The 72089-nt window shown below is 37.6% G+C and overlaps 3 protein-coding genes, 1 long non-coding RNA gene and 1 other non-coding gene across 9 annotated transcripts; 3 read left to right on the forward strand and 2 right to left on the reverse strand.

Moving 5' to 3' along the window:
- Nucleotides 1-8714: 8714 nt before the first annotated feature.
- On the forward strand, nt 8715-9966 carry LOC145074107 (uncharacterized). Its single transcript, XM_079020532.1, has one exon. The coding sequence runs from the start codon at nt 8877-8879 to the stop codon at nt 9708-9710; it is 834 nt and encodes a 277-aa protein (XP_078876658.1). The 5' UTR covers nt 8715-8876; the 3' UTR covers nt 9711-9966.
- A 1989-nt stretch (nt 9967-11955) lies between these two features.
- Nucleotides 11956-13896, forward strand: LOC145073315 (short-chain dehydrogenase TIC 32, chloroplastic-like). Its single transcript, XM_079019864.1, has 7 exons — nt 11956-12273; nt 12445-12676; nt 12758-12991; nt 13083-13161; nt 13251-13341; nt 13438-13484; nt 13565-13896. Exons 1-7 carry the CDS (start codon nt 12150-12152, stop codon nt 13736-13738), a joined length of 981 nt encoding a protein of 326 aa, XP_078875990.1. The 5' UTR covers nt 11956-12149; the 3' UTR covers nt 13739-13896.
- A 1005-nt stretch (nt 13897-14901) lies between these two features.
- Nucleotides 14902-29281, forward strand: LOC145075812 (uncharacterized). Of its 5 annotated transcripts, none has more exons than XR_013692519.1 (7): nt 14902-15017; nt 15113-15324; nt 15505-17424; nt 17520-17598; nt 27417-27525; nt 27598-27671; nt 28852-29281. It is a non-coding gene; the product is annotated as an uncharacterized LOC145075812 (long non-coding RNA). The 5 variants fall into 5 exon arrangements; XR_013692521.1 differs by having other exon boundaries at nt 14909-15324; nt 15505-16300; nt 16414-17424; XR_013692520.1 differs by having other exon boundaries at nt 14909-15324; nt 15505-15779; nt 16253-17424.
- A 5020-nt stretch (nt 29282-34301) lies between these two features.
- On the reverse strand, nt 34302-36267 carry LOC145073032 (uncharacterized). Its single transcript, XM_079019578.1, has 2 exons — nt 35913-36267; nt 34302-35330 (listed from the first exon to the last, which is right to left on the reverse strand). The coding sequence occupies exons 1-2, from the start codon at nt 36003-36005 to the stop codon at nt 34413-34415; spliced, it is 1011 nt and encodes a 336-aa protein (XP_078875704.1). The 5' UTR covers nt 36006-36267; the 3' UTR covers nt 34302-34412.
- Nucleotides 36268-41653: 5386 nt separating this feature from the next.
- On the reverse strand, nt 41654-41760 carry LOC145077540 (small nucleolar RNA R71). The gene has a single exon (XR_013693283.1). It is a non-coding gene; the product is annotated as a small nucleolar RNA R71 (small nucleolar RNA).
- Nucleotides 41761-72089: the final 30329 nt, after the last annotated feature.

Raw genomic sequence — 72089 nt, forward strand, 5'->3', positions numbered from 1 at the left:
ATGGATGTTCAAATGATGTGATGTCGCAATAGCATGACCACACGCTATATCCAGATTGGTTCATTTCCCACATGAACATCTATGACGGTTCAAATCTACAACACAAGTTTTTTTAAAATAAAAAACTCGACAAATGTAGGATGGGAACGGAGACGGGATCTCTGGCGGGATCTTTGTTGCTTGCCACCAAATAGACTTTTGCATCCTTTCATGAAGCACCATTTCAGCATAGGGGGTGAGCACCGTAGTCGACCTCCCTGAAAAGTAAATATCATCAAATAAAGTTCTTGTACATGTAATTTTATAATTTAATATTGCACCCAATATTTTTCCTGCCATTAAACTGCGTTCAACAAAAGTCCGTTGTGTGATAACCATCAATTTTGGTCAAAACAAAGTCAACAAAAGTCAACCAGGTCAACTTAACTTGTATTAGAATTTTAGGAGAAATGTCATATTCCCTAATGTTTCTAATGTACTATTGACAATTTATAATACAAAGTACCTCTCTGGTTGCCAATTATCGAATATAAACCCTAATTAGGGTTAGTAACGTAACAACTCGATAACTCAATTATATATTATTTAGGTATAAATAATATTCGTAACTCAATGTAGTGGAGTTCATAAACCTAATACTACATGACAAATTCATAACAAAGGCTAAATATATAAATTTTTGGTGAATTCATCACCAAATGCGACAAATTCTATACCCGGCCTAAACACCCAGCTTGTAACGGAAAGAATTTAAGGATTCAACCTAACTTTCATGTAACGTATTATTATTTTTGATATAATGATTTTTATAATAATTTTAATTTTTATAATTCAAATTAAATATTTATGCACCATTTATACCATATTCCTTTATAAAATATCACTATTTTTATAAAAAAATGTAAAGTTTATAAAAGTTTGACTTTTTTTTCTTTCTAAAATCACTAGAAACAATGTTTCCCCCCACCTTAGCCTAACATTCTTACGTACAATTACACTAACCATAAGACAAAACAGACTTAGTCAAATCCTTGTCCCCCATACCCCTCACTCCATATTCTTCACTCTTCTTCGTTCTTTTTTCTTCAACTTCTTCTCCAAGAACAACTCAAGTTCTTTTAATGATAATTCCCTAAAAATTGGTTCTTAGATTTTTGGTAAGATTTTCTTCACTAATCTAGTGATTCTACACAAAAATATACTAGTTTTGTCACAGTTACAAACATTAACATGTGTTAATATCCATAGGATAATTCCATCTTCAAGTATTCTTCAAGCATCTTCAAGTGTTCTAGCCTTGAAAACCTTCAACTTCACCTCTTTATCCATTAAGAAATCCACTCAATGTGAGTTCACATCCCTTCTTTTTCGATTTTTCCAAGTTTTAGGGGTGGGGCGGCGGGGGGGGGGGGGGGGGGGGGAATACAAGTAAACTTGTATAATAACACAAGTTGTTATGCATGCTTCTTCTTTATGCTGTGTAAAGTGTTATTTGCATGAAATAATGTTATTACCTAGTTACATGAACATTTATATGTGGTGTGTTGTTTAAAATGAAAAACTATGAAAAATGAGTATAAATATGCCATATAAAGAGGGTCATAAAAACAAAACTACTAAAACTATGTTTTTAAGAACACTATACGAGTTTTTCTAGCAAAAATGGTCATAACTAGGTTATGACACCATTTTTGTGAGTTTTGACCTAAAATATGTTGTTTTAAACAAAAAGGTTAGCTTGACTTAACCTCCATAAAAAGGTAAATATAAACTTTACAAGGTTTACAACCTAAATTTTTACCGGTTAGTAACGTTAAAAAAAAAAACCAAAAACTAGAAAATTTGGCTTTATCATACTAAATGTTCTTATACTTGTGTTAGATGTAAATTATATGATATAATCTTTTAAAACATCTAAACATGTTAACTTATACACACACACAACAAAACATTAATGATAAACTATAATGGGTGTAGTTTAACACTATCTTACCATTTTGGGGCGAACAAATAATTATTTAAAGGTATAATTATTTTACATTATGTAATTACTATGAAAATGTATTATTTCCACTTACAAAAGGGTTTTCATTACACTATACATAAACCTTTTGATACAATTTTATTAGACATAGTCTTCATCGTACCTACCAGAGTACACACTAAAGTCCTGAATTATAACTAGAATCTCGGTAAGAGAGCGTGACACTTGTGTATAGATCTATACGAGACTGACAATCCTGCACCTAAGCTATTAGCTACAGCTAGACCGACAGGTCTGGGGTGATAATTTTCTAACATTCCGACGCCTGAAGAACGTCACAACAGCCCAACTATGGTTTTAGCATGGTTGTAATAACTCACATGGGGTATTAATAATACATTTGGTTTACGAGGCTAACATATGTTTAAATGGTTTTATACAAGAATAAAACTACATAATACTATTTTCAAATATAGGAATACTTTTGGTCTTAGGGTTTTTAAGACTACAACTCATTTTAAGAAAATATTGGATTTTTTGTAATCATTCACTATCATTTTACAAGGAAACATTGCAGATTTTTCACATACAAAACTCTTATGAACTCGTTAAGCAGGTAATCACAAGATTTTGAGGATAGGACGCTACGACGTCACACTATTCACTTTTGTCATAATGTAATTGGTATTAAAACAAACAATATTTGGATACAATGTAACTTTCCCAATTATAATGATGATGGTTGTGTTGCTTTGATCGCTATTATTCAATATGTTGTGATACTGTTCATGAAGTCATCCACCCTCAGACGTTTCTGCCATCCTGGTTTGGGGGTGTGATAGATTGGTATTAGAACATTGTTTATAGTGAACTAAGTATATCAAACCATGTAAGATATACAACTATAAATACAATAAAGCTAAAACACTCTAACTAAAACATTTTTCATAAGTATACTTTTAAAATATAATGATATTTTAATAAAGTATAAGTGCGTACCTACATACTAGAACAATGTCATAACAAGAACAATACAAAAGTAATAAGATAAGTTGAACACTACGAGTAGGCCTATGTATTATGTAATCATATGGGATAAATATAGCCTGATCAACTATATTTGTCCGATGTATGACTAACATGTGCTTGGGAATAGTCGTATTGAACAACAAGTCTAATACTTACCAACACCTCATACAAAGAAACACTAGAACTGAGCATAAAGCTTAAAAATACTATAAGAGTATTTTATGATACTATAGAATCATACATCTAAGTTCTTTATGTGTCTCTTATACCTCTATTCTTGCACAGTCGACATGGCCGGATTTCACTTATTAAAGTAATTTTATATATCCCTTTGATTTTCTTTAAATGTTTACAAGTTGCAATAAAGGCAAGTCATAACAAACATATAGCTGAGACGAATACTTGATTCATGACCATTATCGAGGAATTACCATCATTCCATCTTTAATCTATATGGTAGAAGAATGCCACCACACAGAAGTAACCGATGTGCCGACGAGACACCAACAACCACACCAACACCGACTCCACCAATGGACCCACTATGTTCCAAGCAGCTGTCACAACCACTAGAGCATAAATTAGCAGGAATGGAAACGGGAGTGGGAGCAGTGCCAATAGCACTAATCTTGGTGAAAGTCAATGGCACCAACGAGTGTGCTCCTATAAAGAATTTATGAACTTCAAGCCCAGGACTTTTCATGGCGACGACGGTGTCGTCACCTTAACGAGATGGTTTGATAAAAAATTACTATTACGATAATAAAATACTTATACTTAAGTCATTTTTTAGACAAGAAAACAAATCACAATAAGACTTTGTTGAGGCTAAAGCAGATGATGGTCTTCTAGAAGTTTTTGGCTTTAAACATGGATGACATGCATCATTCGTTATGGCCAATCTAATCTCAACCAAACACATTAGACATGTACTTGATTCTCCTTTAAATCGTTGCAAAAGGGCAAAAAATTAAATTTACAATGTATATCAGTCTTTTTGTTATGTTTCTTAGGCTTCAGAAAATTGGTTTGACTTAAGAGGTGGAGCTTGGAAAGAAGCTTTTATGCAGATACTAAAAATGGAAGTTCAATGAAGTCCACACTCTTCCTTAATTTAATCCTGGTAATACAACTTTCATCAACCACAATCATAATTTGTGTTGTTTTTTTTTTAATTTTCCGAAGTTTTGTAATTTCTGATATAGTATATTAGTTTATGAGTTTTATTATTACATGTACACCAACATTTTGAATTCTTATTAGTTATGAATATGATTTTTGACTTCCATCGTATTAGTTTCCTTTGTTTTCAAAATTTAGGCATTTACTGATGACTGTGGGAACAAAAAAAATTTATGCATGGACTTTGAAGAACTGATGTGTTTGTTTACAAATATCAATATACTACCATTAGTTAATTAGAGAAAATAGTTATTAAAATTGGCTGTGGCTATGAAATCACTTAAAAAACTACACGCTTTTTGCGGGTTGTACGCTTTATCCATGTGCATCCAAATCCAAAGCCAATAAAACAAAAAACAATAAAAATTCGTCGTGTTGCATATATACAATTTACCCTAATCTCAAGGAGTAGTGTGTGTGTGTGTATATATATATATATATATATATATATATATATATATATATATATATATATGTAGGGCTAGGTTCAATTGTTCATAGCATATATTGTGTGCCCTTATGCACAAATCTGGACCAACGGATGAATTATAATTAGTGGTCATGATCTGAGAGTCTATGATATTACTATAGGGTAACATGTACTATATAATCACACAATTTTTAACATAAGGGTAGTTTGGTCCATTAACTTATATTAAAAAAGGAAAATTTCGGATTTTTAAGGAATAATTAATTCCATTCTTTTTTAAAAATATGAACTTTTTAAATTAATTCAAATTTAAAAATACGAATTTATTCTGTCAGAATGATAAAATGCCAACAATTAAGTAGTAAATATATTTTTGATTTTATTCTTGCAGAATATAGTTCCAATTCAGATATTTTTGATAAATTACCTTATAAAGTTGACTTTATTCTTGCATAATATAGTTCCATCCAATATATTTTTTTATAACTAACATATTTAAAGAATTATACAACATATTATCAAGAATAATATTTTCTAAAGAATACAGATTTTATTCTTTAAGAATCACTAATTACATAAATTCGTAAGAAATAAGATTATAAAACGATTATTACATACATTCTGAAAAAAAATGACTAATAATGGTTTAAGAATTACATTTATTCTTAAAGATTAAAACTAAGAATGGTTAAAAAAGAAAAAATATTAATCCATTCTGAAAGAATATTATATTTAAGAAACACTTTATACATTCTAGCAGAATATATTATACTAAAATACTCTCATTCTCCATGTTTTCTTCATTTTCCACATTGTAACAACGTAAATTTTCTAAACAAATTTTCATTTTTAAAACATTCATTTACTCACAAAATAACATCAAACATATTGTATCAAATGTATTTATCACAAAAACATCTCCCCAGACTCCAAAACATAAACCCCTTAAGTGTGTACAAATCATGTCGGCGCCTTCCCGCGCTCATCATTAGTACTTGAAACACATAACACAACAACTGTAAGCATAAATGCTTAGCGAGTTCCCCAAAATACCACATACAACACATACGCCACTCGAGGCAATAATATGACCCTCCGGTCGACGTGTCTCAGCGGGACCCTCCAGTCCCGTAGCTCGTTGGACCCTCTGGTCCGGTCATAGCTCGTTGGACCCTCCGGTCCGGTCTATATCATCATACAACATACAAATATCACATAGCACATAGTCTCATACATAACACATAAGACCCTCTGGTCCACACAAATAAACCACTCTAGGTAACGTATAGTGAGAAGACTCACCTCGCGGTCTCGATAAGTATCTGTCTAGGAAGAAATGTGATCTAGCCTCCGCCTAATCACACAAAGTAATACTCTCATAAATACAACAATACTCAACCCTAAAAGTCAACAAGGTCAATGGTCAAACTTGACCCGACTCGGCGAGTGCACAAGGGCGACTCGACGAGTCTAAACGTGTCCACTGACTCTTCTTAGATTCTCTCTTGGAACGTCGAGTATTTCCCTTAACTTGACGAGTTCCACCTGGCATGAATCACGGTGCCACCTCGACTCAACTCGCCGAGTCTTAAGAACAACTCGGCGAGTTCCAACTTGAACTCAGACCCCTGACTCTCCCTGACTCACCGAGTCATTCCCCCAACTCGGCAAGTCCACTCACTGAGTGATTAACGGGCAACCTTCATATTACTCGCCGAGTCTGTTCTTGGGACTCGGCGAGTTCATGCCATGCACTAACTCAAAACAACTTCTGAGGTCAGATTTGTTCCATATAATCATAGATCTGGCCTCCCCAAGCATGATAATCACGTAAAGTTTGGACCTTGACATACATATAACATAGAAATGGTCCAAAATGGTGATTTAGCCCCCAAAATGACATTCCAAGCTCATGACTTCCAAAATGACTCAAAAAGCTCCAAAGGTTAAGGTCTCTGGACCTCTTTGGGTCCGGATCCAGAACACAAACTCAAGGAGGGACCAAAATACCACTTAATCAATCTCCAAAAGGGTTAGGAAAACCCTAACACAAAGAATCAACACCAAAACTGAAGAAGGTCCGAGAATAATACCTCAATGCAGTCTCTATGAGCTCAAAACCACCAGAAATCGCACCTCCTTCAGCTTCCTCTTGCCTTAAACACTTCCTTCTTGCAAAAACACCTACCAAAGCTCAAGATTAGCCTCTCCTTCCTCACAAACTCTCTAGATCTCTTTAGGGTCTCTCTCTGGGGTTGGTGGCCGCAAATGACGGCCATAAGGCCCTTTAAATAGGTGTCAAACCCTGGAAATTAGGGTTTCATTAAACAGCATGGACTCGCCGAGTCCAGCTGTGAACTCGCGTACCAATCCACGACCATACTCGGCGAGTCTAGACGCCAACTCGCCGAGTTCCCCCACAAAACTAAAAAATAAAGGAACAAAATATCATACCTGGGAATCTGGTTGTTACATACATCGACGATAGTTTCTTCAAAACCTAAATCCAAAAAGAAAACATAATCAACTTTCAGATATGAAAAAATTCAGTGTATTCTAAGAGAATTCACTTCACAAAATGTTATATATTCTTATATAATATACTATATTGTCTATTTAATTTTCCTACAAAAATTAATATTCTGTTAGAATACATTGACAAATAATAAGATTGAATTGCATAATATATAAAAAAAAAGTATCATGCAACCATGCAACTCTAGTATTTTGCATTTTGTAAATTATAGAATTTAATACGACAACTAATATTTTTTTATACTTCAACTTATATTTGATATTAATATCGATAGCTCACATAAACCAATAATCATCTATGGAAATCTTGAACTGAGAAATAAATTGAGATTTGGGATTGGTTAATAGATACTAAATTACATGTCTAGATTTTCAAAACAATAAATAAAGATAATGCTTATGCGATTAGGAAAAAAAATTAATTTACCTTTGTTGATGCTTTCCATGTTGTCGATTACCAACAACTCCACCATCCAAATGAATTTAATATTTTTTCCTCATTGTCGGTTCCATTTACTAGAAGGTACTTGAATTGGATTTTGAATTTATAACACCACATAATAGAGGAGACATGTACACGATCTTGATATAAACCTACGAAATAAACACGATGGGGGCGGAGGCAGCACCATCCAGAAGTGACATAGATGAGAGGGTAAAGACAATGATTTGATGTTGGAGGTGGAAGAGGGAGGCGTGTATCGATGATGATAAGAAGTTCCAGTAATATAAAAGGAAGATTAGGTCAAATATTTATTTTCTTTCTTTAATTATACGATTTCATTTAAAAGCTTCCATTAATTGAGAATACAAAATCTCCAAAATACCCTTATTGAATTAAAGAATTATTTAATATTTTGCTAATTTTTGATTGGTGCATTTAGGAACACAATATTTGTTATAAACATTTGAATCTATCTCTCTCTCTCTCTCTCTCTCTTTCTCTCTCTCTCTCTCTCTCTATATATATATATATATATATATATATATATATATATATATATATATATATATATAAGTTAATGTCTCTGTTTATTAAGTGGTTGGTCTATTTTGAATATAGATACATAAAATAGCAGCTTACTTATTTAAGTTAATTGTAATACCAACCTACTTTCTTTCTTTATTCCTGTTTATTAAGTGGTTGGTATGTTTTGAATCTAGATACATGAAATAACAGTTTACTTAATTTGAGTTAATTATAATAGCAACCTACTTTCTTTCTTTTTTCCAGCAAAGACATTATGTATCGGACATGCTTCAAATATTAAAAAAGATGGGTATATACATCTTTTGTATATAATATGAGTTGGGACGCTATGAAATACCCTCCAACCCCTGCCACGTCGGGGGATTCTTCCCTAGTTTTATATGAATAGAAAGAAAATGAGATTATATATATATATATATATATATATATATATATATATATATATATATATATATATATATATATATATATATAAGGCATATGAACAATGAAATATCATATAATTTTAGGTCGATATACTTGTACAAGATGAATTAATCAAATTACATAAATCAATCATCAAAAATCAAACAGCAATATCTCACACGTCACATGCTACTTTTTTCCAACTCCTCTCTACCACATTTAATACTTAGCCATAACTCAAGGTTTGACAGCCACCTCCACCCATCCTCCTTCTTCAATCTCTCTCATCCTCACAAACCCCATTTTTCACTCTCTTTCTCATGCCAAAACTTTCATTTTTGTCTCACAAGTCACATCCACCGTTTTTAATAAAATCTCTTCACAATTTCACAAAGAAAAGCCACCGGAAAAAAATGTCGGGTGGGGTTGGCCCCAACAACGATGGCGTAGTTAGAGACGAAACCAAATACGAACAAAAAACACCACGCTCCAGAAGGCAACCAAAATCCCATTTCCTCCGTCGCATATTCTCCTTCCAACAACTCAACTCCCTCGCTCTGGTGGTGGTGCTCTCCGCCTCCGGCATGGTCGCCATTGAAGACTTCGGCTTCGTAGTCCTTTCCTTCTTCTACATGTACTTCATGTCCAAGGTCGTATTTCCCACCCTCTCTCCGGCCCACAACCAATCCGTTTTTGACGATAACAATAGCCTCCTCATCCTTTACTGCTTCCTTGGAGCTGTCATTGGCCTGTTTCTTCCGGTGGGATACATATTTGAAGGAATTCTTGAAGGAGATAAAGAGGGTATAAAAGCAGCGACTCCACATGTATTCTTGTTGGCTAGCCAGTTGTTTCTGGAAGGGGTTGCGTTTTCCGATGGGTTTTCATTGCCGATGAGGGCATTGGTGTCTGTGGTGTACAATTCGACAAGGATATATACGGTGATGTCGTGGGTGAGAAGTGAGATATCGAAGGTGGACGATGAGGATTTCCATGGGAGTAGAAGAAGGTTGTTAATTGGAAGAGTGTTGGCGATTGCTAATATGATGTACTGGAGCTTTAACCTGTTTGGGTTTCTATTGCCGTTTTATCTTCCTCGAGCTTTCGAGAGATACTACTCCGATGCCAAGAAGATCAAAGATAAAGATCGATGAGGAAAACATTAATTAAGGTTCTTTTTTTGCAAAGATATATATGATACATTTTCATTTTTTATTAGGATGTATATATAGGGTGTACTAATTAGAAGACCTATAACTTGATGGGGCATGTGGTTTTAGGTAGACAAAGGTGATGTTGTGACTTGTGATGCTAGTCAGTGATATTTTCCGATTGATAGGTGTAACTTGTGCTTATTACTTTTGGTAATTTTAGTGAAGATGTGATCTTGTAAGATGTTAATATTGAGTGCTTAGAATCCCTCCAACCAGGGGAAAGGACACAGGTGTTCACTTGGAGGTTCGATAGTAATAGAATTGTGAACAATGAACACTCATTTGCATTATTAAAAACCGAACCAAACGAAACCATAGACTACCCAAACTAAACTGTGCCATGATGAGGTGGATAACCTCATGGTGCCCCTAAATACACAAAAATTCAAAATCATTTGAAAGCGCAAATTATAATGTTCAACAAGACTTGATTTAGAGCATCAATTCAAAACAAGTCATCTATTTAAAACTGTGAGGCAATGAGAAAATCACCAAAATGAGAGCAAGTGACAAGGTAGAATTCCTTCCTCCCAAAGGTTAACTCGAAGTCCCCGATCTCAAAAACCATTTCATCTACAATGCTTTGAGGATTTGTAACAACTTCTTTGCAGAATGTATAATGCAAAAGCAAAGGGTCTGTTTCCATCCAAATGGATATCTAACCACATATCAAAACATGTTTGTTGGAAGATAGCCTCACATGACGGTCGGTTGAGTTTATCACACTCTTTATGGCATTCCAAAATGGATTGTTCTACACATTCCAGAGTTGTTCTTCGTATTCCAGAATATAGAATACATTTCAGAGTTCTCTATAGATTGATCTTTTTAACCTAACTAGTTATCTAATGTATTGGGGCGTTACTAAGGCTAAATAACTACCTACCCAAGGCATTACATATGGATTCATACTACATTCTAGACAATCTCTTCACAATCCGGACTTATTGTATTTCACTTAATAAAATCACTTAATGTATTGGGGAGTTACTAAGGCCAAATAACTACCTACATAAGGCTTTGCATATTAATTTATACTACATTCCAGACAAGTACTTCATATTCCAGACTATTGTATTTCACTTAATAATAAAAATTAAATAAGTACAACTAAAAGAACCTGGAACTTACCGGTAAAACCTCAAACTTATCGGAACCGAATGTTATTTTTTATTTGCATAATTTGTTAAAAATATCGATGCATATTACAAAATGGCATAATTAAGTAATGGCCATTTAGTTTGGAACATAATGTGCAATAGGCTGGGTTAGTTTACTCAATCTGGAATTCGATTCAGTTGGGACGAACCATTAACTTTGTTCTAGGATTAGTCTTCGTATTCAAAAAATGAATCACATAACCAAGAAAATATATAGGAGAATGACATGATAAAGCTTTCGTTAAACTTACCATTATGTTGGGACAAACCCTGAATTTTTTGTCGGGATTAGTCTTCGTGGTTGATGTGCAAATTTGAGAAGAGTGTCCACAACCATAAGGATTTGCATCATCAAATATCTTTGGTGTCTTCGAATTATGTGAGCTTGAGTTTGAGATCATTGACTTAGTTGAAGAATAAGTAATCATAAGAGAAGAAGTCGTTTGTTCATAAAGTAGCCCTAAATCGAATTATGAAAGAGGAATATATAAATTAATGTCATGTCTATATCATTTCACCAATAAACACAGGGAGATGGTTACTCGTGGGTAACATTTCAACAAGACATATAGTTTGTTGAGGGGTTTTTGTACAAAGATGTCATGTGGATTGTGTTTTTTAAACATACCAAATTTGGATATTGTTTTTTGGATGAATTTGAAACATAGTTACTCTCGTGAGTCAATTTTTTTTTCCCTTGATTATATTTTTATCGGTAATATTTTGCCCTCGCCAAAAAAATGCCGATACCATAAGGTAACATTTGAACAAAATGTATAATTCGTTGGTATTTTTATACAAATATCTTACCAGGAATGTGTTTTTTAAATATAACAAACTTTAATAGTATTTTTTAACGATGTTAAAACATAATTATCCTACTAAATCATTTTCCACATAATAAATCCATTTTGTTTGCCTTGTAGAAATGTGGTATCGTTTTATCTTTTATGTAAACAAAAATTAGGGCTTTTAAATTTGTGTTGTTATGAACGTATTTCCTTTTCAAAAATTGAGGGGTATTTAGATTCTGCACCTGCATGTTAAGTGCCAATGGAATTTGAAATTCTCAATTAAAGATTGGAAAAGACAATCGAAGTTTAGCAACTAACACAAAATTTCGTAACAAATTTAATAGCAAAATTATAGTAAACTTGTATTTGATAACGTGGATATAGTTGTTTGGATAGAGTATTAGGCTATTAGCAATAAAAAGTAGATGCTTCATTTCATCCAGAGAACGATGTTTGGATTAAAAGGGCCATCTGGGTTCTCAAGATTCTCAACGGCCGAGGAAGTTACCCAAGGAATTGATGGATCGGGTCTCACTGCCATTGTTACAGGTAAGTAACTCGCCTCATCTTCCACTTTAATTGAAAATGTTCTAATTTTGCCTTCCAAGTGTTCGATTAAAGTACTAACCGAACTCTGTTTCAATTTTACCTTCCAAGTGTTCGATGAAAGTACTAACTGAACTCCATTTTCGTTATGATTCTTCCATGGTGCTATTTCAGGAGCCTCAAGTGGCCTCGGGACTGAAACTGCACGGGTTCTTGCACTTCGTGGAGTCCATGTAGTTATGGCTGTTAGGAATACGTCAGCAGGAAGAGAGGTCAAAGAAGCAATCCTAAAACAAATCCCATCTGCCAAACTCGATACCATGGAGCTCGATCTCAGTTCCTTAGCATCAGTAAACAATTTCGCATCGGATTTCAAATCCTCAGGTCTTCCACTCAATCTCCTCATGTAAGAATCAATAATTCCCATCGTAATGCTGTTCAAATAGTTAATTTCTAAGATTTCTTAGTCTTTATTCCGTTTTTCCAGAAACAATGCAGGAATATTAGGAACCCCATATATGCTATCCAAAGACAACATAGAACTCCAATTTGCAACCAATCATGTCGGCCATTTTCATCTAACAAATCTTCTACTCGAAACCATGAAAAAAACTGCACTTGAAAGCAGAAAAGAAGGAAGAATTGTTAACGTTTCATCACGTAGACACCAGTTATCTTACAGCGAAGGGATTCGCTTCGACAATATCAACACCCAATCTGGGTAAATTACAAAATTCGATTCATAATTTCTCACTATTTGACTCGTTTCATCTTTTTCTACTTTTGACTGTGTTTGTTACAACTTATAAAAGGTACAATGCTTTATCTGCATATGGTCAATCAAAGTTAGCCAATGTTCTTCATTCTAACGAGCTTTCACGTCGCTTAAAGGTACTCTAGGTAACCGATTACCTGTTCTCCAAGCTCTAAAATTGGTATAATATAATAATCGATAACGAGAATTAGGGTTTCACAAGCAGGAAGATGAAGATGAAGCACCCATAACTGCAAACTCCGTTCATCCCGGAGCAATTCCCACCAATATCTTCCGCCATCACACCTTCTTTAGAGGTGACCTAATTACACCAAAAAACATTTTTTTTTTTTTTTTGTAAATATATAATGAATTTATGTATAAATAGTTATTGTTTGTGGGTATTGATGCAGGACTTACTAACGTGTTTGGAAAATTGGTGCTTAAAACTGTGCAACAGGTGATTTTTTGTGAAATTTGAAAGTTAAGAGTGTTGATTTTATATGATATGATTGTTTGTTGTTATTTATATTTTTAAAGGGAGCAGCAACTACATGCTACGTGGCATTGAATCCGCAAGTGGAGGGGATGAGTGGCAAGTATTTTGGTGATTGTAATTTAGAGGAAGCAAGTAAGGAAGCTAATGATAGAGAATTAGGAAAGAAGTTGTGGGATTTCACTACACATTTGATCAACGAAAATTCTACTAATTAGTAATTAATCTCAAAGATACAAACATGGAAAACCTTGTTGATAATAATCTTGCGAAAAGCGTAATGTGTGTAAAAGTATATGCAAAAGCTCATATCAATTTATGTGACAGTTTTCAAGCTTGCAATATAGCTAAAAGTAATATCAACTTTCTTGATTAATCTTGATTATGTAAAAGGTTTGATGAGACTAAAATCATCGATGCTTAACTTAATAAAGCCTTAAACAAAATTGAACTCTACAAAGTACAAACCCAAATGGAATTGATGAACACATTGTCTCCATTTAAATCAATAAAACGGAAAATAAGAGTAAGATGAAAGTTGATTAAGGGAATAAGTCGGAATTCAGAACTAACATTTAGAAAAAAAAAAGAAGCTTAAACAAACAAATCTGATTCAAAATTGTGATGTGTTTCTAAGGCTGAAAGGCGTTTGTAATTTTTGTTTTCTTCTTTTTACACAACGTTTGTAATTTCAAACAGTCTATTTTGTGATTGTCAATTATATAGTTTCACTCATTTTTAAAGTTGCATTATTTTACTCGTTAACAAAAATATTGATAAACCATATATTGTATTGCTATTACGCTATTAGTCACATATTTTTATATATTTCGACTAGAAGATAAAAATGCATTACATGATGAACACATCACATGGCGTTGTGGTTAAACAAAACAAACGAAAAGAGGCACATGGCATGAAACCATACATATTATTATTATTTTTTTATGAAAAATAATATAAAATTATAATGTCATATTGTTTCCATCAATGTGTTTTGAACAACATAGAAAAATAAATCATATTTTCGGAACAAGAAATATAATGTTTATGTCAAGAAACATGAGTTGTGGATTATCGCGTCCTTACTTTTACGAGAAAATGATACATAAAAAAATACAACTTTGTATTTTTGATTAAAAATCGTCTAATTAAATAATTGATTGATAATCAGATGTTATTAGAAAACTAACGAGAAGCTAGAACACATAAAATTACATAGTTATTGACATCAAAGGGTTTCACAATCATGACATCCAGCTAACTTTAAGTTTACGGAGTGTAAACAATAACCAATTATACAAGATGACTACTATATTATCGAAGAGATTTTGTCATCTTCTTGGACCGAACGCTACCAAATTCTGATTCATCTAAATATACTAAAGCATGATCAACATAATCGAATACATAACATTCTATTTGGCCTTCGACATCTTTAATACATAATACCATATCGCACTTTTATCTATCAAATTCTTTATACTATGGATGACGGTGAGTGGAAAACCGTCGTCCATATCACAGCCGTTCAAACTCTTGAAACTTTTAATCTCAACCATTTAAACTCATTATTTACGGTTGCTGTGCAGTTCTAGCAATCGGTTTCCGACGACCCTCCTCCTTCCTCTCCCCATGTTGCTTCCATGCTTCTTATTCACTAACTGCTCCAAGCACGTCGTACAAATCGGCCTATATAATGATCCTTCGATGTTTAATGTTTCTATCTTTCACTTGGTAAAAAGAATTGCTTCATTTGATTGATGTTATGGATTCCAATTCGTTTGAAATTTGTTCACCTAAGGTAAAATTATTGACTCTTGCTTAATTTTTTCAATGTTTCAATGCGTTTCTTTAATTGATTCCTTTGATTTGTACTTCATTGCATATTCAATTTCGTTGTATAATTGAAGTTAATGTTCATTTATGTTTCTATTTTCGATTTCATATGTATTTAATTGTGTTCTATATAATTTTCATGTAGAAATTTGAAGATGTTGAAGGAAAAGTCAATCCACAATCAGATGTATCAAAATCGACATGTCATTCTGATTATGAGAGTGTTGAAATAATCGACATCAGTGTTCACTTCAGTCCCTAGATCCAGATACATATTGTTTTCTTTCTCTCAGTGTTTTCCTATTCATTCTCTTGACAGTGTTTTTTCCCCAAGTTCTTGTAGGCGTTTGATTTGTGGTATCAAGTTTGACCCTCAGTCTTCTTCTCTGAATCCTCATGGATTGATTTCATAAACAACGGGTAACACTCTCTTTATTTATCTTTCTCCATCTCTCTCTCTCTCTCTCTCTCTCTCTCTCTCGTTCTCTCTGTCTGTCTGTCTCTCTCTATGTCATGTTGTTGGACCACCATGGCCTTCTCTCTTTTTGAAGTTATATTTAGGAGGTTTGATTTCTTCATCTTCTTATCTAGGTGCACTTTTAGAACATGATTATGATTACCAGGTCTAAAACCTTTTTTCTGATTTTGGATATTGAGTTTCAAGTTCTTGTGTGGTGTTGAAATTATATAGTAACAAAAAACAATTTTGAACTTCTTAATGTAATTGTAATCCTACATCTTGCTTAATATAATTCTAGTCTAGATGGAGTAGTACTAGGGAAAAAAAGTGATATTTAGTTCATGAAACTACCACATTTTAAACCATTGATTTAAAATTTATTTTTTTATAAGCATCTGTTTAATAGGGAAGATCAACCTTTTTAACGTAACAGGAATATGGTGATTCTATTAATATTGATGGTTTTGACAACGACTATGGGGTTAGTCATGACTTATGATGATAAATTAATTTTCTTTAATCTGTTGATCGGTTATTATTGATAAAATTTTGTTTATGGAATTTAATTTAAAGAACCAAGTTTTAATTGTGAAGTTTGGTGATTTGGGAACATATGTGTTGAACAAACAGACTCCAAATAGATAGATTTGGATGTCTTCACTTGTCAGGTACCAACCAACTCCTATTCTTTTTTTTTTCTTTTATTAAAAGACCAAAATACTCTCGATATAAGAAATTAGATACAGATGATACACCATGATTGATTACCTTCTCCCTTGGAACATATATGTATGCTTAAAATTTCAGATGGGCTTACCTAATGCCCATCCTCAGATATATCCTGCACTTTCTTGGTTCTCTTTTCCGTAATAGCAATGTACTTTCAGACTTTTTTTAATACCATTGTATTTACATTTTTGCTTATTAAAACTTTGAGTTTTAAAGTTAAATCTTACTAACAAATTGTACTTTAATCAACTGCTGTTAATTCTACCTTATTATTTAAAAGTACACTGCTACTTTGAGTCTAACATGTCAACGATGATTCCTATTTTTTGTTGGGACTGAAAAGTTCATTACTGTTTTTGGATCTCAGGCCTTATCATTTTTAACAACAATGTCAACAAACTTGTCATTTTTAACAATAATAGCAGTAAATATTGCACATGATCGAGATAAGTATGTTGTTATTACCATTGGGATGTGAGATTGTAAGATATATTCTGAAATGTATTATATTGATTAAATTTAGCATATATATTTTATATAATGTTACTTGTATATGCATGTTTTAAACTAAAATGAATGTATTCTTTGAATGAAATATATTTTTGTTAGTTTTCAAATAATTGTTTTGGTGTAGTTTTGCGGTTAGTTAATTAACCATTTTCTCTTTCATCTGATTAATTTTGAAAAAGAAGAAGCCAACACTTTACATTATCTTCTTTTTCTTTCGAAAGTCATCTATCTTTAATATGATTATTTGTAACATTTGACATTCGGTTTTCATTTTTACTGTTTTTGTTTGATTGATCAAATTATGTGCTTCGTCTGAAAATCAAACTCATTTGCCACAACGTTGGTGCTTGCTGCAGCGGTAAAAAGGTATTTTCTCTTGTGGGTTATATATTTAGGATAAAGCTCCCATCTTTTGGACATTTGTTAATTTTGATATCTTTTTCATGTAAATATTGGAACAGGAACTAGATTGTGGCTGAATATGTTGAGAATAATATGTTGGCAATACGAGTTATTAGCAAGCATCAAGTTGTTGCTAAGGTAAGGGCATGTTTCTTAATCTTTTTCCTTATTATGTGATATGGACAAATTGTTGTATGGGTGAATCATAAATGATGAATTTCATGATAAAGTACTTAATGAACAAAATTGTTTTTGTTTTTGTTTTTGTTTTTCTTAGTGAATGAATTTTTTAGATGATAATAACAGATCACTTTACCCCTCTATCTACAAACCATTCTTACCAAACAATACTTTTTGGATGATAGCAAATGACCACTTTCCCCTCTATCTACAAATTATTCTTACCAAAAAAAATACTTTTTAGATGATATTAAATGACTACTTCACCCCTCTATCTACAAATGATTCTTACCGAACAATACATCTGCTATTAAAAACTATTACAAAAGTAAAAGTGTAACTAACAAAATTTAACAGAATTTTTTAAAATTAAATTAAAGTAAATAGTACTCACGTTATACATTATAAATAACATCACCATTTAAAAAGTATATGTAAAATTAAAAATCATCATTAAAAAAAATATTAACTTTTATGTAAAAAATATTCTAGCAATGATGTTAAAAACATTGAATATCAGTATCAAAATTGGTTTATTAAAGGTAGACATTAGTTGATGGCTTATTTATGTATACTTATCATTATTTAGATCAATTTCGTAACCTGTATCTTTTATGTATATCCAACATTTCATCAAGTTTAGACAATTTACCTTCTTTTTAGTCAAAGTATCAACATGATTGTTTCTCATTTTTAAAAAATTTACTAAAATTGATGAAATAAATAAATTATCTAAAATGTTGATTGACTAGAAAAAGGACATAATATGATAAAGTTGGAGAAAGGGATAAAAAATAATCTCTTAATGGCTGATTGTGTAAGTTTAAGATTTAGAATAGAAAATAATATAACTTACTTTGTTTAAAAATTTCAATAAAATAGTTAACATGATGTGTAACACCGTAAAAATTTGAAATAATTTTTCACTTTTGAAAACCATAAAATATCATTCACATTCATTTTAAAAACATTGTATCAACATTGTATTATTACAAAACCCCAAGATCAGAATATATATAAACTCCAATGTGTGTGTGTACGAATCATGTCGGCGCCTTCCCGCGCTCATCATTGGTATCTAAAACACATAACGCAACAGCTGTAAGCATAATTGCTTAGTGAGTTCCCCAAAATACCGCATACAACACATACGCCACTTGAGGCTATAATGCGACCCTCCGGTCGATGTGTCTCAGCGGGACCCTCCAGCCCTGTAGCTCGTTGGACCCTCTGGTCCGGTTATAGCTCGTTGGACCCTCCGGTCCGGTCTATATCATCATACAACATACATATATCACATAGCACATAATCTCATACATAACACATAAGACCCTCTGGTCATCGTATAATACCACTCTAGGTAACGTATAGTGAGAAGACTCACCTCGGTGTCTCGGTAAATATCTGACTCGGAAGAAATGTGATCTAGCCTCCGCTTAATCACATAAAGTAATACTTTCATAAATACAACTGTAGTCAACCCTAAAATTCAACAAGGTCCATGGTCAAACTATGACCCGACTCGTCGAGTGCACTAGGGCGACTCGACGAGTCTACACGTGTCCACTGACTCTCTTAGTCCCTTTCTTGGCACGTCGAGTACTTCCCCTGACTCGACGAGTTCCAACTGGCATGAATCGCGGGGCCACCCCGACTCAACTCGCCGAGTCTCAAGAACAACTCGGCGAGTTCCACCTTGAACTCCAGTCCCCCTGACTCTCCCTGACTCACCGAGTTATTCCCCAACTCGGCAAGTCCACTCACTGAGTGATTTACGGGAAGCCCTCATCCTACTCGCTGAGTCTGTTCTTCGGACTCGGCGAGTTCATGTCATGCACAAACTCCATAGGCCTCCTGAGGTCAGATCTGTTCCATACATTCATAGATCTGGCCTTCCCAAGCATGATAATCACGTACAGTTTAGACCTTGACACTCATATATCATCTAAATGGTCTAACTTGGTGATTTAGCCCCAAAAATGACATCCTAAGCTCATGGCTCCCAAAATAACTCATAAAGCTCCAAGGGTTAAGGTCTTTGGACCTCTTTGGGCCCAGATCCAGAACATAGACTCTAGAAGGGACCAAATGCTCCACTTATTCATCCTCTAAAAGGGTTAGAAAACCCTAACACTAAGAATCAACATCAAAACTGAAGAAGGTCCGAGCAAAATACCTCAATATGATCTCTAAGAACTCAGAAATCACCACAATCGCTCCTCCTTCAGCCTCTCCTTCCTCACAAACGCTCTAGATCTCTTAGGGTTTCTCTCTGGGGGTTGGTGGCCACAAATGACGGCCCTAAGGGCCTTTAAATAGGTCTCAAACCCTGGAAATTAGGGTTTCATTAAATAGCGTGGACTCGCCGAGTCCACTCATGAACTCGTCGAGTCCAGCTGTGAACTCGCATACGAATCCGCGTCCATACTCGGCGAGTTTAGACGCCAACTCACCGAGTCTCCTCACTATCCCCAAAAATAAAAGAACAAAATAGGATACCTGGGTATCCGGATGTTACAATTCTCCCCCACTAGAATCAGACTTCACCCTCGATGTCTCATTCTGCAAACAACTATGGATGTTGCTCCCGCATCTCACGCTCTGGTTCCCAAGTCAACTCTGACCCTTTCTGATGCTGTCGTTGGACCTGAACCAAAGACACCACCTTGTTCCTCAAAACCTTGACCTTCCGATCCCTAATCGCTATCGGTCTCTCAACATAATTCAGGCTCGCATCCACCTAAATATCTTCTAATGGCACCACTGCCGACTCGTCGGCTATACACTTTTGCAGCTGTGACATGTGGAAAGTGTCATGAATCTGACCCAACTCTGCTGGTAACTCCAAACGGTAGGCTACCCTGCTTACCCTCGCGATCACCCTGAAAGGACCAATATATCGGGGACCCAACTTGCCCCTCTTCCTGAAGCGAATCACTCCTTTCCAAGGAGAGACCTTCAGGAGCACGAAGTCGCCGACCTGAAACTCAAGCTCAGACCGGCGTCTGTCTGCATAACTCTTCTGACGACTCTGAGCGGTCAACAACCTCTGTCTGACCTGCTGGATCTGCTCTGTCGTCTGAAGCACAATCTCGGTACTACCCATCAGACGCTGCCCTACTTCTCTCCAACAAATGGGGGCCCAACATCTCCTCCCATACAACAGCTCAAAGGGCGGCATGCCAATGCTCGAATGGTGGTTGTTGTTATAAGAAAACTCCGCCAAGGGCAAATACATGTCCCAACGCCCGCCGAAATCCAACACACATGCTCGGAGCATGTCCTCGAGCGTCTGTATCGTCCGCTCACTCTGCCCGTCAGTCTGTGGGTGGTATGCGGTACTAAAATGCAGCTTTGTACCCAATTCCTCATGAAACTTCTTCCAGAACCTGGAAATGAAACGTACATCTCGATTTGAGACAATCGAGATCGGCACTCCATGCCGCGATACCACGTCTCTCACGTACAATTCTGCCAACCTCTCCGCGGAAGAGCTCTCACTGATGGCCAGGAAGTGAGCACTCTTTGGCAACCTGTCCACAATCACCCAAATTGCATCGACACCCCTCGCGATCCTTGGAAATTTGGTGATGAAATCCATGGTAATCTGTTCCCATTTCCACTCGGGAATCTCTAATGGCTGCAACTTACCATGTGGACGCTGGTGCTCGGCCTTAACCCTACGACAGGTCAAGCATCTCTCTACAAACCATGCAACATCTCTCTTCATATACGGCCACCATTATTCCTTTTTTTTCAGATCCAAATACATCTTAGTGGCCCCGGGATGGATCGAGAACTTCGATCGATGAGCCGCTTCCATCAAAATGGTACGCGTTCTGCCCACGGACGGTACCCATATCCGACCCTGAAATGTCATAAGCCCCTGGCTATCGGTAACGAATTCCGATACCAGCCCAACAACTCGCTCTCTCTTCTGGCTTTCTGGCCTCACAGCCTCAGCCTGGGCCCCACGGATAGCATCCAACACCGGGGTCATCACTGTCAATCTCAAACAAACATCCCGCAATGGGGTGCCCTCCGCCCTTCGGCTCAGTGCATCGGCTACAACATTAGCCTTACCCGGGTGGTACAGGATCTCACAATCATAATCCTTGACCACGTCCAACCACCTCCTCTGGCACATATTCAGGTTGGGCTGATCCAACAAATACTTCAAGCTCTTGTGGTCCGTGTATATCGTACACCGAACCCCATACAGATAATGTCGCCAGATCTTGAGGGCGAACACTACCGCTCCCAGTTCCAAATCATGAGCGGGATATCTCGACTCAAGAGGCTTAAGTTGCCTCGATGCATACGCTATCACATGCCCCCTCTGCATAAGCACCGCTCCCAATCCGGATATCGATGCATCACAATATACCACAAAATCCTCCATCCCTTCCGGAAGGGCTAATATTGGGGCCTCGTATAATTTCTGGCGAAGTGTCTCGAACAAGGTCTGCTGCTCCGGACCCCAAGAAAACGCGGCACCCTTCTGGGTCAACTTGGTGAGTGGCACAACGATCTTGGAGAAATCCTTAATAAATCTCTGATAATAGCCGGCCAACACCAGAAAGCTTCTGATCTCGGTGGGTGATCTCGACACCTCCCACCTCATGAATGCCTCAATCTTGGCCGGATTGACCAATATCCCATTCTGGTTAACGAGATGCCCCAAAAATTGAACCTCTCGCAGCCATAACTCACTTTTGGAGAACTTGGCATAAAGCCTCTCCGATCTCAGAACTCCGAGGATCTCCCTCAAATGCTCCTCATGCTGCTCTCTGGATCTCGAATACACCAATATGTCGTCGATGAACACGATCACTGAGCGATCCAACATCAGTCTGCACACTCTGTTCATGAGATCCATGAACACCGCCGGTGCGTTGGTGAGTCCGAAAGGCATCACCACAAACTCGTAATGCCCATAACGAGTCCGGAATGCTGTCTTCTGGACGTCCTCTTCTCGCACCCTCACCTGATGATACCCAGACCTCAAATCGATCTTGGAGAACCAAGATGCTCCCTGCAACTGATCGAACAAATTGTCGATCCTCGGCAACGGGTAAAGGTTCTTGACCGTTAGCTTGTTCAACTCCCAGTAATCAATGCACATCCGGTGTGAACCATCCTTCTTCTTGACAAAAAGAATAGGCGCTCCCCATGGCGAACTGCTCGGCCGAATAAACCCCTTCCCCAAAAGCTCCTGGAGCTGCGAGGATAACTCCTGCATCTCTGGAGGCGCAAGGCGATAAGGTGCCTTGGCGATAGGTGCAGCTCCCGGAACCAATTCAATACCGAACTCTACTTGCCTCTCCGGAGGCACACCCGACAACTCCTCTGGAAACACATCCGGAAACTCACGCACTATCGGAACCTCATCCACTGTCCTCGGTCTCTCTGAATCGACCCTCACATCTATCACATATGCCACAAATCCCTTACAGCCCTGCTGTAGACTCTGTCTCGCTCTGGCGGCCGAGCAAAATGCTGAACCTGTACATGTACCCTCGCCGTACACCGTAAGGACTCCCCCACTAGGGTCTCGAATTGTCACCAATTGATGCTCGCAATCAATCACAGCTCCATAACGGCTCAACAAATCCATACCCACTATAACACACACGTCCCCCATCGCGATCGGAACCAGATCTATCGGAAACTCCACACCGAAGATCTCAAGAACACATCCTCGAATCACATCTGAAGCATACACTACTCGCTCATCAGCTATAGAAACTTGCAGAGGTCGATCCAACGCCTCTCGACGGATACTAATGTGCTGACTAAAAGCTACTGAAATGAACGACCGACTCGCACCCGAGTCAAATAATACCAAAGCAGACACAAAACTCACAAGAAAAGTACCTACGCACATCATCATATAAGCATAAAAACTCAACTCAAATAAAAGATGAAAAGAGAATACATACTAGCCACAACATCGGGCGCCGCGCGGACCTCCTCTGCAGTCAACTGAAATGCTCTCCCACGAGCCTTCGGGCCCTCGGCCTTCACCGGCCGAACCTCGGTAGCCCTAGCAGCAGGCGCAGATCCCTGCGCTGACCCCTGAAGAAGCTGAGGGCACTCGGCCTTCCGATGGCCGGTCTGGTTGCAATGGAAGCAAACCGAAAACCCCTTGGGGCAATCCCTCGTGATATGCCCCTCCTTCCCACACTTGTAGCATACTCCAGCCCTGCAAGACCCCTCATGACTCTTACCGCACTTCCCACAAGTGCGACCCTTCGCACCCCCAGATCTTGAATCAGCGGGTCTAGCCCGCTTGGCTGCCAGCTGAGACTGATCCGGTCGCCGATCTGCCCTCTGTGACTCGGCTTCCTCCCTGGCCTGAGTCTCCAACTCAATCTCCCTCTTCCGAGCATTTGCCCGGAGCTCAGCAAATGTCCACTAATTCAAGTTCGCCACGAACTCCTGAATGTCTCTCCTCAGCACACTCAGATAACGGCTCATACGAGCCTGCTCAGATGACACCTGCTCAGGGCAAAACATCGCCCTCTCATGAAACTTCCTGGTGATCATTGCCACAGAATCAGTACTCTGTTTGAGGGTCAAGAACTCCTGAATCAACCGTTCCCTTTCCACCGGGGGAACATAATCCTCTTTTAACATAGCGGTGAACGTCTCCCAGGTCACCTCAGAAATCTCAGCCAAAGTGAAGTTCGCCGTCACGAACTTCCACCAATCCTTTGCTCCCAAGCGGAGCTGGTTCAGGGCGAACCGAACCCTCAAGTGCTCTGGACAAGAACACGTATAGAAACATCCCTCGATATCAGAGATCCATCTTATAGCGGCAATCGGGTCCTGCGTCCCGTCGAACTCTGGTGGCTTCATGTTTCTGAACTCCCGAAACAACAACGAGTCACCTCCCTGAGGTCTAGCAGCAGCAACAGCAACAGTAGCTGCAGCTGCAACAGCCTCAGTCAGCGCTGCATACCGCTCATCAAAAGTCTCGATCAATGTGGTCTTGATGTCCCCAAACATCTCAGGAATCTCAGCCCGGATGGCAGCAGCCACCTCCTCGTGAATCAATCGGCAGATCTCCTCGTCGCTGACACCACTGCTCTCAGGTGTGTGTCGAGTCCCAACCATGATGCCTCTGAAATACAACAATAATTATCAGAGACCCGATCGAGCATACTCATACTCGATAACGCAACCCTAATCATCCTCCGTTGTGCAAAAGATTCTTACTTGGAATGCCCACTGATCCGGTGTCTTCAGTAGTACGGGCCTAATACTATTGACCACACCGCATCAGCATTCACTCCAAGTCCTCCTCCTTGGATCCTGGATTACGAGTACTCTACTCTCATGAGCTCCTAACTGCTATCTACTCGCTCTCAAAGCGTCTCAGTAGCAGAAATCTCCTAGGCTAAGGCATCACAAATCAGGCCACTATAGTCCTAATATGTATACCTAGCCTACTCTAGCATGCATAATGTAACATAACATATCTCATAACACATAATGTAAGGGTACTTTTGGGGATTCACTGTTTGGGCGCTGGCTGATCGTACACACGGCTCTGCTCTGTTTGTCTCAAAACTCTTTGTACTCTTTTCTAAAATTTTACTTCATTATCAAACTTTTCCTCAAATCCTCAGTTTGAGTTCAGATATGCCTGAAGGTGCATCCGAATCCCTCAAACCAAGGCTCTGATACCAAGTTGTAACACCGTAAAAATTTGAAACAATTTTTCACTTTTGAAAACCATAAAATATCATTCACATTAATTTTAAAAACATTGTATCAACATTGTATTAGTACAAAACCCCAAGATCAGAATATATATAAACTCCAATGTGTGTGTGTGTGTACGAATCATGCTGGTGCCTTCCCGTGCTCATTACTGGTACCTGAAACACATAACGCAACAACTGTAAGCATAATTGCTTTGTGAGTTCCCCAAAATACCGCATACAACACATACGCCACTCGAGGCTATAATAAGACCCTTCGGTCGATGTGTCTCAGCGGGACCCTCCAGCCCCGTAGCTCGTTGGACCCTCTGGTCCGGTCATAGCTCGTTGGACCCTCCGGTCCGGTCTATATCATCATACAACATACATATATCACATAACATATAATCTCATACATAACACATAAGACCCTCTGGTCATCGCATAATACCACTCTAGGTAACGTATAGTGAGAAGACTCACCTCGGTGTCTCGGTAAATATCTGACTCGGAAGAAATGTGATCTAGCCTCCGCTTAATCACATAAAGTAATACTTTCATAAATACAACTGTAGTCAACCCTAAAATTCAACAAGGTCCATGGTCAAACTATGACCCGACTCGTCGAGTGCACTAGGGCGACTCGACGAGTCTACACGTGTCCACTGACTCTCTTAGTCCCTTTCTTGGCACGTCGAGTACTTCCCCTGACTCGACGAGTTCCAACTGGCATGAATCGCGGGGCCACCCCGACTCAACTCGCCGAGTCTCAAGAACAACTCGGCGAGTTCCACCTTGAACTCCAGTCCCCCTGACTCTCCCTGACTCACCGAGTTATTCCCCAACTCGGCAAGTCCACTCACTGAGTGATTTACGGGAAGCCCTCATCCTACTCGCTGAGTCTGTTCTTCGGACTCGGCGAGTTCATGTCATGCACAAACTCCATAGGCCTCCTGAGGTCAGATCTGTTCCATACATTCATAGATCTGGCCTTCCCAAGCATGATAATCACGTACAGTTTAGACCTTGACACTCATATATCATCTAAATGGTCTAACTTGGTGATTTAGCCCCAAAAATGACATCCTAAGCTCATGGCTCCCAAAATAACTCATAAAGCTCCAAGGGTTAAGGTCTTTGGACCTCTTTGGGCCCAGATCCAGAACATAGACTCTAGAAGGGACCAAATGCTCCACTTATTCATCCTCTAAAAGGGTTAGAAAACCCTAACACTAAGAATCAACATCAAAACTGAAGAAGGTCCGAGCAAAATACCTCAATATGATCTCTAAGAACTCAGAAATCACCACAATCGCTCCTCCTTCAGCCTCTCCTTCCTCACAAACGCTCTAGATCTCTTAGGGTTTCTCTCTGGGGGTTGGTGGCCGCAAATGACGGCCCTAAGGGCCTTTAAATAGGTCTCAAACCCTGGAAATTAGGGTTTCATTAAACAGCATGAACTCGCTGAGTCCACTCATGAACTTGCCAAGTCCAGCTATGAACTCGCATACGAATCCGCGACCATACTCGACGAGTTTAGACGCCAACTCGCCGAGTCTCCTCACAATCCCCAAAAATAAAAGAACAAAATAGGATACCTGAGTATCCGGATGTTACATGATGGTTAGTTAATAATAACGATTAAAATTTGTAACTGAATAAGGAGTCGATGACATATGAAACCTCTTTATGACATTACACAATGATAACTTAAAAATGATTTGTTTTTAGTTCAATATGATACCTTTAAGTCTAATTGAATCATGACATTTTTAAATTAGTATTATTTAAATACAAAGACTAAAGTGTAAACTTAAACATGCCATTATAAAATATAATAAAATTATGTTATTTCGTTTAACCATCTATGACAAAAAAATAAACCGAATGATTGAAAATTGTACCAGCTCAGTTAGGAAAATTGAAGCAAATTAGAAAAATGGCAACACACTTTGAGTTATTTTCTTATTATAACATCCTATATGATTATAGTTACGTCAATACCACAAGAAAAGATCATATTTTTCTATTTTGGTTAGACTAAAAAATAGCAATGAACTTTGCTAGGTGTCAGAATAACAGAAGCTAATTTCTGAAATTATGCGATATGAAGAAAGTACAAAGTGTATGTTTCATAATGCAAAAGTTTGAGCTTGAGTTCTCCATTGTTTTGGAGGTTAGTTTTGCCTTTTCACTAACCCATTAATCTCTCATCTTTCTATTATAATATTCTCTTTTCTTTTATAAGAGAGGTGTTATGCTCGAACATAACAAATATCCTAGCTGGAACATGAGTTAAACGCTACAAATCAAAATCTCCAGGTACATTATCATTATCTTTATAGTAACTTACAATTTTAATTCTTATTTTAAAAACAATTATGTTATTTTCTTATTTAAGCATTGTACTTTCAAATATAGCATCATACTTTCAATATTTTAAACAAATTTATAAATAGGTCTGGGGGCAAAATGGTAATTTGTCTTTGAAAATAATAGCATTGTACTTATTTTTAATAAAAAATATGTAATTTTTCTTATTTAAGCATTGTACTTTCAAATATAGCATCATACTTTAATTTTTTTAATTCTTATTTTCAAAAAAAATATATGTTATTTTCTTATTTAAGTATTGTACTTTAAAATATAACATCATACTTTCTTTTTTCACTCATATTTTTTTAAAAAAATGTTTTTTTCTTATTAAACCATTGTACTTTCAAAGTACAATGGTTAAAAAAGAAAATAAAACAAAAAATTAAAAAATGATTTAGAAATGAATGTTAAATATATAATTAGACAAACAAAAAAAATTAAGTACATTTCACAAATCACAAGGGGGGGGGGATAATGGGCATTTGACAATTATCATATTTTAAACAAATGTATAAATGTGTGTGTGTGTATTGGGGGGGGGGGGGGGGGGGGAATAACGGTCATTCAACAATTGTCATATTTTAAAAAATGTATAAATGTGGCTGGGGAAAAGTGGTAATTCTTCTTTGAAAATAATAGCATTGTACTTATTTTTAATAAAAATTATGTAATTTTTTCTTATTTAAGCATTGTACTTTCAAATATAGCATCATACTTTAATTTTTAATTCTTATTTACAAAATAATTATGTTATTTTCTTATTTAAGCATTATACTTTCAAATATAGCATTATACTTTCATTTTTAATTTATATTAAAAAATATGTTTTTTTTTTCTTATTAACCATTATACTTTCAAGTACAATGGTCAAGTAAGAAAATAAAACAAAAAAAAGTGAATAAAAAAAAATGAAGATTTAGAAATGATTGTTAAATATATAATTAGACAAACAAAAAAAACACGTTTCACAAATCACCATTGTTTTGAAAAAATAACATCAAAATATGTACTGGAACTTTTTTGTTCACAAAATACCTTTCTGGTTGTATTTTTAAAAACAATGATGGTTTATATAAAAACAAATATTTTTGTATCCATTTATGACATTAATCCTATATTCATATAGGTAGATTAGTAGATATTAAAAAGATAAAAACTGGAAATTGAGAGATTGAAGTTATTGATAGAAACCTACCAATAAAAACGAACCCAGTTCTCATCAATGGTTAAGCTTGAAGTGTCAAGCTCACTCCATTTGTGTTAGAGCATGTATGCTAAATCAATTTCACCGTATTCAAGTAATCTTCCTTCACCTTTCCATCTTTATTGCTCATACGCCAAATGATTTGACTAGGTTTGTCCAAAGGATCTTACTAGCTTTGTCCTTGTGGGTGGTTTTATCTAAACCAATATGTTGAAAATGTTGACTTTCAGATCTACAATGAGTAATATTTTAGTTTTTTAGTCTTAAATTGACTGTGTCCTTCATTTTATCTTATGTATGCAATACAATTATAGATGTTATTTCAAGAGATAGAAAGATAATTGGGTAGGTTTGTCATGTACACAACTAATATAGAAAGTAATGAAAGTAATATGCTATAAAGTTAAGATAAATCAATATATTGTTTATACATTTGTCAACCTCTCCACCGGACGGGTATGACACTAGTTAAAGTTAGTTGGGGGGTCATATTTCCATCAATTCCTAATACTATTATGTTACAAATCCTTTTGGAGTTTCGGTCATGGAAGATAATTTTTAAAATGTTTAGCTATGCCATTTTTATTGAATAGTTCAACTATAAAAAATACTTAAGAAGTTAAATCATATGATCAAATTTACACCCCCCTCCCATATATATATATATATATATATATATATATATATATATATATATATATATATATATATATATATATATAGTTTCAAAAGAATTATTTATTATTGAAATTATTGGAATTTGTTTTTTTACAAACAAAATAACAACATAAATCTTTAAATACTATAAAATCCACTATATTTAATATTTTTTTTACGGTTTAACAATTCAAGTAAAATTTTCTTCTCAATTTAATCATTGAAAGTTTTATTTTCTTAAATAAGCTTTAACCCAAAAAATCTTACATTTGTTTTTTGCAATTCCATAATGAAGAAAATATAGTGTGGAATCTAAAAAAAAATTTATAGTTAAACCCAATTATTAATCAATTATTTTAATTAAATTGTTAATTAAGAGATATTTTTTAGTTATATAAAATTATAATCGTTGATTTAAATAAATACGTGACCTTATAATTTGTATTAATATTATTTTAATGTTTATTCTAATGTTATTAATTTAATGTAATTAGAATGAAAATTTTGAAATTTGAAATTTGAAATGGAGAATCAATAGGTTGACAAATGGCATGTCATTAATTAAGGGACCTTATAAGATGACACATGACAAAAAGAGAATAAACTTATTCTTTTATTAGAATAGGATAAGGGATATATATATATATATATATATATATATATATATATATATATATATATATATATATATATATATATATATATGTGTGTGTGTGTGTGTGTGTGTGTGTTTGTGTGTGTGTGTGTGTTTAAATGAAAAATGATTTTAATTTTGTGGAGGTAAGAAATAATTTTAGCTACTCAGCCCTTGTGGCCATGAAGGTTCGTCTGTAGTGACTCCAGGGTATGAGGCAAAGCCTCATGTTTGCAGCGGAGGATTAGTCGGTACGCGAAAGCTGACCCGGAAACCATCGTTAGGGAAGTTCCGTTTTCAAAAAATGAAATGGATTGTAATGATTAGATGCATTTTTAATTCACTAAGAATTGAAAAAAAACGTAACTAGAAGTTCTAGATGAATCAAATAACATCAAATACTAAACCTAAAGTACAATACTAAATTATGGGGTAAGAAGAGTACGCAATGTGTTTAAGTTTTAATTAGACGTCACATGATAATGGAATGAGCTTTGACCCTAATCCACTTTAAACTCGTGTAAAATTAATGAGTTTGGATCATATCTTATGATTCGTTTATCCATTAACGACATATACCCGTTAACAATTTTATTAAGAGGGTCGAGTATGAATCACTATCGATCCGATCCGGTTATGACCCACCCTGTCTAATTTTGAAATATAAATTTATTATTTATAAATTATAAGTTATAAACTTATAATACATTTATTAATCATCAATCTTCACATACAAGAGTCGAGGAGTTAGACACTTAGACTGTTAGACGTTCCACTTCAACTTCCCAGTTCAGTTCCTAATCCAAAGCCGATTGCAGTCGACTCCGAAGTTTCAATATAATCGGTTTTATAATCTGTAACGGGTTTGGATCAAGACTGATCCAGTCCAAACTCAGCTCCATTGTCAGGTCTACTTATTAAGTTACTTAATTGTCTTTAAATTTTATATGATTTTTTACTAGCTCAACCAATATTTTTATAAACCAGGATTGACTTGAATCATAGACAAAAATATATTTTTAATTGACCCGATTTTTTACTGGGTCACAGCCTAATCCATTCAACAAACACCATAAGTTTTTTTATGGAATTACCTTAAATCATTGATAATTTATGATATTATAATTTTATACTAAAAAGACAACTTTTTCTTAAGTTTGACCAAAAGAATGAAAGGGTTTATTTTCTGGATAAATTCTTGTCTCCTAACAACTGATAACTTTGATTCATTAGAAAGATAGTTTAAGATATATAACAAATAAATAAACGTTTGTGTGTGACAAGTTAAATGTAACATTTTGAAAAATAGAAAACGTCATGGTAAAATAATAAAGATAATTTAGTTGTAGTATATTGTTATTTATTTAACACCTGAATGGATTTTATAAAAGATTAGGCAAAAGAAGTTTTGTATTGATCTGATTAATTCTCTATATTTGATACTAAACACAGTGTGTTAGTAATATAAATTTTATGTTACTATGGTAGAAAATATAGAAGAATAAGAGATGCAATAATTTCAACATAGGATCCATTGTGATTTGATGCATCCCCCATAGTCTCATGTCATAATCAATCCTGCAAAGCTTGCCAACCAGAAATGGCCACCAATTGCTACCATTAATGCCTTCCTACATTCCATTTTAATTCCGATATCCGTTTACACTTCAAATATTTGTTTAAATGGGTACCCATTTCCCCCAAAAACTATACAAAAATAAACATATTAAATGTATGTCAAAAGCAAGTATAACATTTATATACAAAGTCCATTTACTCTTCCTATCTGAATCAAATCGGTACCAATTTTGGATCTAATACAATTCAATCCGTCCTAATATTGAGATTGATGTTAACCGCAACTTTTTTTCTGAATCGACCACTACATGTATTTATACAATGATTGTTTGAAAAAAAAACACATCGAACATTGTACTATCACGAATGTTATATCTTACATTAACACTTCTCATGAACGAGTATATTCATGATACTTTCTTTCGATAATAATATTTGAACGGTGACAACATCAATCTATATATTTATTAAAAAAACAATCTTATTTATGTTTTATATTTAAAAGACAAATAAACTCCATCAACAAATTTTATTTTTTTTAAACGGCAAACCAATATACTCTTAATTATTATGATTAATGTTTTGTTTGATGTACTAACATAGTTGATAAAAAATAATTTTTGGTAAAAATTAATTTGATAAGTTAATTGAAAGATATAAAAAAACATTTAAAGCAATAGGTTTTCCATAATTAATTAATGATATATTAGAAGTATTTTTAAGAAACTCTTAAATGAGATTTTATCGATCATCCAACAAAGTTGGCTTGATTTATCCGATCATATTCTTTTAGAAAAAACTGCAAAAATGGTCCCTGTGACATGTATTTTTTCTGAGGTTTACTCAAAACTTCGACTTTTTTTGGCTTCATGATCATTTTGAGCTAGTTTCGTTGCAGATTTGGTCTCTCAATAAACTGAAATGACTCTAATACCATTGGGGTATTTATTTTCTATTTTTCTTTCATTTTTTTAAAATCTAATACTCATTCCTAATTGTCGATCTTTGAAGACTCAAATCTCTCTCTCTACAGGTTTTTCCAATCTGGGTCTCTTGGATTTCCATAATTTATTCGGAAATTCCCTTTTTGATTCTTTTATATGTGAAGCTACTTTAAAAAAGTACATAGATCTTTGTGAGGTCTAATTGTTTATTATCGACTTATCTGCTATTCGTTTGATGATTCAAACCTTTTAAAGCCTTGATGATTCAAACCTTTTAAGATTTATAGAAGGGGGAGAAGCTAGCGTTTATGATTCACAACAATAGGTGGAATTGGAGAGAAAGAAGATGCATAGAGTTAAGGATAAAGAAGACGAACAAATATGCAACTTGGGTTCTTTGGTGGTTATGCTCTTTCATCAACTGCTCAAAGAACAATCAAAATTGGTGGGTTCTTTTTTGCAGGTTTGAGATGGAATAGATGAAACTAAAAATGTCAGATGCCTTGGGCTGCTCGACATTCTCTTTTGGGAGGATTGACATTCTTGATACTCACATCTAGGTTAAGGGATTGGAATTCCTTATCGCTAATCTTTATCAATCGCCATGGACATGCTCTTTTCTATTTAAGCAGATGTATATAAATCAAGAACCGATGGCATAACATCAAAAACTTCCAAAACCCTTAGAGAACCTACAACTAAAACAAAGGTTTGACATCTAAAAAGAAACCCATATTTGAACATGTTCATCTTGTGTGTGTATGTGCTTTGAATCGATTATTGAACTAGAAGGTTTGAACTTATGAAATCGAGTTTTGAACAGATTTCTATTCGTCATGGCTCTATGGAATGAGATGAAATTTGGAGTTGAGGTACAAAGCAAAATCGAACGTCCAAGAACACATAGATCCAAAATCGGAAGTCCAAAAAAGGGTTTTTTAGAAGAAATCAAGAAATCTGTTTGTATGTGTGTTCTTGAGAGAGAGAGAGAGAGAGAGAGAGAGAGAGAGAGAGAGAGAGAGAGAGAGAGAGAGAGAGAGAGAGCCTATTATTGTTTAATTGTTTAACTAAATAAATAAATATTGGAGTTAAAAAAATAAAAGAAAAATAGTAAATAAATACCCAAAGGTATTCTGGTCATTTCTGTTTACTTACGGATCAAATCTCCAACGAAACTAGTTTAAAAGGACCATGAAGCCAAACAGAAAAAATGCACACTACAATGACTATTTTTATAGTTTTGTCATTCTTTGAACACAAACAAACTCTACAACTGGTAAAAAAAATAAATTATTATTGTAATAATATAGAAACTGAAAAAAATAGCCTTCAACGCTAGATGTTGTCAACATACCAGACACACAATAAGTCGTATAATAAGATAAACTCCAACTGGATCTTATAATGCAAGAAAAGCGTGAAAAAGAGTCATTTTTCGTCCATAAACTCCTCACATCTTATATCATCCAATTACCAATTGCCACGTGTCTTTTTATTTTATCTTTCTATTACGATAATTTAAATATCTTTCTATATGCAATCATAATACATGTAAAAAGTTAACTAACTCATAACAAATTCTATATATAAATTGCATACAACAAAAGCCCAAATGACAAATCAGATATCTGTACCTCTTAAGGGCATAATAGTAAATTACCCATTTACCCTCAGCTCGGCTTAACCGGCGTCTGTAACATAGGGAAAAATGTCCAATTCTTTTCAGACCCCAATTCCACACCAACACTCGGATTCATGTTGTCAAAATTAAAATCCCTATGTCCTGATGAAGTTCTAGAAGATTCTAGATTGTTCACGAGATCCAAATGAGTCAACTCAAACGAAACCCTATGGTCAACCAACGTTTCTCCCTTCGGTGAATTCGTTGCTGAGTTGGCAAGCGACGCCACCTCAGAGATCTGACTCATTTCGCCTCCATTTGGGGTCAATGAACCCGACCCTAATCTCGAACCCAATCCATTTGGGGTCAATGAACCCGACCCTAATCTCGAACCCCATCCATTCGGAGTCAAGGATCCGGAACTCAATCGTGAACCCAATTTCTTCGTGTTGTTATAAGGCTGGAACTCGTATTGTGAAAATGGGAATTTCTGATTTTGTTTTCTCGCACGTGCGAGTGATGACGTCAGCAACTGTGCGAATGGGACTTCGGGGGATGAAGGTGTGGTGATTTGAACGGATTCAGGAGGGGGTGTGAAGGAAGCGGTGGAGGGTTCGGTTGTGTAAGTTGAAAAGACAGGGGGTGAAACTAGCTGAGTCTCGTAAGCGTAGGGACCGATTGTGAAAATTGATGACGCGACTCCTTGGGATTTGAACGAGAGTAGACCGACTGGTGAGTAGGAGGCTGAGGGGGGATCTGATTGGAGGAACGACGCCGGAGAAGACGGCGGAGCAATGAAAGGGAATACGACGGTGTTTGTGGTGTTTGTGTTTTGGATTGTTGATGGTGCTGTTGGATTGGGTGCTGTTGATGATTCAGGAGCTAAAAGGGCGTGACTGATTTGTTTGCTTTGTTTGTATGATCCGAAACACCAGTATAGACTCCAGCAGCTGCTCCATCTTCTTTTCTGATCATAAAGATATCATAAGGAATGTGAATAATTTATAATTGGAAGTGGAGAGAACAAAACAGTCATATGATGATTGAATTTCTTAAATTGGATCTACAGGTATACTTGAGTAGGAATCAATCTTAAATCTCGCCATAATTATAAACATGGAATTGAAAAGAAGATGAATGATCCAGGATTCCAGGCAATTTATTGCATCCAATCACTAAAAGTCGTACCTATTTGGAGTAACAATAGCGAGAAAAATGAATATTATTCAGATGGAGCTTCAGAAGTGGTCCATCTATAATTAAATTCATAGCTTTTCCAATAATTTGAGAAAACTTGTGATTTTTCAATTCAACAGCTACACCTTCTTCAATTTCAAGCGATTATATCACTAAATTATACACAACTGATTTAACAAAACGAAATTTTCACTACCGATTGCACTTGAGAAAACGGAAAATGAATCGATCAGAATCGTCATGTAGCAAACGGAAACGTTCACAATATCAAGGATTCATTTGCTGTATCGATTCGTCAAGTTTTTCAACACATATACAGAGAAATCAAATCGGTTTGAAATTGGAAACAAACCTGAACGGAGGTCGGCTGAACGCGGCTCTCGGCGGAAACTATAGCGGTGGCTGCAGCGTTTACTGTCTCGACGCTGTTATTAACCAAACTCATATTGATACAATCTGTTCCACCGTCAACGCCGACTACGATTCACGGATTTGCCGATGATACATGGACGGAAAACTATAGGTTGATCAGAAATGCCACAAAAAATCATACAATAATCGAAAAACATCACATCAACTACATAAAGTAAGGAACAGAATTAAAAATGGTGATGATTTAATTAAAAAGTCTATGAGAAAAGGGAGGATGCACACGACGCCCCTGTCTCTCTCTCTCCTCTTCCTCTATCTAGCTGTGATTTTGTAATTATGTCGCACGTAACGCTAAGATTTTAAATATTATTTAAATAAGTGTATATGGTTGGTGGTAATGATGAAGTAATTAACTTAAACATTGGGGTTTGATTGGTAAGATCATGGCAAATTGCCAAATTGGAAATGTTCTTCAACTTTATAATCAAATAAAGATATATATTAAATGTAAAATAAACATATTTTAATTTGAAAGATATTCTTTAATGTATGGTATATATCTTCAATGATCAAATAAGAATCTATTTAATATTAAATAGATTTTTATTTTAGATAATAAGTTTTTTTATTTTATTTTATTTTATTTTATTTTATTTTTTTTATTCTTTATAATTTGATACTAATTTATGAGATATATTTTAAAACCAACTCCAATTTTACCATCAGAAAATACTTTATCTTTATAAAAATTAGAATAAAATATCTTTAAACTCCATTTACATACTATAAATTTACACTAAAATATATTTTAATATATAAATTCTAATATACGAATTATAATAGTTAAAAAAATCAACAAACCAATTAACTACTAATATTTTAGGAATGTTGTAACTCACATGAAGAAGAATGGATGCTCATATTTATAACCTTCATAAGTAGAATTTATATACATAGCTTCTCCAACCATTAACTTACCCAAACTCTACCCTATAAATAGAGGGTGTTATGTATTTGTCTTGAATATGATCAATAGAGGGTGTTATGTATTTGTCTTGAATATCTCATGTATCTCTAAAAACACTTATAAACACTTTATATGGTTAAATGGGAATGTTGTCATGATCCTTTGAGTTGAACTATTTTGCCTTACAATAAGTTATCAACACTTTGTTTAAAGTCATAAGCATTATACTCGACGTTTATTACTCGAGGTGTAACAAAATCGAATAGTTCAAGATCATTCGGTAAGTTTTTCTTGATATTCTATGATTCCATTTTTCGGCTTCTACAAGTTTAATACCATAAAATTATTGTCATTTGATATCACATACACGTTTTTAGCAAACTCTTAAATTACTGTTTAAGAGAAGTTTCATATATGCTAATGTTGTGTGATTTTTTCCGTGAATAGAAATTGCCATAATTAGGGATGGTAAAAAAACCCGAACCCGATGGGGAAACACGAAACCCGATTATATCGGGTCGGGTAACGGGTTGTTATCGGGTTCGGGGCAACGAGTGAGTTATCCTCGCCCCGACCCGACCCGCCCGATTATATATATATATATATATATATATATATATATATATATATATATATATATATATGTTAATGGCACGCATCAAAGATAAAATACTTACTGTGGAAAATCTTTTTAGTTGTTAACAATCCGGTGTGAATGATCAATTTTTATGTTTTGACGTATTACACTAAAATTAAATAAAATAATTTTTAATATAACGTCGATTTAATTTTATTAAAGTGATTCATCATATTTTTAATTTAAAAGGGAGACTAGAACACATATTTTTTATAAGATATCGGGGTACCCTAAAACGGAATAAAGATTTCGTTATGAATTGTTGTAAACCCGATAAGAAACCTGAAACCCGACTAGAAAACCCGAACCCTAGCCATAATATGGAAACCTCTATATAAAATTTTTCATTTAATTTCTAAAGTCATTTATATGTTGAAGAGTTTCTTTTTATACACGATCATCTTTTTTTGGCCAATGTGCAATGTTTTAAAACCGGTTTTTTAATTGAACCGATATGTTGACCGGTTCCCGGTTCAACCGGTTCGACCGCCGGATCAACCGGTTTCTATAGTTTTCATATTTTTTCCTATTTCCCTACACATACATACATATATAAATCATGAATTTGATGTTTACAAATTCAAAGATTAAAAATACACATAAAAAATTGTAGATAAATCCAAAAACATTAAAATAACACATAACCATAAATTATAGTGTTTTACATCAATTCATATACGTCAAAAAGAAATAAAGTATAATACCGTAACAAAATATAGTTTTAAATGAATACAAACATATCAAAAAAAATTATCACATTTATCATATGTTTTTATTTAGAAAAAAACTAAATAGATATGAAAAAATTCACCAAAGTTTATTATGTAAATTGTTTTTTTTTTTCCATGTGTTTTTATTCGATTTAACCGGTTCAACCGGTTTATTTTGACCGGTTCAACCGGTTTTTTCAAAAAACCGTCCGGTTCAATCCGGTTCAGAAATCAATATAAAATCGGTGATAGTTGAACCGTTCACTGCACCGGTTCCCGGTCCAACCGGTTCGACCGGCCGGTTTAAACCAGTTTTAAAACATTGCCAATGTGTGTCTGAGTTTGGCAATTCCCTTTGTTTTAGATGTAATATGATTGTTTTCTTAGTAGAACCTAACAGTTCAAATAACAAATGGTCCCTGCATTTTTTGTTTAACTTGCCATTTCTTTTGTCAGAAAAAAACCATAAGTTACATAATATCCTCTATGGCTCATTTCTATCACATTTCAATATGATTGGTAGGTTGTAAGTAACGACTGGATTAACGGAACTCGTGGAAAGTTATAAGGTCATCTGTTATACCCACAACTAACCACTATAGTGGTGGGTGCCACATCATCACCACTAGCTACCACTAAAAGGTTGGGATACTCACCACTATATCCCTCTTATTTTTTGATTATTAAAATAAAAAAAAAATATTTTTTAATTAATTAAATTGTAGAGAGATGGAAAAAGGTAGAGAGAGATAGAGAGGAATAGAGAGAGAATGAAGCTGATTGAGTGTGGTGATCCGTGCTCCTCATCACATATGACCACGAAAATGTTCCACCACTAGCCACCACTAACACTATGTGATGGTGTTCACATTTGTGGTTAGTGACCACATAGACCACGGAAGCTCTCGTGATGACTATACCAAAAGGCCTAAATATACATTTTTATGAGTATATAATTACTTATTTATGTATTATAAATGGTTTTTTGTCCCTTTAGTATGCCTAAAGTTCTTTAAGAACTCTTACCATTTGCATGATAGATTTCAACAGTTTTTTCTGAAAACAAGGTTTTTTTTTTTTTTTTTTTTTTTTTTTTTTTTTTTTTTTTTTAAATATGTATTAGTCATCTACCAAACGATATACACACATTTAAGTTGGAAAAATTATGAATAAGTGATGTGTGTATAATTAACTACATATTTAAGGCATATTTCTAATATTTTTAGCTACAATTATGCTTAATATGGAACAAAAGATACTTATTATGTTTAAAATATGTTTTGTAGCGGCGAAGACTTGCTCGGGACAAAAGGAGAGCATACGAGGAGATGGAAGCAGGAAACGAGAGCTAAAACTAAAGAAGAAAATAAGATGACTGAAGACCACGTCGTGGTGATATAACCACGACATGGTGATTGGAATATTAGCACCCATATGCTGACTTGGCAGACACATAATTTACTTGAAGACCATGTTGTGGTGGCGATCAACCGCGACGTTGTGGCCAGATTTCCACAATTATAAAATGCCAGGCATTAGGTCGAAATCAAGGGATGCATTCGGTTTTCAGAGGTTAATTGTGATTAATAACCCTTAGAAACCTAGAAGAAAGTCGAAATTCAAGTGAAGCTCAAGATTGAAGAAGATTTAGAAGGAATTCAACATTGATCTAGTTGGTTTGCTTATTAAACTTATGTGTAGCTTATTTTACTTATATTTAATATGTTTTTCTGCTACAATGAGAGGTTAAACACCTTTTACTTCTATTTGGTGAAGATGAACTTGATCCACATGAGTTGATTTCAAATTATTGGATGATTATATTTGATTTTACTTGTGTTTGATATATATAAACCCTAACATGTTTTAGTTCTAGTTTTTATTGCATATAAATCAGATTTTGTGTGTTAATTAACCATATTAATTGCATGAATCCATCTCCTAATTGTTTATGACCATTATATAATTAGAGCTAGGATTACTCACATCTTAGTTTAAGTAATTAAAGCTAGTAACTTTAGCTGTGTTAAAGAGCATAATTAGTATTAATCTGTGCTTGGTTGCTTGAATTGATCATATGAGAGTAACTCATGTCATTTATAGTCCAATTGTGCTATTATCAATTTGGTGTTTAACTTGTGCATGATCCTTACTTTTCCATTCATATATTGGTAGACCTAGATATTTGATCATAATAGCTAAATAATTGGTAATCAGTATAATCTATCCATAAGAAATCAATCATAGGAGAAAGTGAAATCGGATCTAGGCAACATGATTCTTGTAATACTTGAAGTTACTTTGTTTTCGTTGCTTGATTACTTGTTAGGTGATAGTTAAGTTATCCAGATCTTAAAATCAATAAAAAAACCCCAAGATCATAGTTTGTTTGTTGGTTTAATTAGAAGTGGTTAATTTAATTAATTGAATTCCGTTCCATGTTATCGACACCTGAATTACCTGAGCTAAACTATAATCTGACTAGGTACACTACCTATAAGTGCATAGTTAGTAAGAATTTGTTAGGTTATAAATTTAAAACTAATAGGTACTTTTGTGCATGCACATCAAAGTTTTTGGCGCCATTGTCGGGGAACGACTTATTTGGTTATTAGTTTAATTGCTTTTAGTTATTCGATTTTTTTGTGGGGTAAAAACCACAAAAAATTACTTTGGTTGCTTTTGTTTATTTTGTTTTTCTTTTTGAGACGCAACCACGTCGTGGTCTCGCTTCAGTGAATTTATTAGTTTATTGATTTTTATTCCTTTTATGCGTGGTTGTTTTGTTTCAGTGATTTATGACCCCGAGTATTTAAAACTCCAATTGTTCCTCCACTATAAGATCCATAATCCACTTTCCACAAGAAGAAGGACAAGAAGGGCGAATTGAGCAATACTTTCAAATCCGACAAATTTGAACTTTTTGAGAAGACTCCAAATAAGAAGGAAGTAGGATACGAGCCAGAATCCTCTACTGAAGGAAGTTTAGACGCTTCAGAGTTAAAGATCGAAGAAGAAGAAGAGATGGCAGGCATTACGAGAATGACGATGGGCGACTACAAGAAGAGGACACGTGAAGAACATGGACTAGGTCTAGTTCCACCCGAGATTCCAGCTAAGAGAAGTTTTGAGCTCAAAGGGAAAATTTTATCTAGGCTCAAGGACATACCTTTCGCAGGGAAAGAGATGAAGATGATTTCAAGCACATTGATGAGGTTAAAGATATTGCAAACTACTTTCACATTCCAAATGTGCCAAGAGAATCCATGTTACCAAGGATGCTTCTGGTGACAATTACCGGTGCAGCCAAGGTTTGGTTGAAGTCTCTTGCACCCGAATCTATTACCACATGGAAGAATCTTCATGATGCTTTTATTGAGCAATTTAGCCCACCTTCGAAGATTTCAAAGCTTAAGAAGAAGATAACCAACTTTCAACAAGAGGTTGAGGAGTCATTGTATGAAGCTTGGGAAAGATACAAGGGCTTGCTTATAAGTTTCCCTCAACATGATCTAAATCTTCAACAAGAATTTTCCATTTTCTATGATGGAGTGAATGTAACTACTAAACAACTTCTTGACTCACAAGGGCCAATGACGAAGAAGGAGCCACCAACTATAAAAGAGTTAATTGGAGAATTTGCAAAGTACTCGCGTGAGTACCATAATCCACGAGACGATGTTACAAGAGGAAAAGGAGATGGAAGGACTGAGAACTTAGCTGCAATCATAGCTAAACTAGATTCTATAAATAGGCGACAAAATTAGATCAGTCCATTCATGCCATTAGATTTGGGTGTGATAATTGTAGTGGTCCACATTTTTGACCAAGGATTGTGACTTAGATGAAAATGGGAACAAGAAAGCACAAGTGTTCTACTCAAGTTGTTACAAGTATGATGAAGATTGGAGGAAGCCCAATAAAGAGTGGTTACCATATAAAGAGTACAAGAAACAAAAGGATGAGAAGTATAGATAAACCGATAGAGGTTTCTATCAAAAATAGCAACCACTACCCGAAAAGAAGATGGATTTCAAGTCGGTACTTCATAGATTTATGGAAGCGTCTGAAAAGAGACATGATACTACTGATGCCAATATGAGAAATCATCAAGCTTCCATAAAAAATATAGAGACTCTGTTGGAATAGTGTCTAAAGCTGCAACTATATTAGGCAAGTATTTGATCCGGTTGAGCATGGTCCTTTTGGGTTGCCTTCACCATAACAACTTGACAGGATGATTTATTATGAGAGAAGAAGTATTATTAATATATTATGAGAATAATAATATTGTTATTTAATTAATATATGTCATAAATTAATTAGGAATTAATTTGGTGACTTAAAGAGATTAATTGAATAAAGGGGCATAAACTGTCAATTGTATGATAGTTGTACTTTGGGCTATAATCCCTTATAGATAAGGGGTGGACGGTTTCTAGGGCTTAGGATAGGCTTAGAATTCGTCCAAGGCTTATCATTAGGGTATTGGATTGCTTAGGGCCTAAGTTATCCAATTAGGGTTTAAGGGTGAAACCCTAGGAGCCTTACTAGTATAAATAGACCCTAAGGATTAAGGAAATCGGCACCTATGCTCTAGAAGAAACCCTGGCCGATTCTTGATCCCCTCTCCTCTCTCTCAAATCATCCTCTTGCTAGTTGGTGTTTGTAAGCCATTAGAGGAGTGACATTTGTGACTCTAAAGCTCCAAGGACAAGAAGATCAAGCAAGTGATTCAAGGTAATCTTCTAATTCTGATTTCTTATTGTTATTATGCTAGATTTACCATTAGAAGTCTTAGATTCAATGCATGTTCAATTAGAGAAACCTAGATCCAAGCATTAGGGTTTGTATGTGCACATAGGAATGTTCATATGGCTAAAACCTATTAGTGGTATCAGAGCCTAGATTGGTTTCTATTGAATTGATGCATTGGTTGCTTGTTTGATGCTTGCAAAATTCGAATTTTGTGTTTCTGCAAGATGAACTCGGCGAGTCCCATAGTGGACTCGGCGAGTAGGCTCGACTTGGCGAGTCCATTGTGGTACTCGGCGAGTTCGAGCGTCAGAAAGAGCTAATTTAGGGATTTCTTGCTGTTTATCTTTTGGATACTTACCTTAATCATGTTAGGTCAATATAAATCTGATTTTATGATATATTTGATTATATTCTTGACCTAATTGAAGATATTTATCAATTAATTGAATATTAGTTTCCTTATATGATAATTGATTAATTATTTAATTAAATTGGTAAATTGTTTTGTAAGAAATAATTAAATAAATCAAATATGGATAAGTATGTGATTAAATGTTAATTTAGATTGTTTGTTATTTGATCCCCTATGTTTTAAAAAGTTTAAAACTTGCCCTCATCTCCTCATTAAAAGTATAATATGAAATACAAAGTAACTACATGTTTTTCAAAATTCCCAATCCTAGTTACTTTAGGAAAAGTGAATTGATGCAATCCCATGAAATTACACTTTGCACCCTTGCTAAGAAGTTAGTGGAGCGTGTGTGGTTTACCGGCACACTAATTGGTTCTAAGAAAAGGTGGCAAAGGGTGATTCATTGTTTATCATAGTTCGATGGAGCGTGTGTGGTTTACCGGCACATCGAATAGGTGATTGTTACAATGAAGGCACCATGTGAATTTGCATGGTAATTCACACCCACTTTGTGATCCTCGGTATCCCAGTCACAAACGAGAGGGGCATATCGAGATTTAAACATGCCATTGAAAGGTTTCAATGAATCTCATCCAAACCTAGGAATTCTCAATACATTTAGAACTTAAAGTTATGTTTTCATGGTGGAGAATTAGTGAATCGTCATTCACTTACCTTCAAATTGTTTGCATGTTAGATTACGACATCCCTTTTATAATATGTAAATATTGTTATTGGATCCTAGCCCTAATATTTTCTTATTGGGTGATAATTAGGGATTAAAATTCTAATCTATCTTTGTCCTTTCTATTTGTAGATGTCGAACGCGAACAACGCTGATGCTAGCTCGTTCACATTGATGAGCCTTTGCCAAAAGGTGACTTTCGATGGGACGAACTTTAGCGAATGGATAAGATACATTCGCACAATTGCTCGCTACGAGGACAAGGAGTATGTCCTCAATGAGAAGCTCGAGAAGATCAACCCAGAAATCGCTACTCCGGCTGAAATGACTGCTTTTGAGACTCATGAACGTGATGCAACGAAGGTTCATTGCATCATGATAGCCACAATGAACGCCGAATTCCAAAAGTCCTATGAGGACATGTATCCGTACGAAATGCACCAAGACTTGTTGGAGAGATACCACGAAAACGCGAGGCAAGAGCGTTATGAGATTTTCACTGACATGATCTCCGCTAAAATGGGTCATGGAGAATCTCTAACCGTGCACCTGTAAAAGATGCAAAGGTATGTCGACCGTCTTTGCAAGTTGAATGTTGACTTTGGGGAAGACTTGGCGATCGACATGGTGCTTCACTCTTTTCCTCCGTGTTACAATCAATTTAGGATGACCTACCATAAGTCTATTGCACCCACTCCCAATCCACCCGCTGCTCCTGTTTTGGCCATTGGGCAAGGAAGAGGCAAGAAGAGGAAGGCTCCGTCTAAGAGCCACCGCAAGGGAAAGTCCCGAGATGGTTCCTCTTCTAGTGGGAACAAAGTTGATCCCGCTAAGCCTAACCCTAACGCTAAGGAGGCAGAGTGCCACCACTGCCACAAAATAGGGCATTGGAAGAGAAGCTGCCCAGACTACCTGCAAGCCATCAGGGAAGGAAAGATCAAGCCGTCTTTCGCAGGTATATACACAATTAAATCTAATGATTCATCTCATGCTATTTCTTGGGTCCTTGATACCGGGTGTGGTTACCACATTTGTTCTGAATTGCAGGGACTAAGAAGAAATAGGGATGTGGAGCGTGGAAGAATAAATCTAATCATGGGGAACAGAAGATCGTCGCATGTGACCAATATTGGAGTGTATTCTCTAGTTCTTAGGAATGGTTTATGTTTAGATTTGAACAATTGTTGCTATTCGCCAGAAATGGCAAGAAACATCATTTCATTTCATGGTTGGTTTAGACAAGGATTTAGATTTTCTTTTAATAATGAGAATGGTTCTATTTGTGCTTATCTAAATGGTGTCTTATATTTTGAAGCTATACCATGTAATGGAATTTATGAAACTGTTATGATTGTAGATAACCTAGGAAATGATGTTTTATGCATGGATTCTTCCAATAGTATGGATAGAGCATCCTTGTGGCATTGTCGTCTTGGACATGTCAACAAGAAGCACATAGCCCAACTCCAAAAGGATGGAGTGTTGGAGTCATTCGACCTTAGGGAAGATGCACATGCGAGTCTTGTTAACTTGGAAAGATGACCAAGTCACCCTTCACTAGTACATGTGAAAGGGGTGAGGGTTTATTGGACCTTATACATAGCGATGTATGTGGACCGTTTAGATCAACCACAAAGGATGGGAACCGCTTCTATGTGTCTTTTACCGATGATTATAGTAGATATGGGTATATCTACTTAATCAAGAAAAAGTCAGAAACGTTTGAAAAGTTCAAAGAGTTCAAGAATGAAGTGGAGAATCAATTGGGCAGGAAAATCAAGATGCTTCGATCCGATCGAGGAGGAGAGTACCTAAGTATTGAATTCCACGACTATCTCAAGGAGTGTGGAATAGTTTCAGAATTGACGCCACCTAGGACACCGCAGTTGAATGGTGTGGCAGAAAGGCGTAATCGAACCTTGTTAGACATGGTCCGCTCTATGATGAGTCGTGCTTCACTACCTATCTCATTCTGGGGGTATGCCTTAGAGACTACTGCCCATATCCTTAACCGAGTCCTACTAAGAAGGTTGCCAAAACACCTCACGAGATGTGGATAGGGAAAGCTCCCTCGTTAGTACATATCAAGGTTTGGGGTTGCGAGGCTTTCGTAAGACGAGATACTCACGAAAAGCTCGAACCTCATAGTGAGCGATGTATTTTCATCGGCTACCCGCAGAAATCCTTTGGATATCTCTTCTATAGACCGAAGGACAATGTTGTCTTTATTGCAAGGAGAGGAGTTTTCCGAGAGCGAGAACTCAAAAGCCAAGGAGACAGTGGGTGGCAAATCGAGCTTGAAGAGATTCAAGAGTCGATAGATGAAGGCACCTCTACCGTTGGCACTCAACTCGAGGAGGAAACTCTGGTTGAACCGATTGACGAGTCCTTACCTCTTAGACGTTCCGAAAGAGCTAGAGTTCAACCCCAGTTTTATGGTTTTCATATTGCTACCGAAGGGGACACGTATATTAGTGATGGTACACTAATAAATCTAGATGAACCTAATAGCTATAAGGAAACCATGGCAGGCCCGGAGTCTGGAAAATGGAAAGAGGCAATGGACAGCGAGATCCAATCCATGTATGACAACCAATTTTGGAATTTGGTTGATAATGTGCCCGTACGTAAGACCGTTGTGTGCAAGTGGATCTTCAAGAAGAAGACCGAAGTGGATGGAAATGTGCACACATATAAGGCGCGATTGGTTGCGAAGGGCTTTACTCAAACTCCCGGAGTTGACTATGATGAGACCTTCTCACTAGTTGCGAAGATAAATTCTATTAGAGTGATGCTAGCTATTGCCACATATCATGATTATGAGATTTGGAAAATGGATGTCAAGACCGCTTTCCTTAATGGGAAGTTGGCTGAGGATGTTTACATGGCTCAGCCAGAGGGTTTTGTTGATCGGAAGCATCCAAATAGAGTGTGTAAGCTTGAGAAGTCCATTTATGGACTTAAGCAAGCATCTCGCAGATGGAATCTTTGCTTCGATGAGAAAGTCAAAGAGTTTGGATTTGTACGAAGCAAAGATGAATCATGTGTATATGTCAAAGCCAGTGGGAGTATAGTAAGCTTCCTCGTTTTGTATGTCGACGACATACTACTCATAGGAAACGACGTCCCGACACTGCAGGAGGTTAAGTCCTGGCTCGGGAAGTGCTTCGCTATGAAGGACCTCGGAGAGGCTTCCTATATTATGGGAGTAAGGATAGTGAGAGAGCGAAGTAAGAGACTAATAGGACTTAGTCAGAACACTTACTTAGATAAAGTACTAAAACGTTTTAGTATGGAAAACTCGAAGAAGGGAGAATTACCGTTACAAAGTAATACCAAGTTGAGTAAGACTCAAAGTCCGAGTACCGAAGCTGAAATAGCAGAAATGAGCCGAGTACCATACGCTTCCGCAGTTGGCTCAATCATGTACGCTATGACTTGTACTCGCCCTGATGTAGCCTTCGCTTTGAGCATGGTTAGCAGATATCAAGGGAATCCTGGCAGAGCACATTGGATTGCGGTGAAGAATATCCTTAAGTACCTTCGGAGGACGAAGGAATGGTTTTTAGTCCTCGGAGGGAGTGATGAATTGAAGGTGCGAGGGTATAGTGACGCCAGATTTCAGACCGATAGGGACAACTACCGTTCGCAGTCGGGCTGGGTCTTTACCCTGAATGGAGGAGCAGTGACATGGAAGAGTTCCAAGCAAGAAAGCGTAGCTGATTCAACGTGTGAATTAGAGTACATTGCAGCGAGCGAAGCGTCGAAGGAGGCAATATGGCTGAAGAACTTCATCGGTGATCTTGGAGTTTTACCTGCCATAAAGGAGCCCATGGAGATTTTCTGTGATAACGAAGGAGCGGTTGCCTTGACCAAGGAACCGAGGGATCATGGTAGATCAAGACATATCGACAGAAAATATCACTTCATTAGACATCGTGTAGAAGAAGGACAACTCGTAGTGAAGAGGATATGATCGGAAGATAACCCAGCAGATCCGCTTACGAAGGGACTGAGTAGGGTTAAACACTTGTAGCATGCTAGGAGTATTGGGCTGAAGGATGATATTAGTATAGATTAGATAGTATTAGAAACGTGTAATAGATAAATGTAATTAACATTTGATGATTAAATAAAAGAGTATTATTTATGAGTAATATTATTGTCTTATGTTAATTGTTTAACTATTGTTTCACTTTGCATGTTTTGACTTCCAGAATAATTGAGTTTATTAAGAATAATCGAATTATTCAAATTGTCCACAATCGTTCATATGTTGGAAGTAGGTATGAATGAAGATTGTCATGAATTGGTGTGTAGATTGTCTAAATGGTATTAGACATAGCAAAAGTTTGCTGCAACATTCATGAGTGCTTATGAACTAGTTTTGAGCATTGGAACAAACCCGCGCTTGCTGGAATCACCTTATGGAATGTGATAAAAAGGGTGATCGCAAGATGATAATATCATATGGTCTTAAAACCAAGATATATGGTTTGTTATTTGTTAATTGGTTATACATTGATAATGCGAAACCGCATCAGTAACTTGATGTTATAAAACGCATTGTTGTGTATAGTTGATTAATGAATAAGTAAATGCATATAAGTCGAAGTTTATCTGTAACATCCCGAAATATCAAGAGTAGAGTAGAAGGGCTAAAAGAGTAAATTGGGAAAGAGTGACTCGGCGAGTCCATGGGTGGACTCGGCGAGTAGAGTCGCGACTGGGTCGTGTGTTAAGTAGCCGACTCGGTGAGTCAGTGAGATGGACTCGACGAGTAGGCGCTGAGTGGAGAAAACCATAATTCTCGGGGTTGAGCCCTATATAAAGAACATAGCAGCCCTCTCTCAGCCTCTTTATTCATCCTCAAGTCCAGAAACCCTTAGCCTTCGTGTGTGAGTGATCATATCTCATTGGGAGCTTGAAGGAGGTGTTTGTTGAAGGAATTTTGGGAGTTTGAAGGCTTGGAGCAAGGGGCTTTGCTTGGATTCGAGTTTCATTGCAGTTGGGGTGTTCTTTGGAGGTAATATCTCGTTCTTGGGCTGTTGTCCTGTTGTTTCTTCATTTTGGGGTTTGTGGGGAGCTTGTCTTTGGATGTAATTGGAGTCTAGAGGTTAGATCTGAGGTTGCTACCTCAGATCTGGAATGGAGAAGGATCAGAGAGCATGAAAGTCCATGTGTTGGAGTGTTAGTGGAGCCATCATGTCCCAAACCTTAGCCCTAATGTGCAAATGGCCTAGATCTCTTTGGATTCACGTAAAGTTTGCCACTTTACGTGATGGATGGGTTGTAGGGGGGATAGATCTATGTTTTGGATCAATTGCATGGCCTGGAATGCTTCTGAATGGATTCAGACCGGTGGTACTCGGCGAGTCACATGGGTGTACTCGACGAGTTGCTTGAAGATGAGCAGGAACTCGACGAGTTGGAAGAACAACTCGGCGAGTTGGATGAAGATGGCCTGGAACTCGGCGAGTTGTATGAACAACTCGGCGAGTAGGTTGAAGATAGCCTTAGACTCGGCGAGTCTGTTCTTGGGCTCGGCGAGTCTTGTCAAAGAGTCCCAATATGTTTTCTGGTCGAGTCGAGAATCGGTGAGTCAAGGGATGACTCGGTGAGTTGTGTGCGAGTGGACTCAGAGTCGTTGAACTCGACGAGTCTCGGGGTGACTCGGCGAGTTAGGTCGCAAATTGAGGGAAATTCTGAGTATGGGGACTCGGCGAGTCATCGGGTTGACTCGGCGAGTAGAGTCAGTCAGGGGTTGACTTTGACCTTGTCTTTGACCAAGGGTTGACCGGTGGTTTCCAGGGGCATTTTGGTGATTGTTGATTATTGTTTTGAGTTCAGTGCATTGGTGATTGTCCAGTGGTGGAGATCGTATCAGTGATCGGAGCAGCTTGGGTTATCTGTTCAGTCGGCAGTTTCGAGGTGAGTTATCCTCACTATATCAACAGGGTCTAAGGCACCAAGGCCGACCCTTATCGGATTGAGATTCGGGTAGTTGTTGTTATGTTGTTGCTATATTATGTTTGCATCCCGAGAGCTAGGATGGTATATAGAGACCTGTTTGAGATCGGTACCCTGAGAGATAGGGAGATGCTATGCTAGTGACCTGTTAGGTCGGTATCCTGGTTAGGATGATGATATGCTATGTGATCTGTTTGATCTTCTTGTTGACTGTGAATTGCTATATGATTGTATGTATATGTGCACATGGTTGTTTGGACTGGAGTTGGGTTGAGGCGGGTCCTGCTGCGTGCTGTAGGCCAAGATACCCAGGGCGGACCGGTTGTCCCGAAGGCCCCGCGAGCGGTCCGGATAGGCTGTAGGCCCCGAAAGGGCGGACCAGACGTGCCGAAGGCTCGGAGAGTGGACCAGATAGACTAAAGGCCCGGTGCAGGCGGACTAGTCATACTGTAGACCCAGAGAGTGGACCAGGTGGATTGAAGGCCCGGGAGCGGGCAGACCAATCACTCTGTTGACTCACTGTATGTGGATAGACTTAGAGGGTGGACCAGGTGGACTGTAGGCCGGTGCGGCGGACCAGTCACACAGTAGACCCGAAGTGCATGGCTGTTCTGTGATCGGATATGTTATGGCATGTTATGCGTGTATGGTATTTGTGGTTGGTATTTTGGGGATATCTCACTAAGCTTTCGGGATTATAGTTGTGGTTTCATGTTTTTCAGGTTCTTCAGGAGACTATGGCAAGGCGAAGGCGTGGTCGTACCGCTCCTCATGATTTTGTAGCATTGTGATTCTGGGAACACGTTAAATGTTTTGTATTGAAAACCTTTTTGTAAAGATTTAATGGAATCAAGATGTTTTTGAAAAAGTAAAAATTGGTTGTATTTTTCGGTCGTTACAAGTTGGTATCAGAGCCTTGGTTTGAGTGAATTGGAGGAACATTCGTGTGACTCCAGTCTCAAATCGAGGAGAGTTTTCAAAAGAATATTTAAAATGGTTTTCAAAATGAGTAAGGGAGGACGTGGAAGTACGATCAGCCGGAGCCAGTAAGTAACCCCAAAATACCATGCATGTTATTTGTTTTTGAGCTTTGATAGAACAACATGCTAGTGATAGGCTAGGGATCTTCAGGATTTCATGATATGTTGCCTGATTTGTGATGCCTATAGCCTAGGGTTCCTTATGGGAGATTTTCAGTGTTCCTCTAGTGGTGAGGGTTGAGCGTTGTTATGCATGTTTCTCTAGGGTGTTGTGGTAGTACTTCATACAAATATGGGTAGGTGTGGAAGGTAGTATGGGCCCGTACTACTGAAAGCACAGGACCCATACGCGTATCAGGGAAACCATGATCTCTAGGGTTGGGTGGAGAGAGTTGGATCCCAGGATGGTGGGAAGAGTCTGAGATTTTGTGTGGTGTTTCTTTTCAGTATGGAGATTCCGAGGCATGACAAGAGTGGATCCGGGTCAGGATCGGGAGCTGGAGAGAGAGTTCCGGGCGGATCGGTGCCGCCCGAGGTTATCGGTCAGATGAGCACAAGCGAGTTGGATGCGAGGATTCGTGAGATCCTGCGTGATGAGATTGCTGAGTTATTCCGGGCTGAGTTGCCAGAGCTATTTGGGACGATTAAGACCGCCATGGTTGAGTATTTTGATGAGCGCTATGCAGCTCTCACTGAGACGGCTGCTGCGGCAGCTACATCGGCTGTAGCAGCGGCAGGGGGAGGAGCTAGTCGGGGTTTTCAGTATCGGGACTTCGATAATATGAAGCCTCCCACATTCGATGGAGTTCAGGACCCGATTTTTGCTATGAGGTGGTTATCAGACGTGGAGGGGTGTTTCTTCACGTGTTCATGCCCTGCTGATCAGAGGGTGAGGTGTGCTCTGAACCTGTTGAGGCTCGGGGCGAAGGGTTGGTGGAGATTGACCACGGGGTCATATTCAGATGCGCAGAGGGCTGCAGTATCATGGGATTAGTTCCGAGAGATGTTCGTCACTCGTTATGTTCCACAGGTTGAGAGGGAGAGATTGGCTCAGGAGTTCCTTGAGCTGAAGTAGGATTCGGAGTCGGTGACTGAGATCACCAGGGGTCATTCACTTACCTTCATATTATTTGCATGTTAGATTACGACATCCCTTTTCTAATATGTAAATATTGTTGTTGGATCCTAGCCCTAATTTTTCTTATTGGGTGATAATTAGGGATTCATATTCTAATCTATCTTTGTCCTTTTTCTAATTGTAGACGTCGAACGCAAACAACATTGCTGCTAGCTCGTTCACGTTGATGAGCCTTTGCCAAAAGGTCACCTTCGATGGAACGAACTTTAGCGAATGGATAAGATACATTCGCACCATTGCTCGCTATGAGGATAAGGAGTATGTCCTCGATGAAAAGCTCGAGAAAATCAACCCTGAAATCGCTACTCCGGCTGAAATTACCGCTTTTGAATCTCATGAGCGAGATGCAACGAAGGTACATTGCATCATGATAGCTACCATGAACTCCGAATTCCAAAAGTCCTATGAGGACATGTACCCGTACGAGATGCATCAAGACTTATTGGAGAGATACCACCAAAACGCGAGACAAGAGCGTTATGAGATTTTCACTAACATGATTTCTGCTAAGATGGGTCATGGAGAGTCTCTTACCGTGCACCTGCAAAAGATGCAGAGGTATGTTGACCGCCTTCGCAAGTTAAATGTTGACTTTGGGGAAGACTTGGCGATCGGCATGGTGCTTCACTCTTTGCCTCCGATGTACAATCAATTTAGGATGACCTACCACATGAACAAAGAGGAGGTCACCATAAGAAAACTCCAAGGTCTCTTGAGGGTCGCTGAGAGCAACTTCGAAGACAAGTCTGTTGCACCAACTCCCAATCCACCCGCTGCTCCTGTCTTGGCTATTGGTCAAGGAAAGGGAAAGAAGAGGAAGGCTTCGTCTAAGAACTATCGCAAGGTTAAAGCCCGAGATGGTGCCTCTTCTAGTGGGACCAAAGTTGATCCTGCTAAGCCCTGCCCTAACCCTAAGGAGGCAGAGTGCCGCCACTGCCACAAGATAGGACATTGGAAGAGAAGCTGCCCAGAGTACCTGCAAGCCATCAAGGAAGGAAAGATCAAGCCATCTTTCGCAGGTATATATACAATTAAATATAACGATTCTAATCATGCTATTTCTTGGGTTCTTGATACCGGTTGTGGTTACCACATTTGTTCTAATGTGCAGGGACTAAGAAGAAGTAGGGATGTGGAGCAAGGAAGAATCAATATAATCATGGGGAACAGAAGATCGTCGCCTGTGACCAAGATTGGAGTGTATTCTTTAGTGCTTAGGAATAATTTATGTTTAGATTTGAACAATTGTTGCTATTCGCCAGAAATGGCTAGAAACATCATTTCATTTCATGGTTTATATAGACAAGGGTTTAGATTTTCTTTTAATAATGAAAATGGTTCTATTTTGGCTTATCTAAATGGTGTTTTTTACTTCGAAGCTATACCATGTAATGGAGTTTATGAAACTGTTATGATTGTTGATAACTTAGGAAATGATGTTTTGAACATAGATTCTTCCACTAGTATGGATAAAGCATCCTTGTGGCATTGTCGTCTTGGACATGTCAACAAGAAACGCATAGCCCAACTCCAAAAGGATGGAGTGTTGGAGTCATTCGACCTTAGGGAAGATGACACGTGTGAGTCTTGTTTACTTGGAAAGATGACTAAATCACCCTTCACGAGTACGTGTGAAAGGGGTGAAGGTCTATTGGACCTAATACATACCGATGTATGTGGACCTTTTAGATCAACCACGAAGGATGGGAACCGCTTCTACGTGACTTTTACCGATGATTATAGTAGATATGGGTATATCTATTTAATGAAGCAAAAGTCAGAAACGTTTGAAAAGTTCAAAGAGTTAAAGAATGAAGTGGAGAATCAATTGGGCAGGAAAATCAAGATGCTTCGATCCGATCGAGGAGGAGAGTACCTAAGTCTTGAATTCCACGATTATCTCAAGGAGTGTGGAATAGTTTCACAATTGACGCCTCCTAGGACACCGCAGTTGAATGGTGTGGCAGAAAGGCGTAATCGAACCTTGTTAGACATGGTCCGCTCTATGATGAGTCGTGCTTCACTACCTATCTCTTTTTGGGGGTATGCCTTAGAGACTGCCGCCCATATCCTTAACTGAGTCCCTACCAAGAAGGTTGCCAAAACACCTCACGAGATGTGGACAGGGAAAGCTCCCTCGTTGGCACATATCAAGGTTTGGGGCTGCGAGGCTTTCGTAAGACGAGATACTCACGACAAGCTCGAACCTCGAAGTGAGCGATGTATTTTCATCGGCTACCCGCAGAAATCCTTTGGATATCTCTTCTATAGACCGAAGGACAATGTTGTCTTCGTTGGAAGGAGAGGAGTTTTCAGAGAGCGAGAACTCATAAGCCAAGGAGACAGTGGGAGGCAAATCGAACTTGAAGAGATTCAAGAGTCGATAGATGAAGGAACCTCTACCGCTGGCACTCAACCCAAGGAGGAAACTCCGGTTGAACCGATTGACGAATCCTTACCTCTTAGACGTTCCGATAGAGTTAGAGTTCTACCCCAGTTTTATGGTTTTCATATTACTACCGAAGGGGACACATATATTAGTGACGGTACACTAATAAACCTTGATGAACCTAATAGCTATAGGGAAACCATGGCAGGCCCGGAGTCTGCGAAATGGAAAGAGGCAATGGATAGCGAGATCCAATCCATGCATGATAACCAAGTTTGGAATTTGGTTGATAATGTGTCCGGACGTAGGACCGTTGGGTGCAAATGGATCTTCAAGAAGAAGACCGACGTGGATGGAAACATACACACATATAAAGCGCGATTGGTTGCGAAGGGCTTTACTCAAACTCCCGGAGTTGACTATGATGAGACCTTCTCACCAGTTGCGAAGATAAAATCTATTATAGTGATGCTAGCTATTGCCGCATTTCATGATTATGAGATTTGGCAAATGGATGTCAAGACCGCTTTCCTTAACAGAAAGTTGGCTGAGGATGTTTACATGGCTCGACCAGAGGGGTTTGTGGATCCGAAGCATCCGAATAGAGTGTGTAAGCTTGAGAAGTCCATTTATGGACTTAAGCAAGCGTCTCGCAGATGGAATCTTTGCTTCGATGAGAAAGTCAAAGAGTTTGGATTTGTACGAAGCGAAGATGAATCATGTGTATATGTCAAAGCCAGTGGGAGTATAGTAAGCTTCCTCGTTTTGTATGTCGACGACATACTACTCATAGGAAACGACGTCCCGACACTGCAGGAGGTTAAGTCCTGGCTCGGGAAGTGCTTCGCTATGAAGGACCTCGGAGAGGCTTCCTATATTATGGGAGTAAGGATAGTGAGAGAGCGAAGTAAGAGACTAATTGGACTTAGTCAGAACACTTGCTTGGAGAAGGTACTAAAACGTTTTAGTATGGAAAACTCGAAGAAGGGAGAATTACCAATACAAAGTAATGCCAAGTTGAGTAAGACTCAAAGTCCGAGTACCGAAGCTGAAATAGCAGAAATGAGCCGAGTACCATACGCTTCCGCAGTTGGCTCAATCATGTACGCTATGACTTGTACTCGCCCTGATGTAGCCTTCGCTTTGAGGATGGTTAGCAGATATCAAGGGAATCCTGGCAGAGCACATTGGATTGCGGTGAAGAATATCCTTAAGTACCTTCGGAGGACGAAGGAATGGTTTTTAGTCCTCAGAGGGAGTGATGACTTGAAGGTGCGAGGGTATAGTGACGCCAGCTTTCAGACCGACAGGGACAACTACCGTTCGCAGTCGGGCTGGGTCTTTACCCTGAATGGAGGAGCAGTGACATGGAAGAGTTCCAAGAAGGAAACCGTAGCTGATTCAACGTGTGATCTTGGAGTTGTACCTGCCATAAAGGAGCCCATGGAGATTTTCTGTGATAACGAAGGAGCGGTTGCCTTGACCAAGGAACCGAGGGATCATGGTAGATCAAGACATATCGACAGAAAATATCACTTCATTAGACATCGTGTAGAAGAAGGACAACTCGTAGTGAAGAGGATATCATCGGAAGATAACCTAGCATATCCGCTTACGAAGGGACTGAGTAGGGTTAAACACTTGCAACATGCTAGGAGTATTGGGCTGAAGGATGATATTAACATAGATTAGATAGTATTAGAAACGTGTAATAGATAAATGTAATTAACATTTGATGATTAAATAAAGGAGTTTTATTTATGAGTAATGTTACTATCTTATGTTAATTGTTTAACTATTGTTTCACATTGCATGTTTTGACTTCCAGAATAATTGAGTTTATTAGGAATAATCGAATTGTTCAAATTGTCCCCAATCGTTCATATGTTGGAAGTAGATATGAATGAAGATTGTCGTGAATTGGTGTGTAGATTGTCTAAATGGTGTTAGACATAGCAAAGGGTTGCTGCAACATTCATGAGTGCTTATGAACTAGTTTTGAGCATTGGAACAAACCCGCGCTTGCTGGAATCACCTTATGGAATATGATATAAAAGGGCGATTGCAAGACGATAATATCATATAGTCTTAAAACCTAGATATATGGTTTGTTATTTGTTAATTGATTGTACATTGATAATGCGAAAACGCATCAGTAACTTGGTGTTATAAAACGCATTGTTGTGTATAGCTGGTTAATGAATAAGTAAATGCATATAAGTCGAAGTTTATCTGTAACTTTTATCTAAGAAGGTAAAAGCGATATCTCGGCCGCTCGATGATTTGATTTGACTTATGTGCCAGGCCCGGTCAGAACTGAATTGATGTGTTCGATTAAGTTCCATGTTGAATAAATCAGAGATCGAGAAACCTAAATGCTTGACTAACCATTCCATAGGATTGTTAGCATGGTATCTAACAGAGGACTGTACGATCCCTTATCTAAAGGACAATATTGATTAGATCAGAGTTTGACAGTGTCTTTGAGAGCTACGATTGCAAACCGAATTATACTTGTGCATATAGTTACTAGACTTATCCAAGTGGGAGACTGTTGGAATAGTGTCTAAGGCTGCAACTATATTAAGCAAGTATTTGACCCGGTTGTGCATGGTCCTTTTGGGTTGCCTTCACCATAGCAACTTGATAGGATGATTTATTAAGAGAGAGTAAATATTATTAGTATATTATGAGAATAATATAAAGAATAATATATTGTTATTTGATTAATATAAGTCATAAAATTAATTGGAATTAATTTGGTGACTTAAAGAGATTCATTAAATAAGAGGGTATAAACTGTCAATTGTTTGATAGTTAAACTTTAGACTGTAAATCCATATAGATATGTATTGGACGGATTCTAGAAGCTTGGGATAGGTTCAAATCGTCCAAGGGGTTATCTAAGGAATGGATTTGGATTGCTTTAAGAGAAGATTATCCAATTAGGGTTTAGGTTGCAACCCTTAAGGAGTCTACAAGTATAAATAGACCCTATGGCATAAGGAAATCGGTACTTCACCAAAAGTAGAGAAGCCCTGGCCGAATTCCTCCCCTCTCCTCTCTCCCAAATCATCCTCCTTGCTATTTGGTGTTTGTAAGCCATTAGAGGAGTGACAATTGTGACTCTAGAAGCTCCAAGACAACAAGATCAACAAGGAATTCAAAGGTATGATTCTAGATCTGTTTCAATATCGTTATTACACCTAAATAGTCATTAGAAGTCTTGGATTCAAAGCATGTTTAATTAGAAAGCCTAGATCCAAGCATTAGGGTTTTGCATGCGCACATAGGAAAGTTCTTATGGCTAAAACCCATCAGTTAAAAATATTGTTATGTTGAGATCGAGGTTGCTAGTGTTGTGTGGGATGATTCAATGCAAGTTTCAATGTTTATTTGAGCCAATAGATGTTATAGTGTATTTGTGGCTTCCATATCCTAGTGAAATCATGGAACAAAAACACGAACTTGCTTAGTTTGAGGGCCACAATATGTTTAACATCGTGTACCAGAAATATATCTAGGAGAGCTTATGTAGTCATTGCACCTTAGAATAATACCTCTAACCAATAAAGGTTGAAGTTAAGTTCCGTTGCTTAAGCATATGTTTTTTTAGATTTTTTTTAGTTTCGAGTGAAAAAAATGAGAAAAGAAGAAAAAAAAGTTGCAAAAGTTGAAAAATAGGAGTCTATAAATCTATGAAGATCAAGAAATATCATGAAGAAAAGCTTCAAATTATCAAAGACTCAAGAATAAGGCGAAATTTACCAAGTTATTTATTGTATTTTTATTTTCTATGTTATTTTTCCATATGTATGCTTGAGGTTTTAACCAAAAATACCTTGAGGTTAAGAAATTTTTATGGGGATGGATTCGGTGGGATGCATAAAATGAGCGTTATTCAAAAAGAAGTGAGCAAGTGTTTATGAAGATTGTGAGTATTTAGGATTGGGGAGGTTCATAGGAAAATATAAACAGAAATACATGCATTGCGGTCTTGGAGTAATGTAGGGGCTCAAAATGGATTGTCTTAGATGATGTTGGTAGCTAAAGTCTTGATATGATGATAATAAAATTAGTTTTTCTTAGGGGAAAACAAAAGCCAAGTGTGAGGTATCTTGATGTGTGCATAATTAACTACATATTTAAGGCATCTTTCTAATATTTTTAGCTACAGTTATGCGTAATATGGAACAAAAGATACTTATTATGTTTAAAATATATTTTGTAGTGGCGAAGACTTGCTCGGAACAAAAGGGAGCATAGGAGAAGCTAGAAGCAGGAAACGAGAGCTAAAACAAAAGAAGAAAACTAGATGACTGAAGACCACGTCGTGGTGATATAACCGCGACGTGGTGATTGGATTATTCGCGACCCATATGATGACTTGGTAGATACGAGATTTACTCGAAGACCACGTGTCGTGGTGGCGGTCACCCGCGACGTGGTGGCTAGATTTCCACAATTATAAAATCCCAGACATTAGGTCGAAATTCAGGGATGCATTCGGTTTTTAATGGTTAATTGCGATTAATAACCCATAGAAACCCAAAAGAAAGTTGAAATTCAAGTGAAGCTCAAGATTGAAGAAGATTTTGATGGAATTCAACATTCATCTAGTTGGTTTTCTTATTAAACTAATGTCTAACTTATTTTACTTAGATTTAATGTGTTTATCTGCTACAATGAGAGGTTAAACACCTTTTTCTTCTGTTTGGTGAAGATGAACTTGATCCACATGAGTTGATTTCAATTATTGGATGATTATATTTGATTTTACTTGTGTTTGATATATATAAACCATAGCAAGTTCTAGTTCTAGTTTTTATTGCTTATAAGTCAGATTTTGTGTGCTAATTGATCATATTAATTGCATGAATCTATCTCCTAATTGTTTATGATCATTAATCCCATCTTAGTTTAAGTAATTAAAGTTGGTAAATTTAACTATGTTAGAGAACATAATTAGTATTAATTTGTGCTTGGTTGCTTGTATTGATCGTAGGAGAGTAACTCATATCATTCATAGTCTAAATGTGCTATTATCAATTTGGTGTTTAACTTGTGCATGATCATTGCTTTTTTTATTCATAAATTGGTAGGCCTAGATATTTGATCATAATAGCTAGATTATTGGTAATCAACATAATCTATCCATAAGAAATCAACCATTGGAGAAAGTCAAATCGGAACTAGGCAAAAGTATTCTTTTAATACTTGAAGTTACTTTGTTTTTGTTTCTTAATTACTTGTTAGGTGATAATTAAGTTATTCTGATCTTGAAAAATCAGTAAAAACCCCCAAATCATAGTTTTTTAGTTAGTTTAATTAGAAGTAGTTAATTTAATTAATTAATTTTCGTTCCTTAAGATTGACACTCGACTTACCTGAGCGAAACTATAATCTGCCTAGGTACAATGCCTATAGGTGCATAGTTAGTAAAAAAATTTTAGGTTTTGAATTTAAAACTAATAGGTACTTTTGTGCACATTAATAACTGTTTCCCTTGATGATTTTATATATTAAATCGGTATATGATGATTGACCCTTCATTCGATCAATGAGAACCCTTTTACACTTGTGTTTATCAACTCGTCGTTTCGAAAAACAAAGTCCATTCTCGCAAATCGTGTGCTTCTCAAACTTGTCGTTTTGGAAGGAATGTTAGCAAATTTTGTATTTCTCAAGTCTGTCGTTTTGAAATATAGTTTGTGTTGATACAAATCATAAACATACAAACCTAACATTTTATATGATAATTAATCCAATATTTTTCCTCCCGTTGTAGGAAAAATATTGGTCAAACTTGAATTCCTGTTCTTGGATGTTGCTGGAAAGAACTATTTGGACTGGACTCAAGATATCTAGAACCATTTAGATGCCCAATGCTTGTTGGATGTCATTTATGACCAGGATAATCGTGAGGTCTAAGTTACCTAGGAAATGAATGCTAAAGCGATGATATTATTTCGTTGTCACCTGTTAGACACGATGAAGTCTGGATTCATAGCAATCACCTCACCAAATACATTGTGGGAATCTTTGAAAGAACGTTTATACCATCAAAAAACCATATGGCTTCCTAAAACCTGCCAAGATTAGCTCAATCTACGATTCCAAGACTTCACTTTTGTTATTGAGTATAACGCCGAAGTTTGTAAAATCCATCCTCTTCTACACTACCGTGGTCAACAAATGACTGATGTTGACTTATTAGAGAATACTTACACCACATTTCCTAGTTCTGATAATTTGCTTCGAAATCAATACCATAAGTCCAAGTTCACAACGTTCCCTGAGCTCATTACCCAATTGCTATTGGATACAAAAATAACATCGTTTTAATGAGAAATAACAATTATCTTCCAATTATGACAAATGCAATTCCCATGCCTAATGCTAATAATGTTTGTGGGTCTCAATCACGAAATGGGAACCGAGACAAGGTTTAGTAATCCTAAAATCCATGTGTGGTTTGGATTCTAATTTGAACCGATGCCATGTGGCTCCCAGGAAATCTCGTACTAGGAACAACAACAATAAGGCTAGTCATCCCAAAGTAACATATTATGCCAAAGTAACATATTACAAATGTGGTGTTTATGGTCATATACAACAGACTTGTAAGGTTACTCCCAATGAAGTTCAAAACTATCATATGGGAAAAAGTTGAAGTAAATACTATCAAAATAAACACATTCCTTAAGACCCCCTATTTTATGGCTCAAATGAAATAATAGATCTATGTTTAGCTCCTTGATTATGTTTTATTTCTCCTTGTTGTATTATGCTTTCCCATTTGGATGTTATCTATCTTTTAGATTATGGTTTATTTTACTTCGATCATGTTTTCTAGAAATAATTTAAAGTTTGCTCCTTATGGAATTACTTTTTGCATGTGACCGAATTTAAATTATTTTTACTTATAGGCATGCGTACGAGGTCAGTTGATTGTCTGGTTGATAGTGGTAACACACACTATCCTAAAATGCAAGGATTACTTTATCAACATTACGCCTAAAGTAACTTCAATGACAACAATTTCGAGACCGTTAACCCTTGTTTAGGGCTGTGGTAAAGCCCAATTTATGTTGTCAAATGGTACTCCTTTAACCATATATGAAACCTTATATTGTCGAAGTTCGATTCGAAACTTGTTGAGTTATAAGGATATTCAAGAAAACAAGTTTCATATCGAAACTGCTCGAGAAAAAGGTATTAAATACCTTTAGATTACCTCCACTCAACACGACTAAAAGCGTATACTGGAGACGTTGATATGTTTCTCAATGGTTTGTATGTTACCACAATCTAAAACATTGAAAGCAATATAATCGTTCGTCGAGCACCCATTGACAAGGGCACTTATATGTTATGGCATGACCGACTGGGACACACGGGTCAAAATACGATGCTTCAAACAATAAACACGTCTCATGGTCATCCTATTGGAGGAAAGAGTTTCATGATCACAACAAAAATCATATGTCAATCATACACGATTGGAAAGACACATCGCAAACCACTTCACGTAAAACCTACAAAAGTGATTTCCTATTTTCTTGAGAGAATTCATGGGTATATTTTTGGACCTATCTAACCAACATATAGACCATTTAAATATTTCATGGTACTGGTTGATGCATTGACAAGATGATCCGGCATAGCTTTGTTGTCCACAAGAAATGCATCATTTCCTAAACTCCTAGTGTAACGACCCGATTTTTCTCTCTTTTTATTCAAAGGGTTGTCAAAGTTTTCTCTAAAAATTTATGGAATTCTATAACTTAAAAACAGTTTACATACTAGGGTACATTCGGGTTTACAATAAAACATAAATCTAATACAACGAAACAAGGAAGTATCAAAAGTAAAACTACTTCTAGTCCAGTCCTTGTGCTCCTATCTTCTCTTGCATAACAACTACTATCTGAACCTACAAAAGATGAAAAATATCTACAACATCAGACCACAAGTCTCGTGAGTTATATCACCTTCTTTTTTCATGTTAACATAATCTTCTTCTAATCTTTCTTTCTTCACATACTCTAACTTTTTATTCTCTTCTTCTCATACTCTGCTCTATTTTCATTCTTTCTTATTTCAATTATCTCTTCTACTCTTTTCTCATGCCTTATCCTCTTTTATCATACTCATCCAATACTCTATCTTTGTCTCTTCTCTAGCTCATATCTCTTTCAATCTTTTTCTCTTCTCAGAATCATCTCTCTTTCTATCTTTACCTCATCTCATCTCTCATCTCTTACTCTTAGCATGCCCTTCTCATATTCTTACTCTTTTCTTCTCTCATCTCTTACTCCTAGAATGCACTTCTCATAATCTACTTATACTTTACTTCTTTATTCTAAACTTCTCATGCCTTTGAATTCTATTCTCATTTACACCCCAAATGGTCCAATCACACATGTTAGATCCATCTATCATCTAGGGGGACAACATACCTCTACCTTACCGGGAACAATCATCGGGACTTACCCCCTTATCTTGATCCATCACGGATCCTTTGTCATTCTTCTTCTTCTCTTAAATCCCTCATGGATTCCTTACTCTTAATCCCTCACAACTTATATCTAGGTTCTTACAAGAACTTTATTGCTTTGTCCCACTCATGGAACCCTTTCTCTATCTTCTTTAACGACACATAATATTATTCCCGCATGAATCAACTATCTACATTTCCGAAGGGATCATAATCTTATTCCCATAGGAATCATACTATTATTCCCATAGGAATCATATCTCATTCCCGAAGGAATCATATCTTATTCCTGTAGGAATCTCTATCTCATTCCCGAAGGAATAATCTTTCTACTCTTCTCATAATCCTTCTCAACACCTGTCATATGGACATTCTATCTCTTTATCTCATCAAGACATCTTTTCTACTCATATAGTACTCAACTCATTAAGTACTTAATCTCTATCTTCATATAATAACATGTAGGTATTCTACAAAATACCATTAATGTCTAAACATACATACATTCTTATTCTCATGATTATAACAGTTATAATCATATTCTATCTCCATCTTATATCTCTTAGGTATTTATCATAATACCCTTATCATCTAACCATACTTACATATTCTTTCATATTATAATTCATATTCCTACTCTTTCCTCATCTATATCCATTAGGTGTTTAACCTTATATCATTAGCATCTACTCATACATCCATATTCATATATAAGGTTATAACTCATATAACCATACATTATCTTCATCTAATCAGTTGTGGGCATTTAACATACTACTAATATTTCTAAAATACATACATACATACATACATACATGTATAAATACATACATTCATAGACTATAAAACATATAATCATTATCTAGAGTGAGAGTTAGAGCTATAACTCATATTGTTAGTTAGTTAAGACTAACTACCCTTTTCTCTTCAATTTTTCCATTGATGCATCTTGATCCATCTTCTGTTCTCAAGGTCTATTTATACAACACAATCAAGTTCTCTAGAACTTGTCTTGGCCTAATAAGAGCTTAATTCCCCTCTATGTCAAATTGACATCTTTATGGATCATAATTATATCTTATCATTTTCTACCTCTAAATCTAATCCAACCAATGAATCAAGCATCCCATAATCCCTAATTCATTATACTCTAATCTCTATAAAATTAATTATAGTCCTCACTAGTTAGGGTTTGAAACCTAACTCTCAGTGGATTGATTTCACCATGGAAATCACTTCCAAATCTTGATCAAATCTTCTAGACACTGAGAGAACAAAATAGATCTGATGCGCAGGGACAAGGTTTGAAAACTCAAACCTTGAGTGAATGCTTAAGATCAATGTATGCTTACTAGTAAATGTTCTAGTCAAGCCTGGATAGACCAGTCAAGTCTAAGTTAATATATATTCAACAAATGATCCAGTAATAAATGAGGAATGAGAATAAATGATCAAGGTAAAGCTAATAAATGAAGAAAAAGAAGAATGTTTGAAAGAGAGTTGAAATAACTTAGTAAATGCCAAACGTGGGTGAATGATCCATCTCTTAACATTGCATTGAAATCTCCTTTAAATAGGAGTGAGTGAAACATCGTACAAACCAATAAGCATACATAGGACCGGATAAAAGGAATAATTCTTACATTCTGATTGTCCAAGTTGACAAACATACTAAGCCCTATGAAATGTCTAATCATGCAAAGAGACAAAAGTAATTGATACATAAAGAGACAAAACAACTTTTCCGGATCAACACACATTCCGGACATAATTTCCATTTCGGAATGTCTTCACTTCTGAACTTCTCATCTTCTTCTCTCCAAGTACGGATAGCTTCCGGGCTACTCTTCACTTCAGAACACATGCTGACTTCGGAATTATCACTTGGACTTAGGATTGCTAGAGGTTCACTTTCAGGTTCCAACAATCTCCCCCTAAGTGAACTTAGCAATCCATTCAGTTTATATAACTTCTTCTTTGATGAAGGAGTAGGCCCTAAACAACCATTCTCTGAATTCAATGTACCAGGCTAGTTGACTTACAAACTTTGCTTTGAGCTGTTCCGGAGCTTTAGACTTGGATGCACGAGAAATGAACTTCCGAAGTGATCTGGTCGGAACTAGGTGTTTGTCAAGGACACAAAAAAAGCCCTTCTTGTTTGTCTTCCTGGTTGTGTAGACAAACCCTAGAACTGGATCATCGATTGGACCATCTTCTAGCAATTCAGCTTCCGGAAGAACAAAGTTGATTTTCGCCATGAAGTCTTCAGTTCCGTATAGGTGGGCCAACTCAAAGTCGCATCTGCAAAACTCCATGACATAGTCCTTGAGGAAGCTTAGAGCAACATGGTAAGCACCGATGCTGATATCATTGTTTTGCATTCCTCGGAAGTGAGCAGCCAAAGTAAGAATGTCATTCGGATTCATCGAAGGGAAATATGCATCAGTGATGGTCCGGTAAGTTGGTTTGTTCTAGAAGACATGAAATTGAAATAATGGGAAATTGAGTTCAAACTTCACTAGGATTTTCATTGCAAATCCATGGACTTTGGTAATTCTTTTCCTCGTCCATACTTACTTCAAAGGTTGTGCATTCTTCGAGTAGAATGTTTCAAGCCTTTCACATTCAGTCTGGAGGATTACTTCCGGATCGTCATTGGGGTGAAGAAGAGCAAACTTGATGTAGTATTTGCTGTATGGAGAGAGAGGAAGATCGAGCTGTTCAGAGTCATTGGTGGGAACATCGTAATACATGAAGGGAAAAATTTCATGATCACGGAGAATGCCTTCAAGACATAGAGGAGATATCCCACGCATTGGATCAGGATTATCCTTGAGAGCTTGGATCCGGATTCTGTCCTCTAGTGCCTGGTTGATTTCCTCTTGAGACCATCCTTGTTTTTGCTTTAGAGGATGTCCGTAGTGGAAGGCTTGTCGTTCAGCTGTCATTGGCGTTTTGCCTTTGTCTCTTTTTAATGCAGCCAAGATAAATTGCATATTCTCATCCACAACATATTTCGGAGTAGGGTTCGGAAGAGGATCTTCCGAAATGTCATAAGGGATCCGGAGTGGAGAACCCTTGTCTATAGCCGCAATCTTTGGAGCCGGAATAAGTGAAAGCATTGAAGGAGTGGCTCGGAAGGCTTGAGTTGTGAGGAGTGATTTTGCTTTGGCCATTTGAACAGCCCTTTGTAGAACTTCAGGTGAAGAGGATGGCCAAGAGACTGCGGACTATATCCTCTTTTCTTCCTCTGTCATTACTTTGGAAAACGCTTTTTCAGAGCCTTGAGACCAAGAACTCCTTTTGTAACATACTTCTCTTCATCACTGTCTTCTTCATCATCATAGTTGTTTCCTAGAAGTCCGGAAACAATGTGGACTTCATCATCGGAATCCAGATCTTCATATCAGAGTTGAAAAACCGAGGCATGCTTCCATGGTTGGCTGGGACCTTCTCCCCCTCTTGCATCGGAGGTTTTCGGAATCGGTGCAAGTAATAAAGAGTCCTTCAAATCTTCAAACTTGGATAATACCTTCTGAAGGCCCGTATTGAGTTGACGAGTGAGTGCATCATGTGCTTCAGAAGTGGGAGTCTGAGCAGCGAGATGATCGAACAGATGGCCAACAACGGCTAACATCTCATCAAACTTTCGAATCGGAACGTCCACGATGTTCCAAGTGGATCGAAGTAGTTTGATAAGGACTTGTTGAATTATGAGATTCATCTGGTCCTTCTTCTTGATTTCCTTCTCCAACCTTTGAATCTGCTTCTCATGACGAATATGGGTCTGTTTAATAAGATTGTTGGTAGCAGACACCAAGTCATCATGGACCTTTAGCGTGGTGGTGATTGTTTCCAGGTAGTGCTCAAAGGAGGCATCATACTTGGCCTCAACTTCTTCGATGGAGTGCTTGAGCCGGAGAGAAATGAGTTGATCTAACTAAGCTTCTCTTTCTGCAATTGAAGGTCCAGACTGATTGGATAAGGAATGAATTATAGCATCGAGCTTGAAATCCAGTCCGGAAACCTTTTGATCCAATTTAGTGTTGAGCTCTATTATGGAAGATTTGATTGAGGAGACTTTCTTCATGGTATCAGACACATTTGTTTGAATCTCAAGGAGAGAAAATGGATCGATATAATCACCGGGTGAGGATCCGGTGTCGGAATTTAAATGCAGAGGCTTTTCCTTGTGAGGCTTAGGATTCGTTGAAGGATCGGGATGAGTGGAAGCATCATCATGAAGCTTATGAGTTGATTCGGATTCATGTTGAGAATAGGAGGAGGATCCGAAATCAAATGCTAGCTTTGAAGAGGATGGCTGCAAGTAGAGTTGAACTGAAAAAACCATAGGGGCATCAACAACATTAGTAGCATCGGTGGTCAGCAGTACTTCTTCTGAAATTTCATCGTCCGAAGCTGGAGGATAGGAAGCTTGAGGAGGAGGCTTGGGAGTTTCTCTAGATGTGAACTCGAGATCAACCAACTCATCAGTAGGAGAGACGTAAGGCAGGTTGCTTTGCATGACTCTCTTCTTCATGGAAATGATAGTTGATTCCACTTGTGATCTGGTGAGCTCCGGATGCCTGGAGTGTGCCCTGTTCACATAATCTTCCCACAAAGGATCGTTAACTCCTAGTTGTCCTATACCCTTTCTGGGTATCAGACCAGTTGAGACACCTGAAGTTGGAGGGACAACTCTAGCTTCGGAATGCTTAGGGTCCGGAACAGGGGTTTCGGAGTGTGTGTAACACCAAGAATTTTAAAACAAATTTTCACATTTTATAAAGACAAAATTCATTTAATATTCATAAAACATCATTGTTTGTAATTCACTTCTTAACATATAAAAAAAACCCCAAGATCATGTAATATAAAAATCCCGCGTGTGTGCACTGATCAGGCCGGCGCCTTCCCGCGATCATCACTAGTACCTGAAACAAATAACACCAACACTGTAAGAATAAAGCTTAGTGAGTTCCCCAAAATACCACACATGTAACACATATAAGCCACTCGAGGCTATAGCTCTATGGGTCCGTACACCCAACTCTGTGAACCCTCAGGTTCTAACTCTAGGAACCCTTCGGTTCCAACTCTACAACAGGCACAACATAAATCACATAGAAATAATGCAGTACAACACATATCATACATAGCATACAAATACTCTGTCACATAACTCTGATATCATACATAGCATACAAATACTCTGGCTACATACTCAAGTAAGGTATAGTGAGAAGACTCACCTCGCGTGTCTCGATATCTCACAACCTGGAAATCCCTCGTGCTCGATTCTCCGAGCTGTAATCCTCCTATAACATCATAATGTCCCTATTTAACACTTTATATCTCTAATGTTGACTATCCCTAAGAAGTCAACACAGGTCCACTCTGGTCAACGGTCAACAGTCAACTTTGACCGGACTCGGCGAGTGCTAGGGCGACTCGGCGAGTCTACACGTTCTCACCAATTCTCTAAGATTCCCTTTCTACACGTCGAGTATCCCCCCTGACTCGACGAGTTCCTCCTGGAAGAATCGCGGGGCCACCCCGACTCAACTCGCCGAGTCTGAAGAACAACTCGGCGAGTCCCAGTTAATCTTCAAGCTACTCGCCGAGTCTGTTCATCGGACTCGGCGAGTCCATGCCATGCAACCGCTCAAACTGCTTCCTAAGGTCAAATCTGCTCCGACCATTCATAGTTCTGGCCTTCCTAGACTGATTCATCACGTAAAGCCCTCATTTCGGTGCTCATAATACACCCCAAGACTCATAATTTACATTTTGACCTAAGGCATAAGGATTCCAATCCAAAACCTCCATTGATTCCCGAAATGCTTAGGCATGGGACATTCTGGACTTCTAAGGGTCCCAATACAGGGTTCCAATCGCTTGGGGGACTAAGGTAACACTCAATCTAGCCACAAAAGGGTTCAATAAACCCTAAATCCATATACACATCAACATAGAAGAGTGCAACTCGAAATCTTACTTGAATAACGTGCTCTGTGTCCCCAAATCCTCAGAGTGTGGCTTCTCTTGTTGTTCCCTTAACCAATCCTCCTTCTCCTTGCAAAATAACACTTAGAAGATCAATAATGGTCTTCTACCTTGCTCCAGATGCTCACAATCGAATTAGGGTTTCTCTCCAGGGACTAGGATGAACAATGACGGCCATAAGGCCCCTTATATGTGTCCTAAACCTGAACGGTTAGGGTTTCGCTAAACAGCGCGGACTCGCCGAGTCCATATCCGGACTCGCCGACTCCAGTTGCGAACCCGCGACCAGATCCGCGATCCTACTCGGCGAGTCTGAGCTCCAACTCGCCGAGTCCCCTCTTAAAACACCCAAAAGTCATAACTATAATGATACCTGAAATTCCGGGCTGTTACAACTCTCCCTCACTAGGACTAGACTTCGCCCTCGAAGTCTCACTCTGAAAATAGCTCCGGATGCTGCTCCCGCATCTCACGCTCCGGCTCCCAGGTCATTTCCGATCCCTTCCGGTGCTGCCACTGAACTAAAACCAGAGGTATCTCCTTATTCCTCAGAACCTTGATCTTCCGATCTCTGATGGCCACTGGTCTCTCGGCATAATTCAGGCTCGCATCCACCTGAATGTCCTCTAATGGAACCACTGCCGACTCATCGGCTATACACTTTCTCAATTCCGACACATGAAAAGTGTCGTGGATCTGACTCAATACCGCTGGCAACTCCAAACGGTAGGCCACCCGGCCTACCCTCGTAATCACACGAAATGGCCCAATATATCGGGGCCCCAACTTGCCCCTCTTCCTGAATCGAATCACTCCTTTCCAAGGAGAGACCTTCAGGAGTACGAAGTCGCCGACCTGGAACTCAAGCTCGGATCGGCGTCTGTCTGCATAACTTTTCTGTCGGCTCTGGGCGGTCAATAACCTCTGTCTAACCTGTTGAATCTGCTCTGTCGTCTGAAGCACGATCTCTGTACTGCCCATCACTCTCTGTCCCACCTCTCCCCAACAAATGGGGGTCCGACATCTCCTACCATACAACAACTCAAATGGCGGCATACCGATGCTCGAATGATGGCTGTTGTTGTAGGAAAACTCCGCCAAGGGCAAGTACGCATCCCAGCTACCCCCAAAATCCAACACACACGCCCGAAGCATGTCCTCGAGCGTCTGAATCGTCCTCTCACTCTGACCGTCTGTCTGGGGATGATATGCGGTACTGAAATGCAACCTAGTATCCAACTCCTCATGAAATTTCTTCCAGAACCTAGAAGTGAAACGCACATCACGATCCGAAACAATCGAGATCGGCACTCCATGCCGAGATACTACTTCTCTCACATACACCTTCGCCAATTTCTCTGCTGAGGAACTCTCACTAATGGCAAGGAAGTGAGCGCTCTTCATCAATCTGTCTACAATCACCCAAATTGCATCAACTCCTCTGGCAGTCCTCGGCAATTTGGTGATAAAATCCATAGTGATCTGTTCCCACTTCCACTCGGGAACCTCCAATGGCTGCAACTTGCCATGCGGTCTCTGGTGCTCGGCCTTAACCCTACGGCAGGTCAAGCATCTCTCGACAAACCACGCGACGTCCCTCTTCATGCAGGGCCACCAATATTCTCTCCTCAAATCCAAATACATCTTTGTAGCCCCGGGATGGATCGAGAATTTCGTTCGATGTGCCTCCTCCATCAAAGTAGTACGCGTATCACCCACAAACGGTACCCAAATCCGACCCTGAAAAGTCATCAACCCTCGAACATCAGTAACGAACTCTGAAACTAACCCAACGACCCGTTCTCTCTTCTGCATCTCCGGTTGCATAGCCTCAGACTGTGCCCCACGAATGGCATCCAGTACTGGAGCTATCACGGTCATCCTCAAACATACATTTCGTAGTGGAGTGCTCTCCCCCTTACGGCTCAACGCATCTGCTACCATATTAGCTTTGCCCGGGTGGTACAGGATCTCGCAATCATAATCCTTGACCACATCCAACCACCTCCTCTGACGCATGTTTAGGTTGGGCTGGTCCATCAAGTACTTCAAACTCTTATGGTCCGTGTATATCGTGCAACGAATCCCATACAAGTAATGACGCCAAATCTTGAGGGCGAACACTACTGCCCCCAGCTCTAGATCATGCGTGGGATATCTCGTCTCATGAGGCTTCAGCTGCCTCGATGCATATGCTATTACATGCCCTCTTTGCATTAGAACTGCACCCAACCCCGAAATAGATGCATCACAATAAACTACAAAATCCTCCATCCCTTCTGGGAGAGCTAACACCGGGGCTTCGCACAATCTCTGGCGAAGTGTCTCAAAAGAGGTCTGCTGCTCGGGTCCCCATGAAAATACAACCCCCTTTCGGGTCAATCTAGTGAGTGGCACTGCAATTCTGGAGAAGTCCTTAATAAATCTCCGATAATACCCTGCCAATCCAAGGAAACTCCTGATCTCAGAGGGTGATTTCGGCACCTCCCAACTCATCACCGCCTCAACCTTGGCCGGATCGACCAATATCCCTTCTTTATTAACAACATGTCCTAGGAATTGGACCTCCCGCAACCAGAAGTCACACTTGGAGAACTTTGCATAAAGCTTCTCCGATCTCAAAACCCCAAGGACCTCCCTCAAATGTTCCTCATGCTGCTCTCTAGATCTCGAATACACCAAAATATCATCGATAAATACAATCACTGACCGATCCAACATCGGCCTACATACCCTGTTCATGAGATCCATGAATACAGCCGGGGCGTTGGTGAGCCCAAAAGGCATCACCACAAACTCATAATGCCCATATCGCGTCCTGAATGCTGTCTTCTGTACATCCTCATCTCGCACTTTCACTTGATGATATCCCGACCTCAAGTCGATCTTGGAAAACCAAGATGCTCCCTGCAACTGATCAAATAAATCATTGATCCTCGGTAATGGGTAACGGTTCTTGACCGTCAACTTGTTCAACTCCCGGTAATCGATGCACATCCGGTGTG

The sequence above is a fragment of the Lactuca serriola genome, chromosome 9, assembly GCF_051521515.1.
Source record: "Lactuca serriola cultivar US96UC23 chromosome 9, Lser_US96UC23_V15, whole genome shotgun sequence".
In the NCBI taxonomy this organism is placed as follows: Eukaryota; Viridiplantae; Streptophyta; class Magnoliopsida; order Asterales; family Asteraceae; genus Lactuca; species Lactuca serriola.

Coding starts and splice junctions, on each gene's coding strand:
- LOC145074107 (XM_079020532.1), top strand. CDS start 8,877: ATGCCAAAACTTTCATTTTTGTCTCACAAGTCACATCCACCGTTTTTA.
- LOC145073315 (XM_079019864.1), top strand. CDS start 12,150: ATGCTTCATTTCATCCAGAGAACGATGTTTGGATTAAAAGGGCCATCT. Junction 13,162..13,250: donor AGCTTTCACGTCGCTTAAAG/GTACTCTAGGTA, acceptor TTTCACAAGCAG/GAAGATGAAGATGAAGCACC. Junction 13,485..13,564: donor TGCTTAAAACTGTGCAACAG/GTGATTTTTTGT, acceptor ATATTTTTAAAG/GGAGCAGCAACTACATGCTA.
- LOC145073032 (XM_079019578.1), bottom strand. CDS start 36,005: ATGAGTTTGGTTAATAACAGCGTCGAGACAGTAAACGCTGCAGCCACC. Junction 35,331..35,912: donor TTCAGCCGACCTCCGTTCAG/GTTTGTTTCCAA, acceptor CTTTATGATCAG/AAAAGAAGATGGAGCAGCTG.